Source organism: Haliotis rufescens, unplaced genomic scaffold, assembly GCF_023055435.1.
Source record: "Haliotis rufescens isolate VD_foot unplaced genomic scaffold, xgHalRufe1.0.p SCAF_163, whole genome shotgun sequence".
NCBI classification, from domain to species: domain Eukaryota; kingdom Metazoa; phylum Mollusca; class Gastropoda; order Lepetellida; family Haliotidae; genus Haliotis; species Haliotis rufescens.
Window position 1 is genome coordinate 165755 of NW_025963850.1, and position 72089 is coordinate 237843.

The window sequence follows — 72089 nt, forward strand, 5'->3', positions numbered from 1 at the left end:
TCAATGGTACACTTGTCATTGCAACTCCGCAGTGCTCTGACAAGGACCAGGGTGGTTGCAGTTCTCCCGTTCTTCTCCATCCACTTGGTAAGCATGTGTACAACTTGCATATACAGTGAACATGGATGTGCAAAAGTCACTTGTTCGATAACCACGAGAGAAAGTCCAAGTTCGATGCCAAGAGACTCGAACCCGATCCCGATGATTTCTCTGTATGTGGTCGGGGAAACTCAGTGAAGCATTACTTATATACCCACTCGTGTATTCACAGCGTAAAGCAAGACAGTGTCAGGTGAAAACAGCTCTCCGACTTGATTACACAGACACAGTGGACGGTCCCTGAAGGATGCTGAGAATGTCCTCCCACTCAATGGTACACTTGTCATTGCAACTCCGCAGTGCTCTGACAAGGACCAGGGTGGTTGCAGTTCTCCCGTTCTTCTCCATCCACTTGGTAAGCATGTGTACAACTTGCATATATAGTGAACATAGATGTGCAAAAGTCACTTGTTCGATAACCACGAGAGAAAGTCCAAGTTCGATGCCAAGAGACTCGAACCCGATCCCGATGTGACTTGCAACAAGGCTGAGATCTCTTCCAGATACAGGAGTATCCAACATCTCTTCATTTACAGCATATGCTTGGTTCCAGTGCCCTACAAAAGTCATCTCACAATAAGGTCTCAATAAACTACCTATTTACTTGTGTTCATTTTGTTTGATAGATGTTACAACATTCAGTTCACATTCATTATCCAAATGAGCTTCACTAAACAAAAAAATAGGGTACATACATAAAGAAACGTAAAAAGAAGTCATTTGGTACACATAGAACTAAACTTCCTGAAACATAATAAGACAAGCAGATTGTTTAAATTCAATAAAACTAAAACATCAAACTAAAAGGCGACTGTGCTTGTTGTAAGAGGCGACTAACGGGATCGGGTGGTAAGGCTCGCTAACATGTTTGTTGCATGTCATCGTATGCCAATTGCGTAGATCGATACTCATGATGTTAATCGCTGGATTGTCTGGTCCAGACTCGATTATTTACAGATCGCCGTCATATAGCTGGAATATTGCTGCGTGCGACGTCAAACAGCAAATAAACAAAAAACAAGCAAACAAAATAACAAACAATGTAACTTAACGTACATGTAACTCTCTCTGTCAGATTGGGTTCATTTTGGCAGTTTATCGAGTTCTCTGAGGTGGACAGTCTCTGGAATCGAATAAACACAGTTTCAAACACGATTGATAGCTACACCAGCATAGCAATAAAACAACAAGGATAATCTTCCATGATCTAAACAAGACAATGCATTGACAAATTCTCTTGAACATGTACAAACGCATTATAAACATTAACACGCTAATGTTCGAATAGGGAAAGCACATGAAATATGCCTATGGCTGTATACATAACATCTTGACCCACCTGATATCGGGATATTGGCCAGCATGAAACAATATTACCCATGCTGTCTGTAATTATGCCTCTACTTCACACATGTGTATCCCACAGCCAGCTTACACAGTCTGATACTGTCGACTGTTCTGACAGGCTTTATATATCCGATTCCCGATTCCCGTAGTACTCTTACATTGTATATGGCAGTAGCGTAAGGGGATTCCCCTACCGGTTTTCCGATCGCAGTTCGGATTTTAGGATTTCATTTGCCATATCAGGCTGATAGGCATGGGTGAAATACTTGTGCCGGTTGTATTAACACTTGCGTCAGTCGTGTGTTTATAGCCATTTAGAAGATAGAAGAATGTAAAAAAATGAAAGGTGTTTGGATGACAACTTCTTGCCCGTTCATCGTGTGACGATGAAGGTGAAGGGAGACGAAGTAGCCCTGAAATGTCGTTACAAACAATAGAGAAGTTGTGATCCATAAGAGTTTCACGTGTGTTTGGATCATACTTGCACGCAAGTCATATCGATACTAGTCTTACCTGGGCCATCTGTCTTGTTCAGGTGCAGTAAATATTACACTTGTTTAAGTTTATTCAGTTAATTGTTCATGTTGGCTTTCATCAGATCATCTGTAGATACGCGTGTTCTCATTTTTCTTATCATCAACACACGGTATGCAGAAACTGATCAAGACAAGAACCATTAAAACCATTCCATCCTTCTTTTGATGTTACGATCATAAATGATTCTGTCTTCAGTCTATGTATTTTGGCAAGGATGTTCAAACAAAAACTTTTGCATATGATATATGTGTCTCAAAGCAATATTACCAAGGAACATGATTGTATAAACATCGGTAAGTGTTGGAAGCTTACGCCGTAATATGATCAATTAGATCAAACCGATCTACCACACTAAAATCATCGATCCAAAAATCCGACAAAATGTTATACATGTAAAAGCATGTCGCTAGAGGAGCTGTACATACCGGAATGTGTACATTGTGTCAGTTTTTTGCGGGAAGGTTGGTTGGATATATGATGTCATTCTCCAGTTGATCACAGTACATAGGAACAGTTATGTTGCTGTGCTGAAAAGGAAATGACATACTATGAGTAGTGTCAGTAGGGGCGTATACGAAGTTACGTGCTGAATGGGCTTGAAAATATGAAGAAGAAATGAGGGGAAATATGAGCAGTGATGTGGATTGGGGTATTGAGGAAATGATATAACATGTTTTCTACATTCACATGTCTCATCATATAAGTGTGCACAAATCACATGGGACAGGCTTTTGGACCAATGAAGTGTAATTTTCCATTTACAAAGAAAATATATTTACCGTCTCGTGTACCCGGACACAGGCTTACTTGAATGGCTTGACGATCGACTACGTCGGGTTCGATTCTCAACATGACAATAACGTTTATGACAAGTTTGATGCACTTGTGGTATGTGGACATAATATTTAAAATGTTAAAAACCTTGGTATAACGACTGCATACAAAATAGTGGTTACTTTTATTATTCTGTTTCGTGTGATAATTATGCATCACCTGTAGTATGTGGTACCCCGTTAAAGTTAAATTGTGCGTAAATAGTAAAGCGGGCGGTACGACGTTTCAGGACTTTCGGATTTTCGGACTGTCGTGAAAAGGCTTATTGAATAGAAATGCATGTCGTTACGAATATGTTCTGAGTACTGTTTACAAACACTTGAATATTTTTTATCATTGCTATCACTGTGAGTTGGAAGTATTATAAGCCTCCGGCTCATGGTTTTTAACATAGGGCGGGACGCATTAATCACATGAACACCTCTTGGTACTGCTAAAACGAATTTATCTAACTGACATGTTGCACTTGTTAAAGAATTGAAGCAAAATCAAAATTGATAGAAAACAGATGTTCGATTGAGCTGAGGATTACTTGTGCTATGTCACGCGACTTTCTCTGACTCGGAAAAATGCGTGCGGCTTTTTGCTTCGAAGCGGGGTTGAAGGGATTCATTCTCCCGATCAGGGATCACGTGATGCCTGTCTTCTTCGTGGCGGGGTATAAGCGATTATTCTCCCGCTGAGACATTTATGTTCCATCCAGGCAGAATGCATAGTATTTTATCAAGATCACATAAACCAATCATATATCAACATTCTGAAATGGAGATATGATGGAACAGAACAGAGAATAATTAGAAATATCTGCCAAACGTAGAGCAGAGTTTTCGAATCTGACTTTACCATAAGTATGTGTTATTTTTTGCAGTGTCAACTTAACTTGGAGGAAAACTGTAGCGCAGATCATTCACGTTTAACACTTTGGCAGAACCTCCGATCATGGGTATGTTTCTAACAAACCAACAATCATAATCAGCACAAATCTGGGATTCGAACTTACAATCATAGGATTTCGTCGCGCTGATTATGTACAGCTATCTGCAACGCATCAGACTAATAAGACACCACCTTGAGCCGTGGAAATGTTGGATATGTGACAAATCATTGTTGTTCGCATTACCGAGCTCATCAATGTAGTGTATGTTCCTTCCAATTGAAGTTAACTGAAATATGATAAAACACAAGACTACGATCTTTCATTATTCTTTATATATGTCTGAGCAATATTTCACAGATCAAATGGAATCCAAAGCATTCCGAATTTAGTATTTCATATTATTACACAGGCCAGACAGGGAGCGGAAAAATCCCCCGATAGGTGTGATAACTATATATATTTGCTATACATGAAGGCAAATCACATAGCCACTTTTACCTCGACACATCTAATCGCTGTACAGGAGGGGTGATATCGATATCAAAATATCATGATTCCACCACAAAATCAGTTGATGCTTTATTGAATGTTTATTATTACTGAGATTACAGTGACTGCAGGATGTTGAGAATGTCCTCCCATTCGATCGTGCATCTCTCTTTATTTGTCCAGAGTGCTTTGACCAGGACCAGATAGGTGGCCGAACTGCCATTCCACTGCTTCCATTTAGTGAGCATAATCAAGATCTGCATATACATTGAACATGGGTGTGCAACTCTGCCCTGTTGGATAGCCCAAGTTCAATCTCGACATGCTCAAATCCCATCCCGATATGTCTCGCAACAAGTCCGAGATCTCGTCTAGTCACTGGAGTCTTGAGTTTTCCGTTAACACAGTGTGCTGAACCTATATGACAAATACAAGATGCACAAAAGGTTATTTAACGGCTGTAATTAGATGTAAGATTATAATATTAGTTCCCGAGAGCTGTTATTCCGACAAAACATTTAAAAGAGAAAAAAACCCTGAAATGATAACATGTGCATGGGAAGCTAAAACATAGTACAGTAAAACAGTTAAAGAGAAATACAGGAAACCACAGTGGACAATCATGTATCAGCTTTACATATAGAGCATTTCTATATGGAGCCTGACCAATCCCAAAGAAGCCTGCAGAAACCTATATATGATTCAACGTTTCGCAAATCATTTGAAAGGCAATTCCAGACCCGATGGCCTCACAAACAAACGCATTCAGCCAGAACATAGATGTTGTTACCCGGGGATTCTCAGCTGAGGGAGTTTGAAGAAGTTGGTTTGACTTCTGATTTCATGAACACTTATTGATATAGAATATGTTTTGAATTAACCTAACTCAGTTACCAAACTATATTATTAAACAGCTTAAAAACAAACTACCAGACAATTTCAGAAGAAAATGTATTCATACAATCTTCGAAAGATATATAATGAAGAATGAGTAAAACAAACCTTTCTTAACGATCTGCTTTCAGCAGGTTTCCGTGAAAATGTTGAGCATGTCCTGCTCTAGATCTACTTGGGAGGCCCGCCACTCCCAGAAATTTACTGAAGTAAGTGTGCAATGTTCCTGCCACGACGTTGGCCTGAACATAATCGTTTCTAGACCAGTGATCATTATCATGAGCAATCGTGACCATCCCATCAATTCAAATGAGTCCTATTAGGAGGATTGAAACGTCCCTGTAATGTCATGGCAAGGGAAAGCCTCGCGCATGATGTTGACAAGCAGCGTTTTATGTTTGATAAAATCCTCTGAATGTCTACCATAAAATGATGGAAATGACTTGAACAGGCCTTTGATGGTTCAACCTTACTTGAAATACTTAGTCCTATGAAAGTTATAAAATGTAAGAGGTTATATTGTTGAATATTGTACACATAAAATCGAATTGTTGCAGCCACTAGTTTTATCACCAATACAAATCTGTTTCTGTAGTGTAGAGATGAGAGAACAGTCACAACTGTATCAACACATACTTCGTCTTGACGCCAATCTCTTCCGTCATCCTTCTCAGTCTACAAGCAAAAGTGTTTTAAGTCTTACGGTAGGTGAAGAGGACATTTCAAAATTTGTGGCATCAGTGGCAAAAATGACGTGCGATGCAGTTTCCGATTTGGACTATATGAGCCAGTGTTTGTTCGCACTGAATAACACTGGCTTTTCGCTTCCATGTTTTTAAGACGGTGCAACCAGTGGGACAGGACACGCTCATCTTTACGCTAACACTCGGTATCATAACTATGTGATAGTAATTAAAAAATACATGATAATGTTATCGCTTTTCTTTTTATTTGTTAGATTTGCGAAGAAGAAAATAGGCATGACAATTTGTTCAATAATGACCGTTCGACTGAAATAACAAAATATAATATAAATTGTGTGTCCGAGGCAATTTTTTTGTAACATAAGTACCTGCTTCTGTGATATAAGATTTATGCATTATAACGACTGAAGAAAACATGGCAACAGTTGTCATTTGTTATCAATCTAAACAAGCACCAGAAAACATTTGCATAATGAATAATTGTTCATATATCTAAAAAAATATTTAGTGTATATTAAGCCATAAGACCAATAGAAAATGTTGCATATTGTTATTTACCAGGCTATATTTCGGCGTTGTTTAGACATTACTATGGGGTACTGGTTCATATACACAGGAAGCATGTTTTAAGGAAAATGTTTATGTCCATATATATCTCAGCCCATGCTGCATTGATGATGCGCATCTCTCTATAGATGTGATCACACCCCAGTTGCTGTACAAGGTGACCTGTCATAACCTGTCATCATTCCTGAAAACTACTATAGCTCATGACCTTACAAGTAGAATAGAGCTAATATATAAAGTCAGAAAAAAATGGCGTCCTTAATGAATCAAAAACGATTCTACAACCGGCAAACCTAGTAATAATGTTCAAAATCAGAATAAACAGACAGACAGTACCCTTGAAATTACATTCTAAAAATATTTAGAATTTTCAATCCTTAATACAGTCGGGACATTTGTTATGTGAGAGGCAATTATTTTTCCGGATTTTCGGACTACGGATGACGTTTAGGGATGGGGGGGAGGGGTGTTTGTGTTGTATATTTACTGTCAATTTTTAAATTCCCTATCAATATTCTACGTTAATTTAACCGATCTTCAGATTAAATTCACTCAAAAATCAAAGAGATATTGTTAATGTACCACAACGTAAAAAGAAAACGTTTGGGTGGATGCACAGACAATGGGAATAATGTCAAGCTTGCATCTGATAAAGCATAACGTGACACACAATCCATATCTTACATTTAGTAAAACGATAAATGCGACTGAACGTACCTCTCAGTTCAAGCTGATGGTTATAACAGCAGGTTATGTGGTCGTCTGTCGTGGACATTTTCTGGAATCAAAATGAACACAATGAGGCATATTCCTGGTGACGCTTGGATCCCGCACATTGTTAACTTTAAACAAGTTTTAAACCACGATTGAGAACTGTAGTGTCACAAGAAGTAGGGTAATGTTACATACACTAGTATACATAAATAAACATAAAGTCGCAATTGCACGTGTACACACGAGGACGCGCATAAACACTGATGAACAGTGACAAGCTAACATTCATTAATTGTTGGGAAAATACGTGAAGGGGATCTTCACCTACCTGATATCTGAATCTTGACCAGTAAGGAACTATATTACCCATGCTGCCTGTATCTACGACTTCTAGTGAGAAAATGAAACACACCCTCAGTCGCCGGGACAATATGACAACTGTACACAGCTACCTTTAACACCTATGAATAGGGAAAGGAGATTCCCCCTGCTTGCTGTGCGGGAATTGTAGTAGGCGCTGTGAGGTTACCCATCCTCCCAATATCCATGCTTTCGATGTACATGCAGGTAGACCAGCCGTTACAGCGACCAGGTGTGACAATCTTGTTCCGGCTTTCGGACTGCGGATTTTCGGATCATCTCACATCTACTCCCGATACATCCCCCAAAGACGAAGGGAAGCAGAGTAATGAAAGTGACGTAATCTTTTTCATTATCATAAGACATATTATTATACCTGCGAAAACCTTATTCTTATCAACTGAATGTGCAGGTTAGAAAGAGTAATATAGAAAATGGTTACAGTTTTCAATAATCTCACATTGTCTCAAATAAACTCAATATTATAGGTTTCAGATATTGTACCGATATTACAATTGATTAAGTAAGCATCTGATATAACAGAGCAAGTGTCAGATCTTGAATAACGGATGACTGAAAAAAATATTTTGAAATGCATTTGAGTGAGTGAGTGAGTTATGGAACAGAACTATGACGTGTGAGTATCCCCAGTTTGAACATGGAACCTCTGATGGAAGGTGTCGAATGTCCGGACTAGTGAAATTCGCCATCTCCAACGAAACAATATTGTCTTCTCTTGTGCAGGAACACTGGTCAGCTGCAATGACGTGACGATCGACTACATTTGTACAATTTAAATAATATGTTTTATTACAGGTATTGTACACAGAGTATAATTTCACTTTTCAATTTATCTTTATGAACACCAGTGGTTAAACCCTTATCATCTACTTTATTGATCCAAGAAATTACGTTGGTACTATGTGACATGTATTAGTGTAGAAAACGTAGTCAGAAATCCATTCGAGTCAAGTGATTCAATTTGCTGTTCACAAACAACTGAATATACCATGTACTTGTATTTAAGTTTGAAGTATTTTGCAAAAATTGCAAAACATATGTATATATACTTTGCCTCGAAACCTTGCCAGTACGTTTTTATTCTTACCGACTGCGGATGTAATGCATTGAAATGGAATTGATACAAGTCATCTTAAACTATACACGCTAGGCTCTGTGTTGGGTGGGATTACCGTAATGAAAATGTATTTAATATAATTTACTATTATAATGAGTATAATTAATAAAGATATTTGAACAAGTTAAGGAGAAGCTGACAAGTGATCTTATAGCATATATTAACTTGACCTGGTGTGAAGTTAAATATACGCATTATACATTTTTAATGTGTCACCAATGCTTATAGCATCAATCAGTGTGAATTACATAAGAAAGTACTTGTCATATTTCAGTCTCACACATTGTTATTTTCACATGCCTCACACAAACTGTAATCGACTTGACATATGTCTTTTTAATGTTATTCAACAAGACAAATTGTGGACAATACACTGTCAGTCGTCATTAATGTCAGTATGTGTTTGGAACAGCTGACAAAAGGGAGTTAACTCTGTCGACCGTCGGCCTCGGACACGTCGAAGGAAAAGATAATCATCTATGTCACATGCAATTGCAATATGAGCGTGGCAAAACTCCGTCTGCAGTTATGTGTGTGAGGTATACCTTAGGTACAGATATACATTAGTATTTCTCAGCACATACATGTATGCAGTATTATATAGCCCCGGGGTGAAGGGTGACCCGTGTCAGGCAGGAATGAAACATAGCTCGCCAGCAATAGGCTCGCCGTGTGTTACAAGGCGTGAGGCAATAATGGGGAATCCCAGTGTTTGAATAATACCGGTCGTATGACATGAACAATGCCCTTGGTCCTAAAATGAGAGCATTTGACAGACGTGTATACTTAAATATCTCTCTTTGAGTTTGTAGGCGATAGGGGCTGAAACAGTGTTTTTTATTTCTTACTAAATCTATAAAATCAATAGGGTTAAATCTAAACAAACCTTCCATTATGATCTGCTGAATATAATTACAGGTCAGTTCGCAGTCTGTCAGCCTCTGGAAGTAAAAAGTGCACACCACCAGTGTTCAGGACAGTGGTTGACAAAATGTCCAATCCCAGAACTTGCTCAGAGGAGAAAGCCCCTTACTAAACAACGGGATGACGTCACCAGAGGTTTATAAAGTCCGGACAAAGGAGCCAATCGTTGTATTAAACTATCTACTACCTTAAGTGCCCGTACAATTCACCTGTCGTAAGCAGTCTTGGTTGTTATGTACAGAATCAATTTCCGAGGTTAGACTCGTGGAAAGAACACTGAAGGAATATAATTACTTTCCCTGTGCTTTCTTTCCGAGGGTCTTATATCCGAAGAAGAGTGTCATATCTAACCTTGATACCAAGAAATAACGATCAATTATGTCAGCATATATTAATAAAATTTATAAAATATCGAGCAAAAACTAATAATAGCTCCTTTATCCCCCAATACAGACGTCGGCACGACCGGCAATTAGTCAAAAGATGTATCGTTTGACAACAGCAATAGTCCAGCTTTCTCTTTCATCAACTAAAAGAGGTATGTTTATGCAATCTTTCAGATTCGATTATAAATTTCAATTTAGGAACTATTGTCAAAGTAGAGAAATAAAACTTGTTTTACTCAATTCTCCTATGAATTGCTGGTCAACTCAACTTGAGATGTATTTGCAGAAGCAGGTGGTTACTTCGGAACCAATTTCTATTAGAAGAGGACTATTTCAGGTCGATTCTTTTAATCCGTTGCTTTTTTGTTTGTCACTAAATCCTTTAAGCTTTTTGCTCAGCAAAGAGGAAGGTTATCACCCTGGACCTCCTAGGAACAGATCCCCAACACCCCTTACTCACCTCCTTTACATGGATGACCTTGAACTTATTGCCAATTGAGGATCCACACTAAAAAAACTGATTCCCCTTGTTGAGTACTTTTCTAATGATATCGGCATGCAACATTCTTCATCTGAAACCTGGCTAGGTTGAAGAGGGAGGATCAGTCAGTTTACTTGGAGGAGGAATTATTGACCATCTCGTGGAAGGTCAGGCCTATTCGTACTTAGGGATGCAGATTAGGGACAAACTCCAGAATGTCCACGTCAAGGAAAAACCTCGGGCAGAGTACGGATACGGGTGATCGCTATGAAGTTAGGGCCATGCTTGTGCTCTGCCCGTCCTTTGTGGTACTTTGGTGTTGATGGTTGGACAGGGAGGAGGGATGTGGGTCCCACCGCCCTCGCTCTTCCCTCGGTCGCTTATATTTGCCAATCATAATGGGAGGGGTTCTTCATGTTTTGAGCACTTTTGCACACATTTACTTGTCTGATGATCCTCTTGTGAAGCATGTCAGGCCTCATGTTGGGGACAAGACATTCCACAGTTTTCGTGGACGAGCCAAGGATGTGGGATATGACCTTAATGTCGGTGTTGATTTTGTTGATGGTTCTGTACTACTGGACGGTACAGAAATGGGTGTCAACCAAGTGAAGTACCATATCAAATCGGGGCAGACGCAAGGATAGACTATCTAAACGACTTATGTGCAGTGTGTTGAGAAGGTCAGCAACCCTGCAGAGTCCTTCGCTTGGATGAGGTCGGTTGGCCTGGAAAGTGAAACAGAAGGCTTTCTGTTTGCTGCTCAGAACCAGTCACTTCCCACTCCAAACCATCAATGTGTGATTTTGCACGAAAAAGGTAAATATGAAATGAATTTAATGAGACTGTCCAACACATTTTCAGTGGATGCCCAGCTTTGGCACAACACAGTATCTTAAGTGACATGATGGAGTGGCTCGATCATTTTATTACCGTCTTCGCAATGCATGTGGTTTTCACAAACCGGTCCATCCATGGTACGACCCAGAATATGTAGAGGGCGTCATGGAAAATGATAAAATGATCTGGTCCTTCCAATGAAATAATTTATATTTTCGAATTTTCTGTCCTCTTTCGAAATGTCACGCTTGCATCCCAGGTACCAAGTTGTCCAACTCCCCAATGTTCTCAGTGCCTTAGGTTTGATACCTCCCAATCTGTTGACTGACGTGGGGACAGTACCCGGGTTCGCTACCAGGAATACAGCCCTTCTGACAATCTGGGTAATGCAGAAGGCTGCAGTGTTGGGGAGTCTTCACATTCTCCGAAAAGTCCTGGCTAGGCAGACTAGGCAGCGCTTCTTTGGGTCATTCTCTTCTATCTGATGAGTATACAGCCCAAGCTGCCTTGTCAGACGCTAGAAAGTTAACAGTCACATTGTCATCTTATCCCAACGGGTACTTCTGAGTGAACAGAGGCACATTTCGAACAGAGTCACTTTCCTAAGGAAACATCACATGTGCTTCTGTGTGAGGCAGGACCGAAGCCCCAGAAACTCTCAGTAGTCCCCCATCCAACTGACGTTTCTTAACTTCACCTGATCTTTGACTGTGTCTGTGTGTCTATGTGCTGTGTCACCATGCGGTATGAGCGGCCGGTGATCTAAAAACCGAACTTCCACTCTTTATCTTTCAACCACCCCACACGCCACTCACAAAGAACAATAAACCTAAACATGTACTCGAATGAGGCGTTACAACTAGACCAAAACATACACAAACAAGACTGGTAACCACAACAAACAGAATACCAGCCATGGAGTACCTTACTGAAAAATTTCAGGTCTCGCGCAGCTGTGAAATCAGTTATGATATATATGCTTATAAAGTAGGAAGCTTGGACAAGGACTAAACAAGGAGCCCCCATATATATATATCATAGTTACTCGCCAATGTTCAAACGAAGGAAATAGCTTATCCATTACACCACGGAGACGGTCAAGAAAATTAGAGTGTTCAAAATCACGAAATGTAATCCAATAGCTCAGCAATTGTTTTGTCAGTGCTCGGGTGTAGTCAGGTGTATCGAGGTTTTCACGAACATCGGAGTAAGTCACTTTCAGAAACAAAGCTATGCATTTGTAAATTTTACCAAATAACATTTGTCATCTATACGTTCAACAGGACGGGACTTGATGCCCACGCCTGTGTGACTAATGGATAACCATTCGTGACGTTTCTGGTTTAAAACGCAAATGGCGTCTAATTCCCCGATGCCACCCGAGCCTTACCTCACAGGGAGAACATCAGCCCTTAAATTGGAGGAGATTGTTAACATTCTGAGGAGTCCAGATGAGAGCAAGACCATCCAGACACCCCCCTCCACACCCCAGGGAGGGGAGGTGTACCTATATAAGATTCCCTCGGGCATGAGAGAAGGTGAGGCAGTTTCGTTCAGGCTTGGTGCCACTATGAGTCAGGGATTGATATATAGGAACAATGTTAATATTTCATGGAAAGCTGATATTATTTATTATACAATTTGAATTCAAAGGGTTTGTTAAACACACATGATCAATTTCCTAAAAAAACACATGCATATACATGTAGGTTTTCAGTAATAGTCTGCATGACGTCGGGGTCACCCCGCCCTGGTATCAACTTCCTTGTACAGTCCTGTGATGAAAGATTTTATGTGCGCTAATATTGGGGACGAGTGACTGTCGCACAATACATCGCAATACCAATTCAGTTCAGTTGTCTGTGTCATCATTAGAACAACCTCTTTTGCAATATGTTATGTCTATTTTGTTCTTTTCAGTCTTTCTGTCCCCTTTACGATAATCGAGTACTTAAATAGTGAACATTATCTGATGTTAACCTGTAGGAAATCCATTGTTAGATTGATCAATATAGGCTAACCAAATATCAATTATTGTTTTACACCTCGGGGAGAAGGGGGTGAGGTAAACGTATGTGGAGGAACATGGCCAAGGATGATCAATATTACAACAACCTCTTATACTAAATACTTATTCAAGACTTCACAGTTCTATGTGTGTGTTGTGTTCGTTGGCCTGTGACAAACTAAGTTGACGTTGCATTGAGGTTGCTTCATACTATAGTATCTTAACACTATTGACTTTTCACAGTTTCATTAATAAATAACTACATTACACGTGACACGCAAACATAGAAAGCTTTTTGACGGACGGTTCATCTTCAGGATTACAACATTGCAATACTATGATGATACATTCTATTTCCAGATATCTGGAAGGACGACAACTATCACTTTAGAAGTGATGGAACCCGGAAGCAGCCTGGCTCAAGTCCAGTCATAGTGAAGCAGTACCACAAGGCTTACACCGAGGACAAGACAACAACAAGGGCCTTTGTCAGAGAAGCATCGTATCTGTACAACCAGCCTCTGAAACACGTCCTAGTGCAATATATCGGGGACCACACACAAGCACAGCCTGCTCCTCAACGCAAGAAGCGTGGTCAACAGACAGTTAATTCTTCAGGTGATAGTAAATGTAGAAAAGTAGAATCAACTGGTGGAGCTGTGCAGTCGGGCGTCACGGAGAACACTAACTCCAACCTGGACCCTGAAGATCATTCATCACCGACAAAATTGGAAGACAGTGGTAAATCACTGGTAACACTGAATGAAGCAAAGGTGTCAGAGACTGAAACAAAGAATGATCATGACACAAATCACAAACGCAGCACGACAGGAGATCATAGAAGTGATGATGACATAGAATATTTGGGTACAACGTCAGGCTCCCCTGTCAAGAAACCTCGTTGGCAGTCTCAAGTTGAAAATGACAACACAGTTGTAACCTGTGTCACTAACACACCCTACACTAATCTGTACACATTTCTTGAAGGCGTAGAAAGAAATCGTGATGTGATCAAGGTCGTGCAACAAGTCCTAGCATTATCTAGGTTCTGGAACAAGGACTGTACCAACAAAGGCAATCCGTGCTTGTCACTCATTGAAGAGGTCGACAAGAACTGGAATCTAGATGCAATCAAAGCAAGAAACTGGGTTAAATGTTCTGTAAATACTGACGTGCTGAGCTTGAACCAAGACCGGTCAGTTTACATAAACCTCATCGCAGCAGTGCTTGTTGGAGCATGCCATACCAGGACTGAAGTACAGGACTTTATGAAAACACTGAAGGATCCTCCTTCACACCTGCAGCATGTACAAGAGGACGCCCCCCTGACACGTGACTGTACATACACAGTTGGCTGCTACACCATCAGAGGAGATATTCTGTCTCGCCTGGAAACCAACGAGTGGCTGACAGATGAAGTAAGTAGTCCATCTGCTCTATTTACACAATCACACAAACTACATGCGTAGTTAATCATCCAAGAAAATCATTCATAGAGCATGGGAGGCTTTCGATTTCATCAAATGATGTCAGTTCGGATATTAACTGGGGGCGTGAGGGTGGTGAGTGGTTCAGTCACCTAATACTCATTGATAGTGCCTTGAGGTAGGGAAGCTAGAGCGTGAGTTTGGTTAAATGCCTCTTTGAACAGAAGTGTCATGATGAGTTGGATTAAATTATGAAGAAATTCCAAAGTGATGCATATCTTAGACGTTTACTACTTTGTTGATTCCCCTGGCGAATCTGCAAAGCGAAATGCGGCGCCTTGGACCACTGAGCCCCCATCTTAAGATTAATACGGCAACGTTTAACGGTTTCTTCTTTTTACACCAGTATTAGTTGATTATCAATTCATATAATAGTGCTAAGTAACAACTCATTTCTATGCATCTTGATTCTGCAATGATAACACTACCCACCTGCTATGGGCATTGTGCACACAATCTAGTACATCATCAGTTTAATTGTCAGTCATTGCTAACAGCCGAGATATTTTCTTCATGATGAATATGTGATGTGCAGCGGATCCTGTTTTGATTTGAAATTACAAGCGTTCCTTTTGAAGCGAAAGCATTGGGGGACTAAACAATATAATAAATATTCTAATAAATGAACTCTTACCTGTCCAGATCATGGACACATACCTGCACCTCCTGGAGGGAGAGTGGTGTTCCCGTGTCAGCTTCCACTGCCTGGTGCTGCCTACAGAGACAATCATACTGTGGGAGGCAGGACAGTACACAGACAGGATAAGGGGGAAAGATGTGAGTGACGTGAGATTTATATATTTCTTGTGATTCTGTCATTCCGAGTGTACCATTGCATGTCCACCCTACCACGAACAAGGTCAAGACTCGAAAGATACTTTGTAGTAATTGTATATTTCTTATGATAACATATGATTCGTCTATGCCATGATTGCGTATTCAGTATGATAGTAATTGCCACTTGCAATTGTGCACATGATGGATTCATGTACTGAATTGTGTTTCGATTGAGTCAAAGCCAGTAACCCCATTGATCATAATGCTATTCGTTTTCAATATGCAGGTACAAAAGCAGATATTGCACATGAACATATTCATCTTGCTACATATTATTGTGCGAAGTGAAAATCTGGTTGTCAGGGAGAGTTCTTTAGAAGTTCTCAGTACCAAGTCCATGATACCAATTCACTTATATCTCTGTTACTACACCATATCCATCTTATGTGAAGCACGTGTTTTTGGATATATTGATCGTACACTGGAAAGGCATTTGCTGTGAACTTTCAGGAAAATCTGACAAACTACACGTGGATCTTAATGCCAGTGAACATGCCACGTAATCAACATTGGGTGCTACTGGTGGCTAATGTCAGGGATGGAACAGTTTGCGTGGTTAATTCTAAAGCCTCCTTAGATGTGGAGGACAAAGTTGTAGAACACTGGAGGTAGGTGGACAGAACAGTGGGCGTGGTCAATTCTTAGCCTTAGATGTGGAAGACCCATTTGTACAACACTAGAGGTAGATACAACCCCCCCCCCCAAAAAAAAAAACCCAAAAAAAAACAGAACGTGTGGCTGCACATTATAAATGTTAAAACCAAGCTATCCAATTTGAAATGTTGAAATGGTGATTTGTCAAAAACTAACATGAATGTAAATAAGATCCATCGAAAAAATCTCGATACACTCACATTTGTAGCTTTTACTTTTGGGTAGAAGATATAGAACAACTTGTTCACAGGGTTACTCAGTTCCCCAAATGGGTACACTGTGGGAATGACTTAAACGCCATAAATACAGTTATGTCACTCATTCATTTAAACAATAACATCTGTATTTGCTAACATTAAACCTAATGATGGACAAAGCAGGAGAAAACATCAGAAATGTCATATAACTTAAGCAGATATTCAAGGCACTGCTGTATTTACCTTCTGCTCTACCTTTACTTTAACACCAGTCCACATGAGTCGAAGATGTTATCGCCATCGAGTAATATACATGTATTCCTCAGGCTCTTTGTAAACCACTTGAAATCTACGTCTAAGGAAGGGAGCAAGTCATGGATGAAGAAACAGTACCCAGTGATAGAACAGTCTGATGGACACAGCTGTGGGATATTCGTTCTGATGGTAGGTTGGTTTGAAGCTATGTTTTTGATATGAAAGGCAACATGTGTCTCAATAACCACGTATAAAAGATACCTTTTCATTTCTAACCTTCATATTCTCAGGCTGCTGATGCAATTTTGTCGGAGACGTCTCCAGGCATCATGAGGAACTGTCACGTTGAGAAATACAGGCTGTATGTGCTTCAGAGGATACTACAGTATGCCAAGGACAAGGGAGATATGCAAGGTGGAGGAAATCACATCATGGCAGTTGATGTACAGAGTAATGTCACAAACGAAATTCAAACTGTAACACTGGAGACAAGAAATGTACTGGAAAATAGCTGTACAATGACAACAGAACAAGGAGGTCCAACTATTCATGAAGAGGATGGACATGAAACACATGAAGGAACCGACTGTGCTATCGCCAGTGATGAAAGTATGCATTCTGGAGATCATTACTATGTTACGTAATTGTAAGGCGTTACGCAAGGTATTATATTTTAGATCCACATGTGCAATGTTGTAAACTGCTTCTAACAAACGTTATTTATTTTCACAGATACAGAGGACTATCCATGTTTGAATCAGCACCTGTTGCATAAGCAGAATATGGCGTGCTTGTTAGTGGTTGCTTTGGCGGAGAATAACCTGGAGGAGAGGATGCTATGGGCAGGGTCTGACACAGGGACTCGCGTGGAAAGAGAAACCTACAAAAAATATATTGTTTGGGCACTCAAGGTTTTTGACATCAATGAAGAAGAATACACTGAAAATATGATGAAACCTTTTTTATCCCAATTGGCGGGATGCTGTCTCCATCATGAAGCGGGCTCATATAGAATAAGAAATCATGAAGTAGCAATAAAGCTAAGAGAAATACTGCTACGTGATGTGAGGCAGTTGGTTGAAAGGATGGATCTCGAATTCATATTTCGTTATGTGACATCTAGCGGGGATCCAACCGAAGAGGAACAACTAGATGTGCCTTTTAAAATCGAATTGAAACATGATGATCTGCATATTGTAGCGAAGCGGTTTGCTACAGCTGTAATTGGCAGAACGTTTGCCTTTGTGTGCATGCATTCCCTATTACAGGTAGAGACATTTGTTGATATGGTTTGGGAGAATCTCTTGCATAATCTGAACAAGGACAAATCTGAACTGTTGAAAGTATTGTCAAAAAATGACATTATATATGGATATTCCTTTCTTTTTTGGGCGAGCATCACAGAAAACTCGAATTTGCTGAAGAAAGCATTGAACAGTGTTCAGTTTAAGGTAAAGGACAGACAGGAAGCTTTGTTTGGAAGTTGCTTTGGGAATAGTTTGGCCAACTTCGATAACTTGTGTTCCAAAAATAACTGGAAGTTGGATACGTTGTGTATGACGCTACCCGAACTCCCAAGACCTCTTATCATCAAACTGCAGTTGGCAGTTGTAGATGATCTGAGAGTAAAGTTTGGTAAATGTTCACTTTTGGACATTGCCTGTATGGGTGGGTTGTTTGCAATGGCTTCCAGATTGTCACATTTGATGAAGACGAGCCAGAACAAGTATAGGTCAAGAAAGAATACATATGTACATTATGCAGCCATGTGTCAAAAGGGCAAAGATATCATGGATATATTTATAAAGAAGGGACAGCGTAGCATCAATATCATAGGTCCTGAAGGATCAACACCTTTCCATTACTCATGTGCAGTTGGAAATGTTAGCATTGTAAGTTACCTGTTACAGGAAGTAGTATACATTGACATGCCAAACAAGAAGGGTGAAACTGGACTTCATTTGGCATGTATATATGGGAATACAGAAGTTGTTAAAATGTTATTACAGAACAAGGGAATAAGTCATGTGACAGACAATTATGGCGGCACACCTCTACATGATGAAGCCTGGCAAGGACATAGGGCGATTATGGAGGTGTCAGTACAGAACAAGGCAAATGTGGATGAGAAAGATAAGGAAGGCTGCACACCTCTACAACGTGCATCCTACCAGGGACATAGGGAGGTTGTGGGGGTGTTATTACAGAACAAGGCAAATGTGGATGAGAAAGATAAGGAAGGCTGCACACCTCTACATAATGCATCCTACCAGGGACATAGGGATGTTGTGGAGGTGTTATTACAGAACAAGGCAAATGTGGATGAGAAACTTAATGATGGCAGGACACCTCAGCATGTTGCAGCCTGGCAGGGACATAGGGAGGTTGTTGAGGTGTTGTTACAGAACAAGGCAAATGTGCATGAGAAAGATAAGGAAGGCTGCACATCTCTACATAAGGCAGCCTACCAGGGACATAGGGAGGTTGTGGAGGTGTTATTACAGAACAAGGCAAATGTGGATGAGAAACGTGATGATGGCCGCACACCTCTACATCTTGCAGCCTTCCAGGGACATAAGGGGGTTATGGAGGTGTTATTTCAGAACAAGGCAAATGTGGATGAGAAAGATAAGGAAGGCCGCACATCTCTACATCGTGCATCCTACCAGGGACATAGGGAGGTTGTGGAGGTGTTATTACAGAACAAGGCAAATGTGGATGAGAAAGATAAGGAAGGCCGCACATCTCTACATGATGCAGCCTACCGGGGACATAGGGAGGTTGTGGTGGTGTTATTACAGAACAAGGCAAATGTGGATGAGAAACGTGATGATGGCAGCACACCTCTTCATCTTGCAGCCTTCCAGGGACATAGGGGGGTTATGGAGGTGTTATTTCAGAACAAGGCAAATGTGGATGAGAAAGATAAGGAAGGCTGCACAACTCTACATCGTGCATCCTACCAGGGACATAGGGGGATTGTGGGGGTGTTATTACAGAACAAGGCAAATGTGGATGAGAAAGATAAGGAAGGCCGCACACCTCTACATGATGCAGCCGACCAGGGACAGAGGGAGGTTGTGGAGGTGTTATTACAGAACAAGGCAAATGTGGATGAGAAACGTGATGATGGCAGCACACCTCTACATCTTGCAGCCTTCCAGGGACATAGGGGGGCTGTGGAGGTGTTATTACAGAACAAGGCAAATGTGCATGAGAAACGTCAAGATGGCAGCACACCTCTACATCTTGCAGCCTTACAGGGACATAGGGAGGTTGTGGAGGTGTTATTACAGAACAAGGCAAATGTGCATGAGAAACGTCAAGATGGCAGCACACATCTACATGAGGCAGCCTACCAGGGACATAGGGATGTTGTGGAGGTGTTATTACAGAACAAGGCAAATGTGCACGAGAAACGTAATGATGGCAACACACCTCTACATCATGCAGCCTTCCAGGGACATAGGGATGTTGTGGAGGTGTTAATACAGAACAAGGCAAATGTGCATGAGAAACGTAATGATGGCAACACACCTCTACATCTTGCAGCCTTGCAGGGACACAGGGATGTTGTGGAGGTGTTATTACAGAACAAGGCAAATGTGCATGAGAAACGTAATGATGGCAAAACACCTCTACATGAGGCAGCCTACCAGGGACATAGGGAGGTTGTGGAGGTGTTATTACAGAACAAGGCAAATGTGCATGAGAAACGTCAAGATGGCAGCACACCTCTACATGAGGCAGCCGACCAGGGACATAGGGAGGTTGTGGAGGTGTTATTACAGAACAAGGCAAATGTGGATGAGAAACGTCAAGATGGCAGCACACCTCTACATGATGCAGCCTACCAGGGACATAGGGAGGTTGTGGGGGTGTTATTACAGAACAAGGCAAATGTGGATGAGAAACGTCAAGATGGCGGCACACCTCTACATGATGCAGCCTACCAGGGACATAGGGAGGTTGTGGGGGTGTTATTACAGAACAAGGCAAATGTGCATGAGAAACGTCAAGATGGCAGCACACCTCTACATGAGGCAGCCTACCAGGGACATAGGGAGGTTGTGGGGGTGTTATTACAGAACAAGGCAAATGTGGATGAGAAAGATAAGAAAGGCAGCACACCTCTACATGATGCAGCCTACCAGGGACACAGGGAGGTTGTTGGGGTGTTATTACAGAACAAGGCAAATGTGAATGAGAAACGACAAGATGGCAGCACACCTCTACATCATGCAGCCGACCAGGGACAGAGGGAGGTTGTGGAGGTGTTATTACAGAACAAGGCAAATGTGGATGAGAAAGACGATAAAGGAGAAACTGCTTTACAAAAAGCAGAGGCACAACATCACTATGATATTGCAAGGATTATACCTGAGGCAACAAATATACATTATAGATAGGTAAGAGCAATATGGAAATTATGCTTGAGTTGACAGCCCAAACACATATATTGTATACGCTGTTTTGCAGAACAGTTTTGAAACCTCACGAAACCATATGAGACCTCGAAGAGGACAGTACCATCAGAGATATATCAAAATATCTATTTCAGCTAAAAAATAATATGGACAGTGCACTTCTACAAGGCCCCCAAAACAACATACTAAAAGTCCCAAATTAATCAATCAAATATGTCATGAGAGATCAACAGTGTATTGATATTCCATGTCTGTCCATGTCTTGGAGGTCATCTTGGAGTTTTGGGCCAGTCAGTTAGTGTGACAAGTTTATGCATATACGTCCCAGCACACTGTTTCAGAGATGAAAGCTTCAACAGTCTAAACTCATATTTAGGAAATGTGTCGGCCATCTTGAAATTGCCGGCCATCTTGATGTTTTGTAGATTGTTCAAAAGTCGAAAACGATCAATAGTTGTGAATATCTTTTTAGAAACATAATATGGTTATTTTGCAACACAACACATGCTGTTTTTTCCTCAAAACATATGGAAATACTATTGACAGTTGGTTGCCATATTGGATTATGTAAATTAGACATATTTCCCAAACTGGGATTGCTTGGGACTTTAAGTATGTTGTTTTGGGGACCTTGTAGAAATGTATAGTGGTGAAATGAACTCTATTGCTATTTGTTCCAAGTGAAAACTTATTTTCCATGGGCTACATATGTCAATGGGGACTTTGCCAAAACACTGAAATTATGTTAACCAATATTTGAACTTAATTAGGCTTCACTGTGTATAATATTGAATGATTCAGTGGTTTACGTTCATGAGTATATGGGGCTTCCATTTAGTTTGGAGTCTTTTTCATTAGATACGAATTCGTAAGCGCTGGAGGCTTTTACATCTTGATTTTGTATTATATGTCACAATAGCATCACTATTTTGATTAAGTCCTATTTTATCTGAAATGTTATGTCAAGTGCATGTGATATTGTTACAGGGTGACAACCGATGGCCAGTTTCTTATGAAATCATCGTCAATTCCACACGGAAGCTATAACAATGGCGGTTTGCTTACATCCACACCACTAACATCAACGTGCCCCGTGAACCACACATCAGTAGAATTGCCAGGGGTTTATGTTCCGAGTCAACTAGGACAAGCAGTTTCCACAGACAGACAAAGTGTTATGGAAGAGAGATACGTCGCCTTGCAGTCATCCCAACCATATCATATAGACGGAAATCTTAACAACCTCCATACAGATCATGCACGCATGGAGATACGTTCACCCAATCAAAGATCAAAAGCCATATATGGAAACTCAAGTCATGTTCCCACCTGTGTCCATGCTCCAGTAGTTGGTGACACATTGCCTAGTTCAGATACCACTAGTAATTCTGAGAATGTCATCATTCACTACACTGAGTCTGGGGAAAAGATAGAGCTGCAGCAGTTCTAAAAGTGGTCTAGAAAGGAGTTATCATTGTTATTATGGTGTCCAGTGTTACAGTATACATGTACATTTTTACAACCTCCTTTAGGAGTCAGCCGTCCGAATTTGGTTTGCAGAAAGTTATTTGTCATTTGTGTCGATGACAATCATAGGTCTCTAGCGTGCCCAAGGGACGCAACTCTGCACAGCGAATCGCGGCGCCTTAGACGACTGGGCCACGCGTACCCCCGTGTTATGTTGAAAGTAGTGGAGTGATTTGTGTCGATGTAGTTTTGACGTTTCGGTATGCATCTCGATTCCATAAAAACCCCATTGTACTTCACAAATTCTAGGCTCATGCCTAACTTTAATGTTTAGAAGATTACATGACAGTTTCTTACAAATGTTTATAACTGGACATATGCAGATTTCAGTGTGTTCCGAACTTTCTTAAAGCAAAGTGTTTTGTTGAAATTATTCGGAGTGAGTTCAGATTGACGTACACAATGAACGGTATTGCCACTTTGATTTGTTTCTGCACCATTTCCAGTGTCAGAGTTGTGAAGTCTCACCCCCAATACGAAGCCATGTAACCTGTTGTACATGCAATATAGACTTTAAAGTATGTTCACGGTGACTTCATATTCAGGTATATAATGATTGTTGTATTTCAAAGCAATTTATCCTATTAATTTCCATGATGTCTTGGCAAACATGAAAATGCTAAGATCAAATAGAATTCTTTGAGCTGTGTCCCTTGAACAAATACAGACTATATAGTCATGGGCAAAACCAACCAGTATTACATTCTTCCATGATATCTGACATATTCTTATGTGACATATTATGTGATAGATCACTGAACGAATCCCCGTAAGATATCGCTTTTATTACAAACATTGTATCTGAAAACGTTATCTAAGGAGCGAATGATGTTGGAAGCACTATTGTACTAACATTCATGGTGTAATTTATATACTTTTATCATCAGATAACTCTTGTTAGTGCTGCATTAGTTAAATGGCCTGTTATGTATTGCCCATAGTTGACCCATTGTATAACCCCTTTGTGACTGTAGACCTACAATTACGTTTTACAATAGAAGTTGTTTTTTATTTATTTGTATTTTGTGCTGATTTACTGATTTGGCAATATAGTTTGAACCGTTTTCTATTATTGTTACCTGAATGCTCGAAATGGGTGTTTTGAGTTCAATTTATAGTCCCCAAAGTTAAAAGGTAGAACTAATCAAGATCCAGGTCGAATTTAAATATTTCGGAGAAATCGAACTATTTCTTTGGTCCCCAGGAGTTCGAGGCAATTGGGTCCGATTGTTCCTTTATGTGTATATATCTGAATATGTATACAGGTAGAAAAAGATGCTTTTCCAAACGCAGTGAAGTCAAACAGATTGAGCCATACCAGTGCAGCGTGTATCATAATCAGAACCAATCACAAACTATATTTACTATACTGATCTAAATAAACACTTTCCCTACGAAAAAGACAAATAAGTGTCTTTGTTTATTATAATCAAATAAAGAAAATACGCAAAACCAAACCAAAACAAACTGACAATTGAATGAAGTTATCCAGGTTACATGGCATAAATAAGCAGCATGTTTTGCAAGCACAATACATGTGTGATGATCAAGCCTGCTAGAATTGTCATCATACACCATTGCATTTGTAAATACCTTGCTCTGAAATGAGGTGGGCTAGACCGCCTCCATTGTCGTATGTGTAGAGTATCAGACAGACTTATTTCGTATGTGTGGCCATGAGGCCAATAGCACAATGACATTTTATTGTAAAACAATTCGTCGTGAAGCACCACTTGTATATTGATTAGATTGTAGCTAAATATGGTGTACGCAGTTTTATTTATATTCAATGTATTAGCCCTCTTTCAAATATCTTATAAACACAAACTGCAAGTCTGAGAAGAATGTTGCTATTTTTGCTGTTCATTAACTGTACAAATGTTCTTTGTGATGGACACGTATAATAATAGTTGGGCAGGTATTTGATTCTTACTGGACATATCAATAAAACATGGTATTCATTTTCTTGGTTATATTTGCAGAAAGGACACATCGATGTTAAAGCATCATTATCTTTGGAATGTCTGTATAATTGTAAAGTGAGGGTATGTACACCACGCCTGAACATCCTTAAGCATCTGCGTAAAGGAAGAGTATCTGCCCAGTAACGTTAAAATATGGTGGTCTTGTTACCCCGCCTGGCGCTCAGCATTAAGGGGATAAGACTGGTCAATTTGTGGTCAGTATACTGTGTCAGAGTGGGGTAGTCATGTTAAAACTTCGGCATGGTGTATCAGTGGCTTGTTCTGTAAAAACGACATGAGCAGACACACACACATATACACACACGCGTGCATGCACGTCACTTCATATAAGTGCAATATTCTTGAACGCAACGTTTAACCTCAAACCTCTTTTTGCCTTGCCTCACCTCTACAGAGAATGAATCAAATGAGGGAAAAAATAAAAAAATGCCTCCTTATTTATGCTCGGCAAACGTATACTGAATATTGTTTGTGAAGTCAGGTCTGAAGATTTTCGGGGTACGAATGGCCCAGCCGTCTAAGGCGCCGTGATTCGCTGTGCAGAGTTGCGTCCCTTGGGCACGCCAGAGACCTTTAATTGTGGGTTCGAATCCATGTTCGCCCAGTTGATGTTTTTATAGGTTTGTCAGCACCATACCCGTGCTCTTGGGTTTCACCGAAGTGGTAAACGTCTGATACATTCATCACTTGGGCTTTCCTCTCACATTAAGCTGTCACGCCGTGATATAACTGGAATACTATCGTAAGCCGTACTGCCACCGCCGTTATAAACATTATCCTGTCTTGTATCCAGTCAACAAAGTCAGTTGTAGACAATGCCAGGGATAGAAAAGGTTGAATAATGCATACCACGTTTACGGTAGCTGGTCAAAGGGAGGCAACTCTGTTTTCAGATATTATGTTAGCATTTGATACGGAAGTTATCCTGACGAAACCTGGATACTGTGGGTAAAAAGCTGACAGGCGTATTGTCAATAGAGGCATCAGCTGTAGTTGTTCGTACTGGGCTTAAATGACTTTGTGTCTGAATGTGGCAAATGTACGTAATAATGACGAAAGGTATAATGAAATGAAGTGCACTGATGTTTGAACGGCTTTAAATGTTCTGTTTTGTGTTGAACTCATTTTCCAGAATTGAAATAGTATTTTCCTGTTTTAAATCATACCATGAAGCAAATTTGTTCTTCACCTCATGTACATGCAATTTTGATCTTTTGATCACCACAACCATTGTACCTGTTACCTATTGTTCAGGTTGTGAGAAAGGGAGAGAAAACATATACGCTTACTTATGCTATTTCTAGTGATATAAACAGAGGGACGGTTTGAATATTTGAAACGATGTACAATATGAAGGTTGTATAGCACTGTGATCGAACTACGAATTACGAATATGTTCTGATTACTGACTTGAATAATCAGTTTTTTATTCAATTTAATTTAGAAAGTGGAGGTATTTGAATTCGTCAGAGATGTTTGTATGGATAAGAGCGACAAAACCCTTTGCATAATCACAAGAAATATATGTGGTAAGCAGACGCCATTTTACGATCATGACTTTATTAAAAGCATCACTATGAACTGTCATTATTTACGGGAGATATTTCACATGTAAAATCGAATCCGTAGCATTCTAAATTCAATAAATATAAAATGTCAGCGCCAGAGAATAACCAGTCTTGGATATCCACCAAAACAGATTCCATTGGGCGTAAAAGGCAAAATAGCTGGGAAAACTATAGGAATGGATTACGGAAAATCACTGACGACACCACGTCTTGTGAAAGTGCACGCATGTCCTGCCCAACCGGTAGGAGCCGCCATTGGTACAATCTGACTCCACGTGTAAGAGCCGCCATTGGTACAATCTGACTTCACGTGTTCTTGGGGTAAACTTGCAAATGCAGAAAACACAAAGAAACAGTGATTTGATAAATATATTTACTGATCGCTGTAAAGTAGAGGTGAGACTACAATATCTCTAAACAAGGTAAAAAGGTATGACGATAGTCATGTTCGAAATGATAAAAACAAAGTTTCATTTCTTGTAATATTTCTCCGACCGAGGTGCAATTACACTGTCAAGGAGGGCCGTCACTGCAGGATGTTGAGAATGTTCTCCCATTCGATCGTGCATCTCTCTTTACATGTCCATAGTGCTTTGACCAGGTCCAGATAGGTGGCCGAACTGCCATTCCTCTGCTTCCATTTAGTGAGCATAATCAAGATCTGCATATACATTGAACATGGGTGTGCAACTCTACCCTGTTGGATAGCCACAATGCTGAGCCCAAGTTAAATCCCGACATGCTCAAAGCCGATCCCGATATGTCTCGCAACAAGTCCGAGATCTCGTGGAGTTACAGGAGTCTTCAGTCTCTCGTTCACACGACGTGTTGAACCTACACACAAATGTGTATTACGTGACGTAACGCCAAAATCATCACATATAAACAGGTTCTGTTTATTGTGTGATTGATATGTGATATCGAATTAACGTATCTCAAATACTGATCGATAATCATCATTACAAAATGAAACTGTGTATATCCTCTGATATACGTATATGTCGTCAAATAATGACCACAAAGTTGATAGTAATACTGAACAAATGGGATATATAACCAAATTTCTGAAATCATTTTTTTTCAAGTTGAGACGTACAACGTCTTACACAATTATCTTTTTCAAATGGGAATTTAACGCACCTCTCCCTATGTTCTGATGGATGCAATACTCGATCAGCTCGTTGTTCGACTGGTGCATTCTCTAGAACGAAAAGCACACAATATCACGTTGGTCAATAATTCTGTTACCGTATATCCACTATTAACCACACACAATGCACTAAGCTGAGGATTGAATGTTGTGTACATGTTATATTACTGCTAGCTTAAGTGTATAAATATCTTCATAGAAGAAAGTTATTAAGACGTACCCGATACTGAAGTCCTGAGAAGCACGAGACTAGATTCCCCATGTTGTCTGTATCTAACTTTATATGACGCCGAAGTGCACTACTCTGTTTGTTGATCCTACCTGACTGAATCAAGACCTCTCAGCTACATGTGAGAAATAGGGGAATACCCTGTACCAGGTTGGACGCAACTTCTCTCTCGATCCAAGGCTTCCATCAAGTGAGTGAGTGAGTGAGTTAATATTTAAAGTCACATCGGCACTATTTCAGCCATATCGCGACTTGAACAAGTTAAACATTTATATTATATATAAAAACCTGTCGCCGAAGGACAGTACAACAATTAGCAATATATCACAGATTATAATTTTAAAAACTAATTTTAGAGCAATAAAACGATCAAATTAAATCAGACGACACAGTATAAAAACGGGCTGTAGATCGCCAGCAACCGAAGCTAGGCCACCATACTAGGGACCATGGGGACTTACGGTACTTCTGCTACCTACATGGTCCCCAGCAGGATTTACACCATCCCTCGGGCTACTGGCGATGATCAGAAATATTAGCCAAACAGTTAAAATCAACAAAAATGCTACGATTAAAATCACAGCAAAATGAAAAGATACTTTGAATGATACCGGACTTACGTACCTTCCCAGGGGGACAATTGTTTTACGATACTTCAACCCCCTGTGAAGATACAGCCACTAACAATCCAAGTCATGAATTCAATTTACCAAATTAAAATCACTTTCTATATACTATACATATTATAATCAAAATTTATCTATTAATTCTATTTCTTTTAAAAAACCGATGAGTAAATGAGCACTGATACTAAAAAGATCCTTGATGGACGAAACTTTGAAATACTTATCCCTTGTAATGGAAAAATCAATACAGTCAAGGCTTCCATCAAGGATTTCGGATTTACGGATTTTCGGATTAACACTAACGGCGTGCGTCAAACTGATCTGTAATGAGAACCAGATTACAGAAGCCCTATATCAGAGGCATACTGCTTGTCATGTGTGTTAAGTGTGGTGTGAGAGACTGTGAACAACCTTCATAAAGAATCCACACGACAATAGTGTTGGAAAATAAAACCACAAGGTTGGAATGCCGTTATAAAGCTGAGGGATAAGATAACCCCCAATATCACAGGATCAGTGAAGAAATTTAGGATGCAATATTCTCTTTTCAAACAGTGTAAAAGCTGCTATTTCACGACATTTGAGATTGGCTAACGTGTATTGGTATTAATAGTGAAAAGGTAAGTGAAAAAAAAAATCATATTTATTTGATACTGAGATAATGTTCGTCAACTTTGGAAATCAAATACGAAGCTGTTGATAGAAAGAAGGATGGTAATTTGCTGAATATGGGACACAAAAAGTCGGATTTTCGGAGTTAGGAGTTCATTCGGCAATTTAGTCTTTGGCTGAAGTGAACATATGAGGGAGCAGTCACTTCACTTCAATTCTTTCTCCACTAAGCTCAGCTGTTCAGTCAGTACTCGATTCCTCCCTTTCCAGGACACATGCCTGACATGTTCATTTTGCGACAAAGAAAAAAGACATGGGGATATGGTCTCAATTGAAATAAACAAAATGGATATTTTGAGAATGTATTGTGGTACAGTGTATCTCTTTCATGTAAGCTTTGAACACATATTATAAATAAGTAGCATCTTTGAAGATATTAATATAGATAGTCAAACATCGTTTGTAAATACGTAAATACTAAGAGTTATCCGAGGTTTGACACAACTGAAAATAAATAAAGATAAATACGCAGGGACCAATGTTTTACTTCGAGACAAACGTAAGTTCGACACACCAAAGTTCGACACAACGGTGTTTGATTGCACTATAAATCTTGAAATAACCGTACAAAATGTAGTTATTAAACAGAATGTCTTTGGTAGGGCAAGTAAAAAATAAAAAATAGATATTGTATCTAAGACCTATGGTACTCTTTGTGAAGTGCGTCAAATGTAGGACATGCGTTGGCGTTGTTAATGTTTAATACTGGCTCATATAAATAGAAAGCTTTTTTGAAGGGATATGTTTATGTCTACATATATACTCCTCTTGAGTCGTATATAGGTAAGGAAGAACCCGAAATTTGTGGTCCTAAAAGTTTTAGAAGAATATGTCAATCCATGCATTAAAGATGTGCACTGGCTCTGTAAAGGTGATCACACTTGCTGCATTACCAGATCTGTCGCAAGCTGTCATCCATTATGCCTGCGAACTACTACTTGATAAGTATTTGAATAGAATCAAGCGACAAAACCCTTTCCAAATTCACTAGAAAATGTCTGTTAAAATCAATCAGAGTCGATTGCACGATTCCAACCAGGAAATAAACTACCAAATAGCATACAGCTGTTTCAATGGCAGTAGGTTCCTGTCAGCTCAATATTTAGGGTCGAGATGAAGGGATTCGGTAATTAAGTGTTGCACTGAGTGGGTGTGAATGTTAGCGTTTTGTGAGAGGCAGTTCTTTCGTTACGTTAGTTTCAGTTTCCGGATTTTCGGATTACGGATTACGTTTAGGGCAAATCTCTTCACAACTCGCTCAATTTTCCGCTAATATCACAAGAGGCAGAAAGACAAGTTGTTATAAAGGGCATCGCAGCAGTTTATTTACAACATCCTAAAGACAAATACAATCACAATGTATCATATACGGAAAATATATAACTGTACATATGACGAGTGTTCAGTTCTATACAGAAACAGATGGTAGTCCATGAAGCATGGTTGAGTGTTCAGTGCAGCACTGGCACGAGGAAACACAAAATAAGGCATGATTTTACTACATGTTGTAGCGGAAACTCAGTGAAACATACTTATATCCCCACTCGCGTGTTCACAGCAATAAAGCCAGAGGGTGTACTCCACAGTAATATTCCGTCCTGATTACCCAGACGTAGATGCTGGTGACAGCAGGATGTTAAGAATGTCCTCCCACTCAATGGTACAGCTGTCATTGCATCTCCACAATGCTCTGACAAGGACCAGTCCGGTGGCAGATCTTCCGTTCTTCTCCTTCCACTTGGTAAGCATGTGTACAACCTGCATGAACAGTGAACATGGATGTGCAAACGGGACTTGTTCGATAACCACGAGAGTAAGTCCAAGTTCGATGCCAACAGACTCGAACCCGATCCCGATGTGACTTGCAACAAGGCTGAGATCTCGTCCAGACACAGGAGTATCCAACATCTCGTCATTTACAGCATATGCTTGGTTCAGGTGTCTTGGCCCTACAACATTAAACTCACAATAAACTACCTATTTACTTGTGTACATTGCGTTTGATGGATGTAACAACACTCAGTTCGCTTTCATTATTCTAAATTAGCCTCACTAAACAAAAACAAAAAATACGACACGTCCATCAATTCATCCACTCATCCATATAGTAGTGTGAAAAAAAATCATTGTGGTACTCATAGAGCTATACTTCCTCAAATATTATAAGACAAACAGATCGTTTCAATTCAATGAAACTAAAAAATTGAAACAATGTGTTCCAACGTACCTCTCTCAGCCGGGTCGCGTTTATAATGGCATTTTATCGAGTTCCCTGTGGTGGTCAGTCTCTGGAATCGAATAAACACAGTTTTAAACACGATTGATAGCTACACTATCATAGCAATAGATCATCTTACATAAACTAAACTAAACAAAACAATGCAATAACAAATGCACGTGTACACACGCCGACGCGCATTATAAACATTGATACGTTAACGTTCGAATCGGGAAAGAACGTGAAATAAGCCTGTGGCTGTATATATACCCACCTGATATCGGAATCTTGACCAGCATGAAACATTATTACCCATGCTGTGAGTATCTATGCTTCTACTTCACACACGTGTATCCCACAGCCAGCTGACACAGTCTGATACTGTCGACGGTTCTGACAATCTTTATATATGGTAGTAGCGTAAGGGGATTCCCCTGCCTTTGGTAGGGAATTGTCAGTCACAGGCAACTTACAACCGGTTTTGGGATCGCAGTTCGGATTTTAGGATTTCATTTGCCATATCAGGATGATAGGCATGGGTAAAATACTTGTGCTGGTAGTATAAACACTTGCGTCAGTCGTGTGTTTATAGCCTTTTAGAAGTTGGAAGAATGTGAAAAAATGAAACGTGTTTGGATGACAACTTCTTGCCCGTTCATCGTGTGACGATGCAGGTGAAGGAAAGACGAAGTAGCCCTCAAATGTCGTAACAAACAATAGAGAAGTTGTGATCCATAAGAGTTTCACGTGTGTTTGGATCATACTTGCGCGCAAGTCATACCGATACTTGTGTTCTCTGGGCCATCTGTCTTGTTCAGGTGCAGTAAATAATACACTTCTTTAAGTTTATTCAGTTAAATTGTTCATTTTGGCTTTCATCAGATCATCTGTAGATACGCGTGTTCTCATTTTCTTTATCAGCAATACACGGTATGCAGAAACTGATCAAGACAGGAACCATTAAAACCATTTCATCACATTTCTTTTGATGTTACGATTATAAATGATTCTGTCTTCAGTCTATGTATTTTGGCAAGGATGTTCAAACAAAAACTTTTGCATATGATATATGTGTCTCAAAGCAATATTACCAAGGAACATGATACGTATATACATCGGTAAGTGTTGGAAGCTTACGCCGTAATATGATCAATTAGATCAAACCGATGTACCACACTAAAATCATCGATCCGAAAATCCGACAAAATGTTATACATGTAAATACATGTCGCTAGAGAAGCTGTACATACCGGAATGTGTACATAGGAACAGTTATGTTGCTGTGCGGATAAGGATATGAGTTCGCGGGTAGTGTCAGTAGGGGGTGTATACGATTTTACGTGCTGAATGGGCTTGAAAATATGAAGAAGAAATGAGGGGAAATATGAGCAGTGATGTGGTTTGGTATATTGAGGAAATGATATAACATGTTGTCTACATTCACATGTCTCATCATATAAGTGTGCATCATATAAGTGTGCACAAAACACTTGAACTTGTGTAGTTGTCAATAGTGCATAAGATAACCAGGCAGTGACCAATACGTAGTGTAAAATTGACTTCCGCCAGAACAGATATAATGATGTCTCACTGTGACATGAGTGCATAACGAAGAACCTCCTTTGAACTAATTGTCTAGTGGAACGTTCCACTGTTTGATTGATGTCGATGTGCATGGGAAGCAGTTCAGTCACCTCGCATCTACTCCCGATATATCCCGCGAAGACTGAGGGATAATCTGTAGTTATAATTATGTTCATTATTATAAAAGGAATATCTGCTAAAACCTAATCTTCGTCAGCTGAAGAGGAATATGCAGAATGGTTATAGTATACAACAATGTACGATTATCCCAGATAAACTCAATATTTTATGGTTAATATATCGTACCCACGTTACACAGAACAATTGTCAGATATTAAGTAATTGGTGATTGAATAAATTATACATTTGAACTATACATGGGACAGGTTTTTGGACCAATGAAGTGAAATTTTCCATTTACAAAGAAAATATTTTACCTTCTCGTGTACCCGGACACAGGCTTACTTCAATGGCTTGACGATCGACTATGTCGGGTTCGATTCTCAACATGACAATAACGTTTATGACAAGTTTGATGCGCTTGTGGTATGTGGACATAATAAATTAAAATGTTAAAAACCTTGGTATCACGACTGCATACAAAATAGTGGTTACTTTTATTATTCTGTTTCGTGTGAGAATTATGCATCACCTGTAGTTTGTGGTGCTCTGTTAAAGTTAAATTGTGTGTAAATAGTAAAGCGGGCGGTACGACGTTTCAGGACTTTCGGATTTTCGGACTGTCGTGAAAAGGCTTATTGAAAAGAAATGCATGTCGTTACGAATATGTTCTGATTACTGTTTACAAACACTTGAATAATTTTTGGTCATTGCTATCACTGTGAGGTGGAAGTATTATAAGCCTGCGGCTCGTGGTATTTAACATAGTGAGTGAGTGAGTGAGTGAGTGAGTACGGTTTTACGCCGCTTTTAGCAATATTCCAGCAATATCACGGCGGGGGACACCAGAAATGGGCTTCACACATTGTACCCATGTCGGGAATCGAACCCGGGTCTTTGGCGTGACGAGCGAACGCTTTAACCACTAGGCTACCCGACCGCCCGGTATTTAACATAGGGCCGGACGCATTAAACCACATGAACCCCTCGTGGTACTGCTGAAACCAATTTATCTTACTGACATGTTACACTTGTTAAAGAATTGAAGCAAATCAAAATTGATAGAAAACAGATGTTCGATTGAGCTGAGGATAACCTGTGCTATGTCACGCGACTTTCACTGACTCGGAAAAAGCGTGCGGCTTTTTGCTTCGAAGCGGGGTTGAAGGGATTCATTCTCCCGCTCAATGATCACGTGATGCCCGTCTTCTTCGTGGCGGGGTATAAGCGATTATTCTCCCGCTGAGACATTTATGTTCCACCCAGGCAGAATGCATAGTACTTTATCAAGATCACGTGAACTAATCATATATCAACATTCTGAAATGGAGATATGATGGAACAGAACAGAGAATAATTAGAAATATCTGCCAAACGTAAAGCAGATTTTTCGAATCTGACTTTATCATAAGTATGTGTTATTTTATGCAGTGTCAACTTAACTCGGAGGAAAACTGTAGCGCATATCATTCACGTTTACCACTATGGCAGAACCTCCGATCATGGGTATGTTTCTTACAAACCAACAATCATAATCAGCACAAATCTGGGATTCGAACTCAAAATCATAGGATTTCATCACGCCGATTATGTACAGCTATCTGCAACGCATCAGGCTACTAAGACACCACCTTGAGTCGTGGAAATGAAGTGTTGGATATGTGACAAATCATTGTTGTTCGCATTACCGAGCTCATCAATGTAGTGTATGTTCCTTCCGATTCAAGTTAACTGAAATATGATAAAACACAAGACTACCATCTTTCAATATTCTTTGTATATTTCTGAGCGATATTTCAAAGATCAAATGGAATCCAAAGCATTCCGAATTTAGTATTTCATATTATTACACAGGCCAGACAGGGAGCGGAAAAATCCCCCGATAGGTGTGATAACTATATATATTTGCTATACATGAAGGCAAATCACATAGCCACTTTTACCTCGACACATCTGATCGCTGTACATGTGGGGTGATATCGATATTAAAATATCATGATTCCACCATTTATTGAATGTGTATTATTACTGAGATTACAGTGACTGCAGGATGTTGAGAATGTCTTCCCATTCAATCGTGCATCTCTCTTTACATGTCCAGAGTGCTTTGACCAGGACCAGATAGGTGGCCGAACTGCCATTCCACTGCTTCCATTTCGTGAGCATAATCAAGATCTGCATATACATTGAACACGGGTGTGCAACTCTGCCCTGTTGAATAGCCACAACGCTGAGCCCGAATTCAATCTCGACATACTCAAAGCCGATCCCGATATGTCTCGCAACAAGGCCGAGATCTAGTCACTGAAGTCTTGAGTTTTCCGTCATCACAGTGTGCTGGACCTATATGACAAATACAAGAGACACAAAATGTTATTTAACCGCTGTAATTAGATGTAAGAATATAATATTAGTTCCGGAGAGCTGTTATTCCGACAAAACAGTTTAAGAGAAAAAATAACTGAAATGATAACATGTGCATGGGAAGCTAAAACATATCACAGTAAAACAGTTTAAGAGAAATACAGGAAACCACAGTGGACAAGCATGTATCAGCTTTACATATAGAGCATTTCTATATGGAGCCTGACCAATCCAAAAGAAGCCTGCAGAAACCTATATATGATTCAACGTTTCGCAAATCATTTGAAAGGCAATTCCAGACCCGATGGCCTCACAAACAAACGCATTCAGCCAGAACATAGATGTTGTTACCCGGGGATTCTCAGCTGAGGGAGTTTGAAGGAGTTGGTTTGACTTCTGATTTCATTGACATAGAATATGTTTTGAATTAACCTAACTCAGTTACCAAACTATATTATTAAACAGCTTACAAACTACCAGACAATTTCAGAAGAAAATGTATTCATACAATCTGCGAAAGATATATAATGAAGAATGAGTAAAACAAACCTTTCTTAACGATCTGCTTTCAGCAGGTTTCCGTGAAAATGTTGAGCATGTCCTGCTCTAGATCTACTTGGGAGGCCCGCTACTCCCAGAAATTTACTGAAGTAAGTGTGCAATGTTCCTGCCACGACGTTGGCCTGAACATAATCGTTTCTAGACCAGTGATCATTATCATGAGCAATCGTGACCATCCCATCAATTTAAATGAGTCCTATTAGGAGGATTGAAACGTCCCTGTAATGTCATGGCAAGGGAAAGCCTCGCGCATGATGTTGACAAGCAGCGTGTTATGTTTGATAAAATCCTCTGAATGTCTACCATAAAATGGTGGAAATGACTTGAACAGGCCTATGATGGTTCAACCTTACTTGAAATACTTAGTCCTATGAAAGTTATAAAATGTAAGAGGTTATATTGTTGAATATTGTACACATAAAATCGAATTGCTGCAGCCACTAGTTTTATCACCAATACAAATCTGTTTCTGTAGTGTAGAGATGAGAGAACAGTCACAACTGTATCAACACATACTTCGTCTAGACGCCAATCTCTTCCGTTAATCCTTCTCAGTCTACAAGCAAAAGTGTTTTACGTTTTACGGTAGGTGAAGAGGACATTTCCAAATTGGAAGCATCAGTGGCAAAATGACGTGCGATGCAGTTTCCGATTTGGACTATATAGCCCGTGTTTGTTCGCACTGAATAACACTGGCTTTTCGCTTCCATGTGTTTAAGACGGTGCAACCAGTGGGACAGGACACGTTCATCTTTACGCTAACACTCGGTATCATAACTATGTGATAGTAATTACAAAATAAGTGATAATGTTATCGCTTTTCTTTTTATTTGTTAGATTTGCGAAGAAGAAAATAGGCATGACAATTTGTTCAATAATGACCGTTCGACTGAAATAACAAAATATAATATAAATTGTATGTCCGAGGCAATGTTTTGTAACAAAAGTACCTGCTTCTGTGATATAAGATTTGTGCATTATAACGACTGAAGAAAACATGACAACAGTTGTCATTTGTTATCAATCTAAACAAGCACCAGCAAACATATGCATAATCAATAATTGTTCATATATCTAAAAAAATATTTATTGTTTATTAAGCCATAAGATCAATAGAAAATTTTGCATATTGTTATTTACCAGGCTATATTTCGGCGTTGTTTAGACATTACTATGGGGTACTGGTTCATATACATAGGAAGCATGTTTTAAGGAAAATGTTTATGTCTATATATATCTCAGCCCATGCTGCATTGATGATGCGCATCTCTCTATAGATGTGATCACACCCCAGTTGCAGTACAAGGTGACCTGTCATAACCTGTCATCATTCCTGAAAACTACTATAGCTCATGACCTTACAAGTAGAATAGAGCTAATATATAAAGTCAGAAACAAATGGCGTCCTTAATGATTCAAAAACGATTCTACAACCGGCAAACCTTATAATAATGTTCAAAATCAGAATAAACAGATAGACAGTACCCTTGAAATTACATTCTAAAAATATTTAGAATTTTCAATCCTTAATACAGTCGGGACATTTGTTATGTGAGAGGCAATTATGTTTCCGGATTTTCGGACCACGGATGACGTTTAGAGCACAGCTTGTTATCCCTCGGTCACTGTTCCGCGAATATCACAAGAGGCAGAATGACCAGTTCTTACAAAGGACATCATAGCAGTTTATTAACATACAAATACAATCACAATGTATTATATACGGCAAATTAATGATAACTGTACATATGATGAGTGTTCAGTGCGCAACTTGCACGAGGAAGCAAAAATCATTCAGTTCAGTCATGATCCCAAATTGTGCACAGAAACCTCAGTGAATTTAGTATTGCGACTCGATATTTCAAAGCGGATGTTTCCTCTAAATGTGATTCGTACATGCAGGTGCATGGCTACGCAGAAATAGATGTTAGTCCCCGAAGGGTGTTGAGAATATCCTCCCAATCAATAAATCAGTGATAACTGTACTTGAGAAGGGTGTACAGAGCAGCACTTTATTAACCTGACACAGTGGACGATCCCTGAAGAATGTTTAGAATGTCTTCCCGCTCAATCGTACATTTCTCGTTGCATCTCCACAATGCTCTGACGAGGACCAGGCTGGTGGCAGATCTTCCATTCTTCTCCTTCCACTTCGTAAGCATGTGTACAACCTGCATGTACAGTGAACATGGATGTGCAAACGTGACTTGTTCGATAACCACGAGAGTAAGTCCAAGTTCGATGCCGACACACTCAAACCCTATCCCAATGTGACTTGCAACAAGGCTGAGATCTCTTTCAGATACAGGGATATTCAGCCTCTCTTCATTCACAGCATATGCTTGGTTCCAGGGTGTTGTACCTACAAGAATCATCTCACAATAAGCATGTTCTCCACATGTGTATGTGTGTGTGCATGAATGCATGTGTGTGTGTGTGTGTGTGTGTGTGTGTGTGTGTGTGTGTGTGTGTGTATGTGTGTTTGTGTATTTGTGTGTGTGTTTGTGTGTGTATGTGTGTTTGTGTGTGTGTTTGTGTGTGTGTTTGTGTGTTTGTGTGTGTGTGTGTGTGTGTGTGTGTGTGTGTGTGTGTGTGTGTGTGTATGTGTGTTGTATATTTATTGTCAATTTTTAAATTCCCTATCAATATTCTACATTATTTTAACTGATCTTAAGATTAAATTCACTCAAAAACCAAAGAGAAAAACATATTGTTAATGTACCACAACGTGTAAAGAAAACATTTGGGTGGATGCACAGACAATGGGAATAATGTCAAGCTTGCATTTGATAAAGCATAACGTGACACACAATCCATATCTTACATTTAGTAAATGGATAAATGCGACTGAACGTACCTCTCAGTTCGAGCTGATGGTTATAATAGCAGGTCATGTGGTCGTCTGTCTTGAACATTTTCTGGAATCAAAATGAACACAATGAGGCATATTCCTGGTGACGCTTGGATCCCGCATATTGTAAACTTTAATCCAGTTTTAAACCACGATTGAGAACTGTAGCGTCACAAGAAGTAGGGTAATGTTACATTCACTAGTATGCATAAATAAACATAAAGTCGCAATTGCACGTGTACATATTCATTAATTGTTAAGAAAATACGTGAAGGGAATATTACCTGATATCTGAATCTTGACCAGTATGAAACAATATTACCCATGCTGCCTGTATCTACGACGTCTAGTGAGAAAATGAAACATACATGTGTATCCCTCAGTCGCCGCGACAATATGACAACTTAACACAACTACATTAAACACATATGAATAGGGAAAGGGGATTCCCCCTGCTTGCTGTACGGGAATTGTTGTAGGACCTGTGAGGCACAGGTGACAATCTTGTTCCAGCTCTCGGACCGCAGGTTTTCGGATTTCATAAACCATTTCAATCTTGGGGTGTGTGGGGGTTAAATAGCAATGACGGTGTAAATAAGTGTTTCATTCACTGGGCCTGCTTTCTAGTCCAGGTGCATTAAACGACTGGTTGGTTTGAATTGAATCATCAGTATGCACATCGTGTGCATTGATACTGGGGCGGTGGGTAGCCAAGCGGTTATAGAGTGTACGTGTAGGTAAAGGGGCATCCGGATATGTAATGATATTGGCACTTAATTTCTATAATTAATAATATATCTGTTTTATTAAATGATCTATTTGTTTACTTTGAGCGTGTTGCTTTCATCAACTCATGAAAACATTTGCCTGTTGTTCTCAGCACACGTTCTTTATCCCCCGAAAAATCGTGTGTCAGGAATTGACATATTCATTCACTACACACTTGACTTCGCCAGGAGAGATATCGTCCGCCTGTCTATAAATAGGGATTTTCCCTGTCGCACAACTAATACGATCGAACCAATAGTGTACACATAGTGTCAAACTCGAGTTTCCACTACACAGAATGTAGGCCTCAAATGATGTAAGAGTCATCAGAGATTGTGGTGATGTGACCTGGCAGTCTAGCCAGCCTAGCGCTGTGTAATAGATATATACGAGCCCAGTGTATGGTGTCTTGCTGTGTTATCGCCCTACATGTAAAGGGAGTTTAGTTGGGATTACATTGTATGAAGGCTATGGCAAATTTTGTCAAAAGTTTGTATTTGAAATCAGGAATAAATTGATGATGCAAGTGTTTCATATAAGATAACGAGGAAAAACACCCCCGTACGCATTAAAATACCATTCTAATACAGAATAAATGAGGTGTTTTTTTCAATGCAAACATACTCAACAAGCGATAGTTAATTTGGAGCAGTCAAAGCTCTATTAAAGGCATATAACAGCCTAGGCTATAGTGAGTGAGTGAGTGAGTGAGTATGGTTTTACGCCGCTTTTAGCAATATTCCAGCAATATCACGGCGGTAGACACCAGAAATGGGCTTCACACATTGTACCCATGTCGGGATTCGAACCCAGGTCTTCGGCGTGACGAGCGAACGCTTTAACCACTAGGCTACCCGACCGCCCCGCCTAGGCTATAGAGGAAAGGACATTGTCTGTCTGTCTGTTCCAGATGTTTGTATCTGCAACCCAACAATTAATTTAGGAGTTGATGGCTTCCGCATACCTAATAGTCATCATAAGTTGGGAGAGCGTTTTCGTATCTCACATGACTCCGGTGCAGGTGAGGATTTGGCTTACAGCCGTTCCTTGATGAACTAATACGTAACACCTGATCACGAACTGCACATGTCCCTTTGAATCGATCTACGTCCGAACATCCGACAAACGTCAACCTTGCAGGGCTACAAATATATGTAGCTAGATGGATGCACATACCGGCGTATATACATTGTAGCAGTGACTGGCAAAAGGTTCGTTGGAGTTATGATGTCACACTCAAGTGGTTTTCGTACACTATGACAGTGACACCGATTGAGGTTAAGATTAAAGGTAGGGTTCCGTTCCACAATATATAGTTGTCAATGCACAATAATAAATAATTTTATGTATGAATGTACCACTGAAAATCAATGATGACACCATGGCCAGGTGTTTACTTTTCATTTATGAAAGTCAGATTGAAACAATTTCAATATAGAACGGAGCTGAAACAATGTTGATACAATGTTTTTCAAGTAAGCCAACTCAGATCAACCAAATTTTAACATTAGAACAAGGACAATGCTGGGATACTTCAGTGGAGGTAGACATTATTATAAAGTATGAATATCTGTGTAAGTTGGGGTACAGGTGATTATGAAAATTGTAAAAACACATCCTCGATGACGTGGATTTTGTCAGGGGGCGGTCGGGTTGCCTAGTGGTAAAAGCGTTCGCTCGTCACGCCGAAGACCCGGGTTCGATTCCTGACATGGGAACAATGTGTGAAGCGCATTTCTGGTGTCCCCCGCCGTGATATTGCTGGAATATGTCTAAAAGCGGCGTAAAACCATTCTCTCTCACTCATTCTCTCAGTGAGCATAGGTTGAACCAGGCAATAAAGGTTTCTAACTCAGTAACATTTATTTACACATGTCGCTAGACAACAATATTGTAATTTGTAATATTTTGTTATATTTTGATCAAGACTTGATTTGAAACCACAATAAAGTATGTATATAAGGTGGATTCACCTGATCACGAAGACTGACGCTTTTTTGGATTGTAACTCGCACATGTACAATGCTCATCTTGAAATATGGTCACACAGTGTACTGCAGAAATAATGCAGGGTAATAACAAATATCATCATTTAACGTCGTTTGGTAAAACGCGGCCGGGGTTCGAACCACCTATTTTCCGCTCTCTGGGCAGACTCGCTTTATTTTTCCCCGCAAGCCACACACAGAAAAACAAACCAATAACAGGAAGTCCCCTGGGGTACAAGGAGAGACGTTTATGAAGCCCTGAGGCGTTATAACAAGACCAACACTGATACGTAGACAAATACAGGGTACATAATGAATATTCATGCTTGGGTGTAGTTCAGCATATAACCTTTTGTCATCTACAGGTTCAAGTGAACAACCGATTATTTATCACGCCTGTGTGACTCATGTGACTATTAATAACTTTACAAAATGGCGCCTAATCCGAAACCACCCGAGCCTTACCTGACAGGGAGAACCTCAGCCCTTAAAGTGGAGGAAATTGTTAACATTCTGAGGAGTCCAGATGAGAGCAAGACCATCCAGACTGCCCCCGCCACACCCCAGGGAGGGGAGGTGTACCTCTATAAGATTACCTCGGGAATGAGAGAAGGTGAGGCAGTTGTGTTCAGGCTTAATATTACCATGAGTCAGGGATTAATACATATGAAGAATGTTAATATTTCATGGAAAGCTGATATTATTTATTACACAATTTGAATTCATTGGGGTTGTTAAGCACACATGATCAATGTCCTCAAAGCCACATTCATATACATGTACGTTATTAGTAATAGTCTGCATGACGTCGGGGTCACCCTGCCCTGGTATCAGCTTCCTTGTACAGCCCTGTGATAACCGGTTTTATGTTCGCTAATATTGTTGACAAGTGATTGTCGTGCAATGAGTGACTACAATAATTATGTTTATGTGTCTGTATCATTATCAAAACGACTTCTTTCGCAACATGTTCTATTTATGTTTTTCTTTTCACTCTTTCCATCCCCTTTACAACAATTGTGTACTTAAATAATGAACATTGTTTGATGTCAACTTGTAGAAAATCCATTGTTGGATTAATCAATATGGGCTAAACAAGAATCAAGTATCGTGTTGCATCTCAGGGAAGGAAAAAAGGACATGGTATTTATCATCACAACCTCTGATACAATATGTTTATGCATGACCTAACAGCTGATTTGGCATTAAGGTGGGTTGATTTTAGAGTTATGTTACACTATTGACTGTTCACAGTTTTATTAATTAATCAACATCACAGGTGACACACTAACACATACAGCTTTTTGAGGGATAGTTCATCTTCAGGATTACAACATTGTTTGCAGTGTTATGATGTTAATTTATATTTGCAGATATCTGGAAGGATGACAAATATCACTTCCGAAGTGATGGAACCCGGAAGCAGCCTGGCTCAAGTCCAGTCATAGTGAAGCAGTACCACAAGGCTTACACCGAGGACAAGACGACAACAAGGGCCTTTGTCAGAGAAGCTTCGTATCTGTACAACCAGCCTCTGAAACACGTTCTAGTGCAATATATCGGGGACCACACACAAGCACAGCCTGCTCCTCAACGAAAGAAGCGTGGTCAACAGACACTTCATTCCCCAGGTGACAGTAAATGTAGGAAAGTAGAATCAACTGGTGGAGCTGTGCAGTCAGGTGTCACGGAGAACACTAACTCCAACCTGGACCCTGAAGATCATTCATCACCGACAGAATTGGAAGACAACGGTACATCAAACACTATTCTAGGTGTAACATTGAATGAAGCAAAGGTGTCAGAGACTGAAACAAAGAATGATCACGACACAAATCAAAAACGCTGCAGGACAGGTGATCATAGAGGTGATGATGACATTGAATATTTGGGTACAACGTCAGGCTCCCCTGTCAAGAAACCCCGTTGGCAGCCTCAACTTGAAAATGACAACACAATTGTAACCTGTGTCACAAACACACACTATGCTTATCTGTACACATTTCTAGAAGATGTAGAAAGGAATCGGGATGTGATAAGGGTCCTGCGACAAGTCCTAGCATTTTCTAGGTTCTGGAACAAGGACTGTACCAACAAAGGCAATCCGTGCTTGTCACTCATTGAAGAGGTCGACAAGAACTGGAATCTAGATGCAATTAAAGCAAGGAACTGGGTTAAATGTTCTGTAAATACTGACGTGCTGAGCTTGAACCAAGACCAGTCAGTTTACATAAACCTCATCGCAGCAGTACTTGTTGGAGCATGCCATACCAGGACTGAAGTACAGGACTTTGTGAAAACACTGAAGGATCCTCCTTCACACCTGCAGCATGTACAAGAGGACGTCCCCCTGTCACGTGGCTGTACATACACAGTTGGCTGCTACACCATCAGAGGAGATGTTCTGTCTCGCCTGGAAACCAACGAGTGGCTGACAGATGAAGTAAGTAGTCCACCTGCAATATTTACACAATCACAAAAAACTACATGCCTAGTTAACCATCCAAGAAAATCATTTCATAGAGCATGGGAGGCTTTCGATTTCATCAAATGATGTTAGTATTAGATATAAACTGGGGGCGTGAGGGTGGTGAGTGGTTCAGTCACCTAATACTCATTGATAGTGCCTTGAGGTAGGCGAGCTAGAGCTTGAGTTTGGTTAAACGCCTCTTTTTGACAGTAGTGTCATGGTGCGTTGGATTAAATTATGAAGAAAGTAATGCACATCTTTGACGTTAACCACTTTGTTGATTCCCATGGTGAATCTGCATATCGAAATGCGGCGCCTTGGACCACTGATACCCCATCTTAAGATTAATACAGCAACTTTTGGCGGTTTCTTCTTTTTACACCAGTATTAGTTAACTATCAATTCATATAATGGTGCTAATTATCAACTCATTGCCATGCATCTCGATTCTGCAATGATGGCACTACTCACCTGCAATGGGGATTGTTCACAAAATCTAGTACATCACCAGTCAAATTGTCAGTCATTGCTATCAGCCGATATATTCTCTTCATGATGAATATGTGATGTGCAGCGGATCCTGCTTTGATTTGAAATTACAAGCGTTCCTTTTGAAGCAAACGCATTGGGCGATTAAACAGTATAATAAACATTCGAATAAATGAACTCTTTCCTGTCCAGATCATGGACACATACCTGCACCTCCTGGAGGGAGAGTGGTGTTCCCGTGTCAGCTTCCACTGTCTGGTGCTGCCTACAGAGACAATCCTACTGTGGGAGGCAGGACAGTACACAGACAGAATAAGGGGGAAAGATGTGAGTGACGTGAGATTTTTATATTTCTTATAATTCTTTCATTCCGAGTGTACCATTGCATGTCCACCCTACCATGAACATGGGCAAGACTCGAAAGATATTTTGCAGTAATTGTATATTTTTTGTGATAACATATGATTTGTCTATGCCATGATTGCGTATTCAGTATGCTAGAAGTTGTCACTTGCAATTGTGCGCACGAAGCGACCATATGCTGCAATGGGTTTCAATTGAGTCAAAGCCAGTAACCCCATTGATCATAATGCTATTCGTTTTCAATATGCAGTTTCAAAAGCAGATATTGCACATGAACATATTCGTCTTGCTACATATTATTTTACGAAGTGAAAATCTGGTTGTCAGAGAGGGGTCTTTAGAAGTTCTAAGTTCCAAGTTCATGATACCAATTCACTAATATCTCTGTTACTGCATCATATCCATCTTATGTGAAGCACGTGTTTCTTGATATATTGATCGTACACCGGAAAGGCATTTGTTGTGAACTTTCAGGAAAATTTGACAAACTACACGTGGATCTTAATGCCAGTAAACATGCCACGTAATCAACATTGGGTGCTACTGGTGGCTAATGTCAAGGATGGAACAGTGGGCGTGGTTAATTCTAAACCCTCCTTAGATGTGGAGGACAAGGTTGTACAACACTGGAGGTAGGTGGACAGAACAGTGGGCGTGGTCAATTCTAAACCAGCCTTATGTGTAGAACACCCATTTGTACAACACTAGAGGTAGATAAAAAAAAGAAAAGAGGACGTGTGGCTGCACATTATAAATGTTAAAACCAAGCTATCCAATTTGAAATGTTGAAATGTTGATTTCTCAAAAACAAACATGAATGTAAATAAGATCCATCGAAAAATGTTCGATACACCCACATTTGTAGCTTTTACTTTTGGGTAGAAGATATAGAACAACTTGTTCACAGGGTTACCCAAATGGGTACACTGTGGGAATGATTTAAACGCCATAAATACAGTTATGTCACTCATTCATTTAAACCATAACATCTGTATTTGCTAACATAAAACCTAATTATGGACAAAGCAGGAGAGAACATCAGAAATGCCAGGACTGGATATTTTAGGCACTGCTGTATTTACCTTCTGTTCTACCATTACTTTAACACCAGTCCACATGAGTTGAAGACTTTATTGCCATCGAGTAATATACATGTATTCCTCAGGCTCTTTGTAAACCACTTGAAATCTACGTCTAAAGAAGGGAGCAAGTCATGGATGAAGAAACAGTACCCAGTGATAGAACAGTCTGATGGACACAGCTGTGGGATATTCGTTCTGATGGTAGGTTGGTTTGAAGCTATGTTTTTGATATGAAAGGCAACATGTGTCTCAATAACCACGTATGAAAGATACCTTTTCATTTCTAACCTTCATATTCTCAGGCTGCTGATGCAATTTTGTCGGAGAGGTCTCCAGGCATCATGAGGAACTGTCACGTTGAGAAAAACAGGCTGTATGTGCTTCAGAGGATACTACAGTATGCCAAGGACAAGGGAGATATGCAAGGTGGAGGAAATCACATGATGGCAGTTGATGGACAGGGTAATGTCACAAACGAAATTCAAACTGTAACGCTGGAGACAAGAGATGTACTGGAAAATAGCTGTACAATGACAACAGAACAAGGAGGTCCAACTATTCATGAAGAGGATGGACATGAAACACATGAAGGACCCGACTGTGCTATGGCCAGTGATGAAAGTATGCATTCTGGAGATCATTACTATGTTACGTAATTGTAAGTCGTTACGCAAGGTATTATATTTTAGATCTACATGTTCAATGTTGTACACTGCTTTCTAACAAACGCTATTTGTTTTCACAGATACAGAGGACTATCCATGTTTGGATCAGCACCTGTTGCATAAGCAGGAGATGGCGTGCTTGTTAGTGGTTGCTTTGGCGGAGAATAACCTGGAGGAGAGGATGCTATGGGCAGGGTCTGACACAGGGACTCGCGTGGAAAGAGAAACCTACAAAAAATATATTGTTTGGGCACTTAAGGCTTTTGACATCAATGAAGAAGAATACACTGAAAATGTGATGAAACCTATTTTATCCCAATTAACGGGATGCTGTCTCCATCATAAAGCAGGCTCATATCGAATAAGAAATCATAAAGTAGCAATAAAGCTAAGAGAAATACTGCTACGTGATGTTAGGCAGTTGGTTGAAAGGATGGATATCGAGTTCATATTTCGTTATGTGACATTTAGAGATGATCCAACTGAAGAGGAACAAGTAAATGTGTCTTTCAACCTCGAATTGAAACATGATGATCTGCATATTGTAGCGAAGCGGTTTGCTACAGCTTTACACGGCAGAAAGTTTGCCTTTGTGTGCATGCATTCCCTATTCAAGGTAGAGACATTTGTTGATATGGTTTGGGAGAAATTGTTGCATAATATGAACAAGGACAGTTGTGTACTGTTGAAAGTATTGTCAAATAATGACATTGTACATGGATATTCCTTTCTGTTTTGGGCGAGCATCACAGACAACTCACATTTGTTGAGGAGAGCATTGTTCAGTGTTCAATTGAATGCAGAGAACAGAAAGGAAGCTTTGTTTGGAAGTTGCTTTGGGAATAGTTTAGCCAACTTCGATTACCTGTTTTCCAATAAAAACTGGAAGTTGGATAAGTTGTGGATGACACTACCCAAACTCCCAAGACCTCTTATCATTAAACTGCAGTTGGCAGTTGTAGATGATCTGGGAGTAAAGTTTGGTAAATGTTCACTTTTGGACATTGCCTGTATGGGTGGGTTGTCTGCAGTGGCTTCCAGACTGTTACATTTGATGAAGACGAGCAAGAAGAAAAACAAGTCAAGAAAGAATACATATGTACATTTTGCATCCTTGTGCCTAAAGGGCAAAGATACCATGGATACAATTACGAAAATGGGAAAACTGAATGTCAATATAACAGGCCCTGAAGGATCAACACCTTTACATTACGCATGTGCAGTTGGAAATGTTAGCATTGTAAGCTATCTGTTAAAGGAACTAGTGGAAATTGGTAAGCAAAACAAGAAGGGTGAAACTGGGCTTCATTTGGCATGTATATATGGGAATAGAGAAGTTGTTACAATGTTATTACAGAACAAGGGAATAATTCAATTGAAAGATAATGATGGCTGCACACCTCTACATCTTGCATCCTGGCAGGGACATAGGGAGGTTGTGGAGGTGTTATTACAGAACAAGGCCAATGTGAATGAGAAACGTAATGATGGCAACACACCTCTACATGATGCAGCCTCCCAGGGACATAGGGAGGTTGTTGAGGTGTTATTACAGAACAAGGCAAATGTGGATGAGAAACGTGATGATAACGGCACACCTCTACATCGTGCAGCCTGGCAGAGACACAGGGAGGTTGTGGAGGTGTTATTACAGTACAAGGCAAATGTGAATGAGAAACAGAATGATGGCGGCACACCTCTACATAATGCAGCCTACCAGGGACATAGGGAGGTTGTGGAGGTGTTATTACAGAACAAGGCAAATGTGGATGAGAAACGTAATGATGGCGGCACACCTCTACATCGTGCAGCCTGGCAGGGACACAGGGAGGTTGTGGAGGTGTTATTACAGAACAAGGCAAATGTTAATGGGAAACAGAATGATGGCGGCACACCTCTACATGACGCTGCCTACCAGGGACATAGGGAGGTTGTGGAGGTTATATTACAGAACAAGACAAATGTGGATGAGAAAGATAAGAAAGGCCGCACACCTCTACATCGTGCAGCCTCCCAGGGACATAGGAAGGTTGTGGAGGTGTTATTACAGAACAAGGCAAATAAGGATGAGAAACGTAATGATGGCAGCACACCTCTACATGATGCAGCCTACCATGGACAGAGGGAGGTTGTTGAGGTGTTATTACAGAACAAGGCCAATGTGGATGAAAAACGTAATGATGGCAACACACCTCTACATCTTGCAGCCTGGCAGGGACATAGGGAGGTTGTGGAGGTGTTATTACAGAACAGGACAAATGTGGATGAAAAAAGTAATGATGGCAACACATCTCTACATCTTGCAGCCTACCACGGTCATAGGGAGGTTGTGGAGGTGTTATTACAGAACAGGACAAATGTGGATGAACAACGTAATGATGGCAACACACCTCTACATCTTGCAGCCTACCATGGACATAGGGAGCTTGTGGAGATGTTATTACAGAACAAGGCAAAGGTGGATGAGAAACATCAAGGCGGCAGCACACCTCTACATCTTGCAGCCGACCAGGGACATAGGGAGGTTGTGGAGGTGTTATTACAAAACAAGGCAAATGTGGATGAAAAAGATAAGGAAGGCCGCACACCTCTACATGATGCAGCCTGGCAAGGACATAGGGAGGTTGTGGAGGTGTTATTACAGAACAAGGCAAATATGGATGAGAAAGATAAGGAAGGCCGCACACCTCTACATCATGCAGCCTCCCAGGGACACAGGGAGGTTGTGGAGGTGTTATTACAGAACAAGGCAATTGTGGATGAGAAAGATAAGGAAGGCCGCACACCTCTACATGATGCAGCCTGGCAGGGACATAGGGAGGTTGTGGAGGTGTTATTACAGAACAAGGCAAATGTGGATGAGAAAGATAAGGAAGGCTGCACACCTCTACATGATGCAACCTTGCAAGGACACAGGGAGGTTGTGGAGGTGTTATTACAGAACAAGGCAAATGTGGATGAGAAAGACGATAAAGAAGAAACTGCTTTACAAAAAGCAGAGGCACAACATCACGATGATATTGCAAGGATTATAACTGAGGCAACAAATATACATGACCTGACAAGCAACCATGGTACAATTATAGATAGGTAAGAGCAATGTGGAAATGATGCTTTAGTTGACAACCATAGCACATATATTGTATACGCTGTTTTGCAGAACAGTTTTGAAACCCCACGAAACCATATGAGACCTCGAAGAGGACAGTACCATCAGACATTTACAAAATATCTATCATTTATCTAAGAATATAGACAGAGCATTTCTACAAGGCCCCCCAAACAACATACTAAAAGTCCCAAATCAATCAATCAAATATGTCATGAGAGACCAACAGTGTATTGATATTGAATGTCTGTCCATGTCTTGGAGGTCATCTTGGAATTTTGGGCCAGTCAGTTAGTGTGACAAGTTTTATGCACATACGTCCAAGCACACTGTTTCAGATATAAAAGCTTCAACAGTCTAAACTCATATTTAGGAAATGTGTCGGCCATCTTGAAATTGCCGGCCATCTTGATGTTTTATAGATTTGTCAATAGTCGAAAACGATCAATAGTTGTGAATATCATTTTAAAACCATAATATGACTATTTTGCAACAGAACACATGCTGTTTTTCATGAAAACACTGAACCTCATCTGAAATGTGGAAAATACTATTGACAGTTGGTTGCCATATTGGATTATGTAAATTAGACATATTTCCCAAACTGGGATTGCTTGGGACTTTAAGTATGTTGTTTTGGGGACCTTGTAGACATGCATTGTGGTGAGATGAACTTTATTGCTATTTGTTCCAAGTGAAACCTTATTTTCCATGGGCTACATATGTCAATGGGGACTTTGCAAAAACGATGAAATTATGTTTACCAATATTTGAACTTAATTAGGCTTCACTGTGTATACTATTGAATGATTTCGCTGGGAGCTTTTACATCTTGATTTTGTATTATATGTCACAATAGCATCATTATTTTGATTAAGTCCTATTTTCTCTGAATTACCGTGTCAAGTGCATGTGATATTGTTTCAGGGTGACAACCGATGGCCAGTTTCTTATGAAATCATCGTCAATTCCACACGGAAGCTATAACAATGGCGGTTGGCTTACATCCACACCACTAACATCAACGTGCCCCGTGAACCAGACATCAGTAGAATTGCCAGGGGTGTATGTTCCGGGCCACCTGGGACAGGCAGTTTCCACAGACAGACAAAGAGTTATGGAAGAGAGATACATCGCCTTGCAGTCATCCCAACCATATCATATAGACGGAAATCTTAACGACCTCCTTACAGATCCTGCACGCTTGGAGATATGTTCACCCAATCAACGATCAGAAACCATATATGGAATCTCAAGTCATGTTCACACATATGTCCATGCTCTAGTAGTTGGTGACACAGTGCCTAGTTCAGATAACACTAGTAATTCTGAGAATACCATCATTCACTACACTGAGTCTGGGGAAAAGATAGAGCTGCTGCAGCTCTAAAAGTGGTCTAGAAAGGAGTTATCATTGTTATTATGGTGTCCAGTGTTACAGTTTACATAAACAGTTTTACAACCTCCATTCGGAGTCAGTCGTCCGAATTTGGTTTGCAGAAAATAACGAGTTATTTGTCATTTGTGTCGATGTAGCATTGATGTTTCGGTAAGCATATCAATTCCATAAAAAAAACATTTTACTCTACAAATGCTAGGGCTAAGGTAACTTCATGACGAAAAAATCCTTTATGTTGCTTAGAGGATTACATAATAGAGTCTTTCAAATGTTCCTAACTGGACATATGCTCATTTCAGTGTGTACCGAACTTTCCTGTATTGTTTTAAGTTGAATTGATGAGTGTGTGAGTTGGATTTAACGCTGCTTTTAACAGTATTCCAGTAATATCACGGCGTGTCAGCTTAATGTGGGAGGAAAGCCCGAAGTGATGGCGGTGTCAGGCGTTTACCACTTCAGTGAAACCAAAGAGCACGGGTATGGTGCTGACAAACCTAGGAACATAATCTAGGCGAACCTGGATTCGAATCCACAATCATAGGTCTCTGGCGTGCCCAAGGTACGCAACTCTGCACGGCGAATCGCGGCGCCTTAGGCGACTGGGACACCCGTACCCCCGTTTTATGTTGAAAGTAGTGGGAGTGATTTGTGTCGATGTAGTTTTGACGTTTCTGTATGCATTTCGATTCCATAAAAAACCATTGTACTTTACAAATTCTAGGAACATGGCTAACTTTAATGTTTAGAAAATTACATAACAGTTTCTTACAAATGTTTATAACTGGACATGTGCAGATTTCAGTGTGTTACGAACTTTCTTGAAGCAAAGTGTTTTGTTGAAATTAGTGGGAGTGAGTTCAGATTGACGTACACAATGAATGTTTGCAGCTACATGTCACTGTGTAAAATATGTACTTGCAGGAACACGTGGGTGTCTTTCTATCATAGTCAGTATTGTCACTTTGATTTGTTTCTGCACCATTTCCAGATTCAGACTTGTGAAGTCTCACTCCCGAAGCCATGTAACCCGTTGAACATGCCATATAGACTTTAAAGTATGTTCCTCATATTCAGGAATATGATGATTGTTTTATTTCAAAGCAATTTATCCAATTGATTTCCATAATGTCTTGGCAAACATGAAAATGCTAAGATGAAATAGAATTCTTTGAGCTGTGTCCCTTGAACAAATACAGACTATATAGCCATTGGGAAAACCAACCAGTATTACATTCTTCCATGATATCTGACATATTCTAATGTGAAAAAAGTATGTGATAGATCACTGAACGAATCCCCGTAAGATATCGCTTTTATTACAAACTGTGTATCTGAAAACGTATCTAAGGAGCGAATGATGTTGGAAGCACTATTCTACTAATATTCATGGTGTAATTAATATACTTGTATTATCATATTACTCTTGTTAGTGATGCGTTAGTTAAATGGCCTGTTATGTATTGCCAATAGTTGACCCATTGTATAACCCCTTTGTGACTGTAGACCTACAATTATGTTTTACAATAGAAGTTGTTTTTTATTCATTTGTATTTTGTGCTGATTTACTGATTTAGCAATATAGTTTGAACCGTTTTCTATTATTGTTACTTGAATGCTCGACATGGGTGTTTTGAGTTCAATTTATAGTCCCCAAAGTTAAAAGGTAGAACTAATCAAGATCCAGGTCGAATTTAAATATTTCGGAGAAGTCGAACTATTTCTTTGGTCCCCAGGAGTTCGAGGCAATTGGTCCGATTGTTCCTTTATGAGTATATATCTGAATATGTATACAGTTAGAAAAAGGTGCTTATCCAACCGCAGTGAAGTCAAACAGACTGAGCCATACCAGTGCAGCGTGTATCATAATCAGAACCAACCACGAACTATATTCACTATCCTGATCTAAATATACACTTTCCCTGTAAAAAAAGACAAATAAGTGTCTTTGTTAATTATATTCAAATAAAGAGAATACGCAAAACCAAACCAAAACAAACTAACAATTGAAGGAAGTTATCCAGGTTACATGGCATAAATAAGCATCATGTTTTGCAAGCACATTACATGAGTGATGATCATCATACATTGTCATCATACACCATTGCATTTGTAAATACCTTGCTCTGAAATAAAGTGGGCTAGACCGCCTCCATTGTCGTATGGGTAGAGTTGCAGACAGACTTATTTCGTATGTGTGGCCATGAGGCCAATAGCACACTGACCTTTTGTTGTAAAACAATTCGTCGTGAAGCACCACTTGTATACTGATTAGATCGTAGCTAAATATGGTGTACACAGTTTTATTAATATTCAATGTATTATCCTTCTTTCAAATATCTTTTAAACACAAACTGCAAGTCTGAGAAGAAAGTGGCTATTTTTGCTGTTCATTAACTGTACAAATGATGTTTGTGATGGATACGTAGTTAGGCAGGTATTTGATCCTTATATCCTCATATACTGGACATATCAATAAAACATGGTATTCATTTTCTTGGTTATATTTGCAGAAAGGACACATCGATGTTAAAACATCATTATCCTTGGAGTGTCTGTATAATTGTGTATTGAGGGTATGTATACCACGCCTGAACTTCGATAAGCATCTGCGTAAAGGGAGAGAGTATCTGCCCAGTAACGTTTAATTGTGGTGGTCTTGTTACCCCGCCTGGCGCTCAGCATTAAGGGGATAAGACTGGTCAATTTGTGGTCAGTATACTGTGTCAGAGTGGGGTAGTCATGTTAAAACGTCGGTATGGTGTATCAGTGGCTTGTTCTGTAAAAACGACATGAGCAGACACACATACATATACACACACGCGTGCATGCACGTCATTTCATATAAGTGCAATATTCTTGAACGCAACGTTAAACCTCAAAGCTCATTTTGCCTTGCCTCACCTCTACAGAGAATGAATCAAATAAGGGAAGAAAAAAAATGCCTGCTTATTTATGCTCGGCAAACGTATACTGAATATTGTTTGTGAAGTCAGGTCTGAATATTTTCGGGGTACGAGTGGCCCAGTCGTCTCAGGCGCCGCCGTTTGCTGTGCAGAGTTGCGTCCCTTGGGCACCATACCCATGCTCTTGGGTTTCACGGAAGTGGTAAACGTCTGAGACCTGCATCACTTCGGGCTTCCTCCCACATTAAACTGTCACGCCGTGATATAACTGGAATACTGTTAAAAGCGGCGTTGAACCTAACTCACTCACTCACACACTCTGGAGAATTAATTAGAAAGGAAATTTGATTCAGCCCCACTCACACCCGACATTGACGAAACATGGTGATTGTCCCTTGCCGATCTCAAATTATCAAGATTTCATTTCAATTAAATATTATCACAAGCCGCACCGCCACCGCCGTTACAAACATTATCCTGTCTTGCATCAAGTCAACAAAGTCAGTTGTAGACAATGTCAGGGATAGAAAAGGTTGAATAATGCATACCACGTTTACGTTAGCTGGTCAAAGGGAGGCAACTCCCTATATTATATTATTATCAGATATTATGTTAGCATTTGAAAAGTACGTATACGGAAGTGATCCTGACGAGACCTGGATGCTGTGGGTAAAATGCTTACAGGCGTATTGTCAATAGAAGCATCACCTGTAGCTGTTCGTACTGAGCTAAAATGACTTTGTTTTCTGAATGTGGCAAATGTACGTAATAATGACGAAAGGTATAATGAAATGAAGTGCACTGATTTTTAAACGGCTTTAAATGTTGTGTTTTGTGTTGAACTCATTTTCCAAAATGGAAATAGTATTTTCCTGTTTTAAATCATACCTTGAAGCAAATTTGTTCTTTATCTCATGTACATGAAACTTTGATCTTTTGATCACCACAACCATTGTACCTGTAACCAATGGTTCAGGTTGTGTGAAACGGAGAGAAAACGTTTATGCTTACTTATGCTATTTCTAGTGATATAAAAAGAGGGACGGTTTGAATATTTGAAACGATGTACAATATGAAGGTTGTATAGCACTGGGATCGAATTACGAATTACGAATATGTTCTGATTACTGACTTGAATAATTAGTTTTTTATTCAATTCAATTTAGAAAGTTTGTGAATTTCTGAGTAATTTATCATTATCACTGTGAGGTGGAGGTATTTGAATTCGTCAGAGATGTTCGTATGGATAAGAGCGACAAAACTCTTTGCATAATCACGAGAAATCGCTGTTGTAAGCCGACTCCATTTTACGATTCTGACTTTATTAAAAGCATCACTATGAACTTTCATTATTTCCGGGAGATATTTCCCATGTAAGCCCCAATCCGTAGCATTCTAAACTTAATAAATATACAACGCCAGAGAATAACCAGTCTTGATTATCTACCGAAACACATTCCATTGGGCGTAAAAGGCAAAATAGGGGGGAAAACTATAGGAATGGATAACTGATAATCACTGATGACACCACGTCTTGTGAAAGTGCACGCATGTCCTGCCCAACCGGTAGGAGTCGCCATTGGTACAATCTGACTCCACGTGTAGGAGCCGCCATTGGTACAATCTGACTCCACGTGTTCTTAGGGTAAACTTGCAAATGCAGAAAACACAAAGAAACTGTGATTTGATAAATATATTTATTTCCCAAACATGATGACTGATGATATGCCCCCTGTTTACTGATCGCTGTAAAGTAGAGGTGAGATTACAATATCTCTGAAGAAGGTTAAAAGGCATGACGATAGTCATGTTCGAAATGATAAAAACAAAGTTTCATTTCTTGTAATATTTCTCCGACCGAGGTGCAATTACACTGACAAGGAGGGCCGCCACTGCAGGATGTTGAGAATGTCCTCCCATTCGATCGTGCATCTCTCTTTACATGTCCATAGTGCTTTGACCAGGTCCAGATAGGTGGCCGAACTGCCATTCCACTGCTTCCATTTAGTGAGCATAATCAAGATCTGCATATACATTGAAGATGGGTGTGCAACTCTGCCCTGTTGGATAGCCACAACGCTGAGCCCAAGTTCAATCCCGACGTGCTCAAATCCCATCCCGATATGTCTTGCAACAAGTCCGAGATCTCGTGGAGTTACATGATTCTTCAGTCTCTCATTCACACAGCGTGTTGAACCTACACAGAAATCTGTATTACTTGATGTAACACCAATTCTACTACAAAGGCTCACATCAACAGGTTTCTTTCTGTTTTGTGTGATTGACATGTGGTATCGAATTAACCTTTATTCATCTCCAATGCTCATCGATATTCGAAATAGGCAATACAAATGGACAGAAAAAGAAGTTGCACATATCCTCCCATATACATATATGTCATCATAATAACGATTAAAATATGTTGAAAGTTATGCTGAACACATGGCATATATTACCAAATTTCTGAAATGAAATCTTCAAATTATGATAAAGAATGTCGCACAAAATTATCAATTTAATGGGCAGTTATAGTAAACGCACCTCTGCTTATGATCTGTTGGATGTTATACTCGATCAGCTCTTTGCTTGACTGGTGCATTCTCTAGAACGAAAAACACACACTATCAGTTGTGTGTCGAGATGATATGCTGTAGTATTTCCTGAAAGGCGTTGAACTCAAATACAGTATTATTCTTCAGGTGGGATCAAACTTCTCCACTATAACACTTAATATGGAATGATAAACAGAGACAATGTCTGCCGGGACAGGAGTGAGTATATAAAGACTTTTAACCGTATGTTCGTTACCTTATATCCACTATTAAGCATATATACAGAATGCCACACGTGTAGTGTTAAATGATGTGTACATATATTACTACCATTATTGCACCTTAATGAACATATCAAAAAGGGCGTTATCAAGACGTACCTGCCACTGAAGTCCAGAGAAGCACGAGGCAATGTTCCCCATGCTGCTTATACATATATGACACTGACGTACACCACTCTGTGTGTTCCAACTGGTATGACTAAATCAAAACCTCTAAGCTATATGTGAGCACAGCGGGACGCCCAGGCACGAGAGGGGACACAACGTCTCACGCTCTCTCGCAATAGCTTCAACCAAAGATTTAGGAATTTCGGATTTCAAAACTGATATAAAGGCGGAGTTTGGCAAAATGGTGTGTATGTGAAAGAGATTATAATAGACCTATGTGGGGGTTATACCTCTTATCGTGCATTTAAAGTTTGTTGTCACACACTATGACCAACAATAATAAAGAAATAACATCACAGCAGTGTCGATAATTGACGTGTGGTCACAAACGCAACCTGCGGTTCAGTATGCCTCTTACACATGTAGATAAGAGAGCCTGTTCAGTCAATAACCAAGCCAGCCCTTTCAAGGTGTCATGACTTATATGTTAGTCTTGCAACGAAGACAATAGACATGGGAATATTGTCACAAAAATAGTCTTTTAAAAAGGATAATAGGTCTCAATCTAAATAAGTATCTAGAAATCATGACCATAGAATGGATCAGAACTTGATGTTAGACGTGTCAGCAATACGAAAATGTCCATGATTGGACTATAATCATGATTGGATCTTCTTCAGCTGTAGTCAAGTCGTCCACACGGACAGACGGACACACTATCATACCTCTTCCAAATATCCACTGCAAGGTCCACGTATCATGAATTTTGTTGACAATAATTTCACATACATTCTAATCGTTGACTTTCTTTGTTCCTACGCCTTGTAAAACATCTTTCAAACGCAGGTAATGTGATGATCAACAACATTTCTATCAACAGTTCGTTCGTTACATCAATTTCAGTTTCCGGAATTTCAGATGGCTAATGACAGAAGAACCCAATTAGTTATCACTTGCCCATTCTTCCCCGTGAGGGGCGGTAGGGTAGTCCAGTGGTTACAGTGTTCGCTCGTCACGCCTAAGACCCGGGTCCGAATCCTCACATGGGTTCAATGTGTGAAGCCCATTTCTGGTGCCCACCGCCGTGATATTGCTAAAATATTGCTAAAAGCTGCGTAAACATTACACCATCACTCATTCTCTCTTCCCCGTGTACATATGAGGCAGAGTGACTAGTTGTTTCGAAGGACGGATGGATAATTAGCAGTTGCTCAACTTTAATGTCTCTCTGGGATGATAATTGTAATAATGTGGTCTCCAGCTAGAGCTGCACTACAGCGATGACAGTAAATCATGCATGCTGACGGTATCTTATATAATTAGTGTGAAACGTAGTATGCAGAAAATGTAATCTTCGATTCGCTGATGTTATTATTCAGTCGCGCAGAAAAGATAAATTTCGTTGCACAGACCAAAACTAAGCACCCACCCATCGTCAGCTATACAGAATTATAATTCTACTACATTTGTTACATGTAGGTTACAGTCAACGTCGCATATCATATCACACACGAGATGAAGAAACGATATATATATCCTGTTACTATATATGACAGCTTATCATCAGTTGGTGTTTGGCATTGTAAAGGAATGACATTTGGAAACACACGTACTTGACCTCATGGAATACAATTCTTCAATTACGTCATCTTTAAATAAAACCCTTTCTGTAATTGGAATAGATCTCGACTAAACGCATGTCATAAGCATGTGCTCAATGTGTTCAACTTCAATGAAAGCAAAAGAAAACGCTGAACACAAATGAAATCATTGTACCGCTCTGTGCCGGTCACTGGTGGTTAATATGAAAGATGGGTTATCTTTCCTGCCAATTCTCGGGAAAGAGCAAAAGACTCAAACACATTCCTTGGTGTGTGGAACTCAAAGGTTGTATACTTGTAAACATTTTTGATAGCCGTTAATATATAACAGTAATCGCATCTTTACGAGTCTTTCATATGTACAAACACCAACAATAATGAGAAAGTCGTGCATTCACATGTACATGTGCACACATTCGAACACATTCATGCACTGGAAACATATGATGCAACCCCTGACGTCCCTCTCTGATCCCAGCACATCCTTACCTTATGCCTGTATTATCAGCATGCTACACGTAGGTCACCAAACATTGTATTTCAGACACTACTGTCTTTATATATGATAGTTCCTTGTGTGTCCAACGACACTTAACATGCATGACACGAAGTATGACCCTTATATGTGTCACACAGTGATGGCCGTCTCTTTTTCATGCACTGCAGTTAATATAGAAGACCTACCCGATATCGAAATCCTGACAAGCATCACCTAATATTCCCCATGATCATTATCCTATCTACGAATCCGCAGCGTGTGATATTGTGACACAGTTAACGCAACGTAGCCAGCCAAGTTTATACATGCATGACTGATGGGAGGGGACTCCCTTGTACAATTTACCGGCACACTGTAAATCTCAGACGTATGTAACCAACAAATTACTGTCATTTCTCGATATCACGGAATTCGGATTTTCGGATTTTCAGATTTTCGGCTATGAATCGACATGTCATTCAGTTATGTACATAGTTGTCACAACAAGGGGGATATGTTTTCATTCTTACTCAGTGGTTATAGGCTGCTCATCAAATCTTCTCAATGTCAACACCTCATGGAGTAAGCTGTCTACTTCAGAGGCCGTAAAAGCGTGTTTGATAGCCGTGTGATGAAGATCAAGTTGTAGAAAAAGGAGGTACGTTTTAATCACAAGTGATCATAGTATTGAGACGAGAGACGCCATATTATTACCAATAAAACTCGTATATATGATTTGTTTCTTTTGTATATATATGTGATGAGGTTTTATTTTACTCGAAAAGCGTAAATTCGTGTGGGATAACACACAATATGTTGATGTTGAACAGTATATCAATCAATATAAGTTATGGTGTATCAATTAATTGTCCCCTATCATGGGAAACCGGTAAAGTTGACAGGCAAACTGACACGTATGCAGGCTTCCTGCACTTCCCCCACTTTCTCCAGTAATAATGGTGATATTAGTGTTAGATTGTCAGATGTGCTCCTGTCGTTTCCGGAGTGAATGAGCGTTTCAATTTCATTCGAAAATATGACCCAAATTTTGTTAAGCAACTGGCATACTCTCACTGCAGATAATAATCTATCAGACTAGGACTATGGTTTGTCTGAAACGGGGGTTGCGCTCTACGCAATAAAACGAAACGAAACACAGTTCGGGCATATCGCAGGGAGTTCATGCAAGATGTGAACAGGACAATTCGACAATCCGACATGGCCTATGGCGTTTCGTTTATTTGTCAAAATCAGTTCATAACACTTTGGTTGAGACAAGCAGTTAGTTCTAGGTAGGATACGGACCTCATGTTATACACTTGAACAATGTCACGTTCTCGGGAATTTATGTCAATTGCCTATACAGTTATATGTCACTATTTTCAAAAGCGCGAGAACGCGAGATCGCGACACTTGACCAATGTTGCAATCTCGCGTTTGCCAAATCTCGCGTTCACGCGATCCCGCATTCTCCTGTTTTGGGCATAGTTAGCTCGTTTCGAAGTGATTAGACCAGGGCAAAACAACAGTATTATGCATGCAATATCTTTCCCAGGGTGTAGCAACTAAGAAGACTGAGAGGTAATGCATGCTATACATCATAAATCCGAAAATCCGACTGGTTGTACATTCACTTCACAATGTCAACTAGTTGGCGGAAGCGTCTTTAGGCTGTGTGTGTGTGTTGTTGTTTTGTTGTTGTTTTTGTGTGTGTGTGTGTTTTGTTTTCTCTGTGTGTGTGTTCGTGTGTGTGTGTGTGTTGGGGGGGGGGGGGGGGGGTGCGTGCGTGCGTGCGTGTGTGTGTGTGTGTGTGTGTGTGTGTGTGTGTGTGTGTGTGTGTGTGAACGTACAAATGACCAACAACAACTTCAAACATTAAATTTTCATGAAGATTTTTCTGCAGAATGTTTCCTTCGCAAAAGGATCTTTAATAACTGACAATTGAATAACTATTTTGAATTGCATTAATATTTTTGAATGGAGTTGTGACGTGAATAAATCCAGTTGGAACGGAGAACCTCTGATTGACTGTTTTGGATTTTCGGACTAGCTAAGTCACAAGACAAGTAAACGTTCTTGTCGTCTCTTGAATGACTTGGCGATCGACTACGCCTGTCTTATACTCTGAAGCGTAAATAGTATTTCATTTCCGTGGTTTTCATAGTTATATTGCAGGTATTTTACATGAAGTAAAATTTTAAACTCCCGCTTTTGACAGTGTTATTGACCCAAGGGGTAAAAAGCACTTTACATCCACGTCAGTGTTCCTGGATATAATGTTAGTATTATGTGAAGTTCATTAGTGTAGAAATAGTACAAACTATACAAACATCTCCTTCTAGTAATGTTTCAAGGTGAATGTCACGTGGACCAATATGCCTTCAGCTTCAACTTATGTCATCTGTATTTTCCTGTTGCTTATGTACTTAAACGCATGTACATATCAAATTTCCTGGAAAGACACATTTTTCTTACAACTTAGCTTAAATTCAATCAAGGTTTGGCATCACAGGCCTGATCAAGTCATCCCAGAAATAGGAAATTAGGTAATTATTTTATTTAATATGACATGCTACCTGTCAAAGTGATTTGCAATTCTATCCCTTATAATTACTATAACCTTTACAGGGAGATTTCACACCTCCTTACTCACTTACTTAATGGATCGGGTGGTCATGCTTGGTGACTTGGTTGACAGCGTGGCGTAGTAACCCGATCACTGTTCATGATAGTGATCCCTGGATTCTTTGGTCGAGACTCGAGTATTGCTGAGAGCAGCATTTGGCATCAACAAACAGCTTACATTTTATATGAAATTTATGAGAGTGGCGGGTGCTACTGGTAGAGCATTACATGCTAATCATTCTGTGGAATACCTGGTGTCATCACTGATTTTCAGTGATCCATTCATATACGTCTCATCACTATTTTGATCTTTTCCATGCATAAAGAAAGTGACAGTATGTCAGGCTTCTCTATAATTGAGAACATTACTTGTAATTGTGTCATTCGAATTCTTTATCAAGCTATTTGTAGAATGTAAGAGAGTATATTATTGAATACATAAAATCGGATTTTCGAAACAACTAGATTTTTCACCCCTTCAAATCTGTTGCAATGGTACATAGATATGAGTGCAGTCACTAAGTGTCCAAATGTTTTATGGTAAAAGTGTAGAGGACTGGATAGGATAATCATTTCCTTGTCTGTGACGGGTGCCAACAGTGGGACAGGATACCTTTTCGCGAACTTCTGGTATCATCTCTATTTGGTTTCATACCTGAGAACCACTACAGCCCATGACCAGTATTTGCAAACTTCCAACCAGGAAATATTCTTACAAATAGAAAACAACTACAGTAGAAAGTAAAACACAAATTGTCGTCCATAATCAATCAGCAAGATTCTACGACCGGCAAACCCTTGTGAAATTGTTCAAAATAAGAGACAACAGATAAACAGTACACTTGGAACAGCATAACACAAATAATTTGACTGTTCAATCGTGACCGGAGTCAAATCATTATGTGAGACGCAATTATGTCTCCGGATTTTCGGATTACGGATGACGTTTAGGGAACATGTAATCATCCCTTGCTAGTTCTTCCTCAAATATCACAAGAAACAGAAAGACAATTTGTTACAAAAGGCATCACAGCAATTTATCAAAAGCATTTATTCTCAACACATACACATAGAATCACAATGTATTACAAACGGAAAATAAAATAATGTTCAAATGAAGAGTGTTCAGTGTGCAACTTGAGGATACAGAAAATCAATCAGATCAGTCAGGATCCCAATTTATATACAAAAGCCTCAGTGAACCTAGCATCTCGACTCGATATTTCAAAGCGGGAACCCAATCAATCAATGATAACTGTACATGAGAAGAGTGTTCAGTGCAGCGCTAGTATATGAGATAACATAAATGTAGGCATGATTTCTCTGTATGTGGTCGGGGAAACTCAGTGAAGCATTTCTTATATACCCACTCATGTATTCACAGCGTAAAGCAAGACAGCGTCAGGAGCATTCAGCTCTCCGACTTGATTACACAGACACAGTGGACGGTCCCTGAAGGACGTTGAGAATGTCCTCCCACTCAATGGTACACCTGTCATTGCATCTCCACAGTGCTCTGACAAGGACCAGGCTGGTTGCAGTTCTCCTGTTCTTCTCCTTCCACTTTGTAAGCATGTATACAACTTGCATGTATAGTGAACATGGATGTGCGAAAGTCACTTGTTCGATAACCACGAGAGTAAGTCCAAGTTCGATGCCAACAGACTCGAACCCGATCCCGATGTGACTTGCAACAAGGCTGAGATCTCGTCCCGACACAGGAGTATCCAGCATCTCGTCATTTACAGAATATGCTAGGTTCAGGTGTCTTGGCCCTACAACATTAAACTCACAATAAACTACCTATTTACTTGTGTACATTTTGTCTGATAGATGTAACAACACTCATTTCGCTTTCATTATTCTAAATTAGCCTCACTAAACAAAACAAAAAAATACGATCCGTCCATCAATTCATCCACTCATCCATATAGTAGTGTGAAAAAAAATCATTGTGGTACTCATAGAGCTATACTTCCTCAAATAGTATAAGACAAACAGATCGTTTCAATTCAATGAAACTAAAAAATTTAAACAATGTGTTCAAACGTACCTCTCTCAGCCGGGTCGCGTTTATAATGGCAATTTATCGAGTTCTCTGTGGTGGTCAGTCTCTGGAATCGAATAAACACAGTTTTAAACACGATTGATAGCTACACTATCATATCAATAAAACAATAAGGATCATCTTTCATAAACTAAACTAAACAATACAATGCAATAACAAATGCACGTGTACACACGCCGGCGCGCATTATAAAAATTGATACGTTAACGTTCGAATCGGGAAAGAACGTGAAATAAGCCTGTGGCTGTATATATACAATCTTGACCCACCTGATATCGGAATCTTGACCAGCATGAAACATTATTACCCATGCTGTGAGTATTTATGCCTCTTCTTCACACATGTGTATCCCACAGTCAGCTGACAAAGTCTGATATTGTCGACTATTCTGAAAATCTTTATATATGAGAGTAGCGTAAGGGGATTCCCCTACTTTTGTAGGTAATTGTCAGTCACAGGCAACTTACAACCTGTTTTCGGATCGCAGTTCGCAGAGTTCGGATTTTAGGATTTCATTCGCCATATCAGGCTGACAGGCATGGGTAAAATACTTGTGCCGGTATTATAAACACTTGCTTCAGACGTGTCTTTAAAGCCATTTAGAAGTTGGAAGAATGTGAAAAAAATAAAGTTGTTTGGATGACAACTTCTTGCCCGTTCATCGTGTGACGATGCAGGTGAAGGGAGACGAAGTAGCCCTGAAATGTTGTTACAAACAATAGAGAAGTTGTGATCCATACGAGTTTCACGTGTGTTTGGATCATACTTGCACGCAAGTCATATCGATACTTGTCTTCTCTGTCTTGTTCAGGTGCAGTAAATAATACACTTCTTTAAGTTTATTCAGTTAAATTGTTCATGTTGGCTTTCATCAGATCATCTGTAGATACGCGTGTTCTCATTTTTCTTATCATCAATACACGGTATGCAGAAACTGATTGAGACAAGAACCATTAAAACCATTTCATCACATTTCTTTTGATGTTACGATTATAAATAATTCTGTCTTCAGTCTATGTATTTTGGCAAGGATGTTCAAACAAAAACTTTTGCATATGATATATGTGTCTCAAAGCAATATTACCAAGGAACATGATATGTATATACATAGTGTTGGAAGCTTACGCCGTAATATGATCAATTAGATCAAACCGATGTACCACACTAAAATCAATTATCCGAAAATCCGACAAAATGTTATACATGCAAAAACATGTCGCTAGAGGAGCTGTACATACCGGAATGTGTACATTGTGTCTGTGTTTTGCGGGAAGATTGGTTGGATATATGATGACATTCTCCAGTTGATCACAGTACATAGGAACAGTTATGTTGCTGTGCTGATAAGGAAATGACATACTATGAGTTCGCGGCAGTGTCAGTAGGGGGTGTATACGATTTTACGTGCTAAATGGGCTTGAAAATATGAAGAAGAAATGAGGGGAAATATGAGCAGTGATGTGGATTGGGGTATGGAGGAAATGATATAACATGTTTTCTACATTCACATGTCTCATCATATAAGTGTGCACAAAACACATGGGACAGGTTTTTGGACCAATGAAGTGAAATTTTCCATTTACAAAGAAAATATATTTACCTTCTCGTGTACCCGGACACAGGCTTACTTGAATGGCTTGACGATCGACTACGTCGGGTTCGATTCTCAACATTACAATAACGTTTATGACAAGTTTGATGCACTTGTGGTATGTGGACATAATATTTAAAATGTTAAAAACCTTGATATAACGACTGCATACAAAATAGTGGTTACTTTTATTATTCTGTTTCGTGTGAGAATTATGCATCACCTGTAGTATGTGGTACTCTGTTAAAGTTAAATTGTGCGTAAAAAGTAAAGCGGGCGGTACGACGTTTCAGGACTTTCGGATTTTCGGACTGTCGTGAAAAGGCTTACTGAAAAGAAATGCATGTCGTTACGAACATGTTCTGAGTACTGTTTACAAACACTTGAATATTTTTTTATCATTGCTATCACTGTGAGGTGGAAGTATTATAAGCCTCCGGCTCGTGGTATTTAACATAGGGCGGGACGCATTAAACCACATGAACCCCTCGTGGTACTGCTAAAACGAATTTATCTTACTGACACGTTGCACTTGTTAAAGAATTGAAGCAAAATCAAAGTGATAGAAAACAGATGTTCGATTGAGCTGAGGATAACTTGTGCTATGTCACGCGACTTTCTCTGACTCGGAAAAATGCATGCGGCTTTTTGCTTCGAAGCGAGGTTGAAGGGATTCATTCTCCCGATCAGGGATCACGTGATGCCTGTCTTCTTCGTGGCGGGGTATAAGCGATTATTCTCCCGCTGAGACATTTATGTTCCATCCAGGCAGAATGCATAGTATTTTATCAAGATCACGTAAAACACATATATCAACATTCTGAAATGGAGATATGATGGAACAGAACAGATAATAATTAGAAATATCTGCCAAACGTAAAGCAGATTTTTCGAATCTGACTTTACCATAAGTATGTGTTATTTTTTTGCAGTGTCAACTTAACTTGGAGGAAAACTGTAGCGCAGATCATTCACGTTTAACACTTTGGCAGAACCTCCGATCATGGGTATGTTTCTAACAAACAATCATAATCAGCACAAATCTGGGATTCGAACTTACAATCATAGGATTTCGTCGCGCTGATTATGTACAGCTATCTGCAACGCATCAGACTACTAAGACACCACCTTGAGCCGTGGAAATGTCGGATATGTGACAAATCATTGTTGTTCGCATTACCGAGCTCATCAATGTAGTGTATGTTCCTTCCAATTGAAGTTAACTGAAATAAGATAAAACACAAGACTACGATCTTTCATTATTCTTTGTATATTTCTGAGCAATATTTCACAGATCAAATGGAATCCAAAGCATTCTGAATTTAGTATTTCATACTATTACACAGGCCAGACAGGGAGCGGAAAAATCCCCCGATAGGTGTGATAACTATATATATTTGCCATACATGAAGGCAAATCACATAGCCACTTTTACCTCGACACATCTGATCATTGTACAGGAGTGGTGATATCAATATCAAAATATCATGATTCCACCACAAAATCAGTTGATGCTTTATTGAATGTTTATTATTTCTGAGATTACAGTGACTGCAGGATGTTGAGAATGTCCTCCCATTCGATCGTGCATCCCTCTTTGATAAATATATTTATTTCCCAAACATGATGACTGATGATATGCCCCCTGTTTACTGATCGCTGTAAAGTAGAGGTGAGATTACAATATCTCTGAAGAAGGTTAAAAGGCATGACGATAGTCATGTTCGAAATGATAAAAACAAAGTTTCATTTCTTGTAATATTTCTCCGACCGAGGTGCAATTACACTGACAAGGAGGGCCGCCACTGCAGGATGTTGAGAATGTCCTCCCATTCGATCGTGCATCTCTCTTTACATGTCCATAGTGCTTTGACCAGGTCCAGATAGGTGGCCGAACTGCCATTCCACTGCTTCCATTTAGTGAGCATAATCAAGATCTGCATATACATTGAACATGGGTGTGCAACTCTACCCTGTTGGATAGCCCAAGTTCAATCCCGACATGCTCAAATCCCATCATGATATGTCTCGCAACAAGTCCGAGATCTCGTCTCGTCACTGGAGTCTTGAGTTTTCCGTTAACACAGTGTGCTGAACCTATATGACAAATACAAGATGCACAAAATGTTATTTAACGGCTGTAATTAGATGTAAGATTATAATATTAGTTCCCGAGAGCTGTTATTCCGACAAAACATTGAAAAGAGAAAAAATAACTGAAATGATAACATGTGCATGGGAAGCTAAAACATAGTACAGTAAAACAGTTAAAGAGAAATACAGGAAACCACAGGGGACAATCATGAATCAGCTTTACATATAGAGCATTTCTATATGGAGCCTGACCAATTCCAAAGAAGCCTGCAGAAATCTATATATGTTTCAACGTTTCGCAAATCATTTGAAAGGCAACTCCAGACCCGATGGCCTCACAAACAAACGCATTCAGCCAGAACAGAGATGTTGTTACCCAGGGATTCTCAGCTGAGGGAGTTTGAACGAGTTGGTTTGACTTCTGATTTTCATTTTATTGATATATCATATGTTTTGAATTAACCTAACTCAGTTACCGAACTATATTATTAAACAGCTAAAAAAAGAAAAACCAGAAAATTTCAGAAGAAAATGCATTCATACAATCTTCAAAACAGATATTATGAGGAATGAGTAAAACAAACCTTTCTTTACGATCTGCTGAATACAAAGACAGGTCAGTTCGTTGTTTGTCAGCCTCTGCAATAGAAAGTACACACTAACAGTGTTAAGCTCACACGCTGAATCATTTCTTGACACGAAGTGCATTTTACTTCATAGTCAAAGAAAACATGAAACTTTAACCATGCTCCACTTGATAATTTCATTTCAAAGAGTGAGTGAGTAAGTTTGGTTTAAAGCCGCTTTTAAGAGTATTCCAGTTATATCACGGCGTGTCAGCTTAATGTGGGAGGAAAGCCCGAAGTGAATGAGGTTTAAGACGTTGACCACTTCGGTGAAACCCACGAGGACGAGTATGGTGCTAACAAACCTAGAAACATAATCGGGGCGAACCCGGGATTCGAACCCACAATCATAGGTTTCTGGCGTGCCAAAGGGACGCAATTCTGCACAGCGAATCGCGGCGCCTCAGACAACTGGGCCACCCATGCACCCTCATGGTCAAAGAGAACATTAATCTTTCACCATGCTCCACTTGATAATTTCATTCGTACGGAATGATAAATAATCTGCAAAGTCATGTTGACATTAAAATGATGACTGTGTAAACACATCACTGAGCTGCTGACTATCACTGACATAGTCAATGATAATATTAACAGATTTTGGTCAATCACGGTAAAATAACACCCAGTATGATGCATTTAGAATGCTATACTCTGAGGGTCGAGTGCTGTTCAAGTATTACAAATTGTACATTTATAATATATACTAGAAAATTGTTTAGACGTACCTGATATTGAATTCCTGAGGTGCACGACAGAATGATATCTGTATCTCACGCTAACCTGAAATTATCTGACTGAATCGAGAACTGGCAGCTTCACGTGAGCAAATTGGGGAATCCCCACCACAATTTGAAACTGCTACTTCTCTATCGTTCATGTTCGCTTCCAGCAAGGATCTTCGAATTTTCGGATTTTCAAAATCGATATAAAAGATTATGCGATTGTCTCGATGCAGTGTAATAATATGAATGGATCACTGAAAAACAATGATGACAGCAGGTTTTCGTGAAAATGTTGAGCATGTCCTGCTCTACTTGGGAGGCCCGACACTCCCACAAATTTACTAAAGTAAGTGTGCAATGTTCCTGCCACGACGATTCAAATGAGTGCCATTAAGTTAGGAGGAGTGAAACGTCCCTGTAATGCCATGGCAAGGGAAAGCCTCACGCATGATGTTGACAAGCAGCGTGTTATGATTGATAAAATCCTCTGAATGTCTTCCACAAAATCTTTGAAATGACTTGAACAGGCCTTTGATAGTTCAACCTTACTTGAAATACTTAGTCCTATGAAAGTTATAAAATGTAAGAAGGGTTATTGTTGAATATTATACACATAAAATTGAATTGTTGGACCCACTGTGTTTCTGTAGTGTAGAGATGAGAGAACAGTCACATCTTACACTGGCTTTTCGCTTGAATGTGTTTAAGACGGTACAACCAGTGGGACAGGACACGCTCACCTTTTCGCTGACACCTGGTATCATAAATATGTGATAGTAATTAAAAAATACATGATAATGTTATCGCTTTTCTTTTTATTTGTTAGATTTGCGAAGAAGAAAATAGGCATGAATATTTAGAATGTTCACCTTTTTACAGCCGGGACATTTGTTATGTGAGAGGCAATTGTGTTTCCGGCTTTTCGGATGACGTTTCGGGCACAGCTTTTCATCCCTCAGTCACTGTTCCGCGAATATCACAAGAGGCGGAATGACCAGTTCTTACAAAGGACATCATAGCCGTTTATTAACATGCAAATACAACCACAATATATTATATACGGAAATAAAATGATAACTGTACATATGATGAAGTGTTTAAGTGCGCAACTTGCACGAGGAAAAAAATCATTCAATTCAGTCATGATCCCAAATTGTGCACAGAAACCTCAGTGAATCTAATATCGCGACTCGATATTTCAAAGTGATTGTTTCCTCTAAATGTGATTCATACATGCAGGTGTATGGCTATGCAGAAATAGATGTTAGTCCCTAAAGGATGTTGAGAATATCCTCCCAATCAATAAATCAGTGATAACTGTACTTGAGAAGGTTGTTCAGAGCAGCACTTTATTAACCTGACATAGTGGACGGTCCCTGAAGAATGTTCAGAAAGTCTTCCAACTGAATCGTACATTTCTCGTTGCATCTCCACAATGCTCTGACGAGGATCAGGCTGGTGGCAGATCTTCCATTCTTCTCCTTCCACTTCGTAAGCATGCGTACAACCTGCATGTACAGTGAACATAGATGTGCAAACGAGACTTGTTCGATAACCACGAGAGTAAGTCTAAGTTCGATGCCGACACACTCAAACCCGATCCCAATGTGACTTGCAACAAGGCTGAGATCTCTTTCAGATACAGGGATTTTCAGCCTCTCTTCATTCACAGCATATGCTTGGTTCCAGGGTGTTGTACCTACAAGAATCATCTCACAATAAGCATGTTGTTCACATGTGTATGTGTGTGTGCATGAATGCATGTGTGTGTGTGTGTGTGTGTGTGTGTGTGTGTGTAAGTGTGTTTGTGTTTGTGTTTGTGTTGTGTATGTATGTATGTATGTATGTATGTATGTATGTATGTATGTATGTATGAATGTATGTGTGTGTGTTTGTGTGTGTGTATGTGTGTGTGTGTGTTTGTGTATGTATGTGTGTGTGTGTGTGTGAGTGCATGAATGCATGTGTGTGTGTGTGCGTGTGTGTGTGTGCGTGTTGTAAATTGACTGTCGATTTTTAAATTCCCTATCAATATTCAACGTTATTTTAACTAATCTTAAGATTAAATTCACTCAAAAACCAAAGAGATATTGTTAATGTACCACAACGTAAAAGAAAACGTTTGGGTGGATGCACAGACAATGGGAATAATGTCAAGCTTGCATCTGATAAAGCATAACGTGACACACAATCCATATCTTACATTTAGTAAAACGATTAATGCGACTGAACGTACCTCTCAGTTCAAGCTGATGGTTGTAATAGCAGGTTATGTGGTCGTCTGTCTTGGACATTTTCTGGAATCAAAATAAACACAATGAGGCATATTCCTGGTGACGCTTGGATCCCGCATATTGTAAACTTTATGCCTGTTTTAAACCACGATTGAGAACTGTAGCATCACAAGAAGTAGGGTAATGTTACATACACAAGTATACATAAAAAAACATAAAGTCGCAATTGCACGTGTACACACGAGGACGCGCATAAACACTGATGAACAGTGTCACGCTGACATTCATTAATTTTAGGGAAATAACGTGAAGGGAATCTTCACCTACCTGATATCTGAATCTGGACCAGTATGAAACAATATTACCCATGCTGCATATATCTACGACGTCTAGTGAGAAAATGAAACACACATGTGTATCCCTCAGTCGCCGCGACAACTGTGTACAACTACTTTTAACACCTATGAATAGGGAAAGGGGATTCCCCCTACTTGCAAGGCGAGAATTGTAGTAGGCGCTGAGGGACAGCGACCAGATGTGACAATCTTGTTCCGGCTCTCGGACTGCGGATTTTCGGATTTCATAAGCCATTTCAATCTTGGGGGGTGTGTGTGGGTGAAATAGCAGTGACGGTGTAAGTACCTGTTTCACTCACTGGGCCAGCTTTCTAGTCCAGGTGCATTAAACGACTGGTTGGTTTGAGTTGAATCATCAGTATGCACATCGTGTGCATTGATACTGGGGCGGTGGGTAGCCAAGCGGTTATAGAGTGTACGTGTAGGTAAAGGGGCATCCGGATATGTAATGATATTGACACTTAATTTCTATCATTAATAATATATCTGTTTTATTAAATGATCTATTTGTTTACTTTGAGCGTGTTGCTTTCATCAACTCATGAAAACATTTGCCTGTTGTTCTCAGCACACGTTTCTTATCATCCGAAAAATCCGACAGAACGTGTGCCAGGTATTGACATATTCATTCACTACACACTTGACTTCGCCAGGAGAGATATCGTCCGCCTGTCTATAAATAGCGGCCCATAAATAGGGATTGTCCCTGTCGCACAACTAATACGATCGAACCAATAGTGTAAACATAGTGTCAAATTCGATTTTCCAATACACAGAATGTAGGCCTCAAATGATGTAAGAGTCATCAGAGCTTGTGGTGATGTCTAGCCAGCCTAGCGCTGTGTAATAGATATATACGAGCCCAGTGTATGGTGTCTTGCTGTGTTATCGCCCTTCATGTAAAGGAAGTTAAGTGGGGATTACATTACAGGCCATGGCACATTTTTCAAAAGTTTGTATTTGAAATCAGGAATAAATTTATGATGCAAATGTATCAAATAAG

At 39.8% G+C, this 72089-nt stretch overlaps 3 protein-coding genes and 1 long non-coding RNA gene across 5 annotated transcripts; all 4 read left to right on the plus strand.

Moving 5' to 3' along the window:
- The first annotated feature begins 12545 nt into the window (after positions 1 to 12545).
- On the plus strand, positions 12546 to 20671 carry LOC124127420. The gene is made up of 9 exons (XM_048397193.1): positions 12546 to 12729; positions 13560 to 14617; positions 15329 to 15463; positions 15974 to 16131; positions 16701 to 16818; positions 16920 to 17238; positions 17362 to 19358; positions 19404 to 20399; positions 20657 to 20671. Exons 1-9 carry the CDS (start codon positions 12546 to 12548, stop codon positions 20669 to 20671), a joined length of 4980 nt encoding a protein of 1659 aa, XP_048253150.1.
- A 20-nt stretch (positions 20672 to 20691) lies between these two features.
- On the plus strand, positions 20692 to 24544 carry LOC124125555. The gene is made up of 2 exons (XR_007221667.1): positions 20692 to 21038; positions 22044 to 24544. It is a non-coding gene; the product is annotated as an uncharacterized LOC124125555 (long non-coding RNA).
- Positions 24545 to 41668: 17124 nt separating this feature from the next.
- LOC124125685 lies at positions 41669 to 51012 on the plus strand. 2 transcript variants are annotated; one of them, XM_048397196.1, is made up of 8 exons: positions 41669 to 41880; positions 42641 to 43710; positions 44419 to 44553; positions 45064 to 45221; positions 45755 to 45872; positions 45974 to 46138; positions 46319 to 46329; positions 50373 to 51012. In XM_048397196.1, exons 1-7 carry the CDS (start codon positions 41700 to 41702, stop codon positions 46325 to 46327), a joined length of 1836 nt encoding a protein of 611 aa, XP_048253153.1. In that variant the 5' UTR covers positions 41669 to 41699; the 3' UTR covers positions 46328 to 46329; positions 50373 to 51012. The 2 variants fall into 2 exon arrangements, with proteins under 2 accessions (XP_048253153.1, XP_048253154.1); XM_048397197.1 differs by lacking the exon at positions 50373 to 51012 and adding an exon at positions 46417 to 46506.
- LOC125381048 (ankyrin-1-like) lies at positions 47841 to 50835 on the plus strand (the record flags this gene model as incomplete). Its single annotated transcript, XM_048397194.1, has 2 exons — positions 47841 to 48940; positions 50373 to 50835. Coding segments are annotated over 2 exons (1563 nt in total), but the record flags the coding sequence as incomplete, so codon positions are not given.
- Positions 51013 to 72089: the final 21077 nt, after the last annotated feature.

Coding starts and splice junctions, on each gene's coding strand:
- LOC124127420 (XM_048397193.1), top strand. CDS start 12,546: ATGGCGTCTAATTCCCCGATGCCACCCGAGCCTTACCTCACAGGGAGA. Junction 17,239..17,361: donor TGCTATCGCCAGTGATGAAA/GTATGCATTCTG, acceptor TTATTTTCACAG/ATACAGAGGACTATCCATGT. Junction 19,359..19,403: donor CAAATGTGGATGAGAAAGAT/AAGGAAGGCCGC, acceptor TACCGGGGACAT/AGGGAGGTTGTGGTGGTGTT.
- LOC124125685 (XM_048397196.1), top strand. CDS start 41,700: ATGGCGCCTAATCCGAAACCACCCGAGCCTTACCTGACAGGGAGAACC. Junction 41,881..42,640: donor TACCTCGGGAATGAGAGAAG/GTGAGGCAGTTG, acceptor TTATATTTGCAG/ATATCTGGAAGGATGACAAA. Junction 44,554..45,063: donor ACAGAATAAGGGGGAAAGAT/GTGAGTGACGTG, acceptor GTGAACTTTCAG/GAAAATTTGACAAACTACAC.